Consider the following 72,089-nt stretch of genomic DNA (forward strand, 5'->3'; position numbering starts at 1 on the left):
GAAGGTGTCCCTAGGACACGTCAGGAGGGTAGAGGGACCATGGCAGTCAATCCAAATTGACTACATCGGGCCCCTACCCACCGCCCAGGGAGGCTACAAATACGCCCTAGTACTGGTGGACGTGTTCTCAAATGGGTTGAAGCCTTCCCCTGCCGAACAGCCACCGCACTAGGGACAGCTAAGATTCTAGTGAGGGAAGTGTTCTACCGGTCGGGACTCCCACAGTCTGTGGAGTCGGACCAGGGGAGCCATTTCACCGGGCAGGTAATGCAGGCAACCCTTAAGGTGCTCGGCATTGAGGGGAAATGGCACGTTGCCCACAATCCACAGTCAACGGGTATTGTGGAGCGTTTAAACCGCACCATTAAAGAAAGGCTCCGGAAGGAAACAGGAGACTCACCCCAAAGCTGGTTGGAAGTCTTACCATTGGTCGAATGGGGATCCGAGCTAGCCAGTCAAAGAGCACCGGGTATTCCCCATATGAGCTCATGACTAGCCGGATCATGCGGACCCCCACCCATGTCCTAGCCCCGGTGCTCACAGAAGGTCAGCTCAGAGAGGCGAACCGGGACCGGTTTGTCAGGAACCTGTTTGAACACCTCAAATAGATTCACTGGCAGGCTGCTAGTAACATGGGCAGACAGCATCAGAGTCACCGATTGCTGCTAGAACCCAGCAAACACCACGATAGGGGACCAGGTCATGGTGAGGAACCATGCTCGGGTCGGGGTTTGTGAAGCATTATATATGGGGCCATACAGCATTGTCGACAAGGCAAGCCCAATGGTCTATGCCATAAAGCTGCCCCGCCGTACTAAGTGGTTCCACATCAACCAGTGCAAGCTGTACAACCCAGGGTCAGCCAAGCACAGAGGGCAGCCGGGAGGGGTGAACCGTCCTCAGGACAGGGACCCTCCGTTGGCCGCCCCCGACGGTGGAGGGCCCACAGGGAATGTGGCAGGCTCAGAAACCGTGCCTATAGGGACGGTGAATTGCAGTACTGGAGGGGCTATCTCACCCATCGTTTGGGATTCGGACGCACCCCCAGTAACCCAAGCCCTGAGAAGGACCCTCCGTAAACCACGGCCAAAGATACCGTGGTCACCAGCAGCTGAACCTCAGCAATTCTACCCTAGGAGAAGGGCAGCCCGACAGGAAAGGCCGAAGGTCAGAAGTACAGAGGCCGCTCAGAGTAGGGACCACCAGCCAGCCGCCTCTAGCGGTGAGGGACTCACAGGAGCAGTAGCCACGAGCTGTCCCAGAGACAAAGGTCTCCAGCTCACCGGCTGCGGGGAAACCCTAGCATCCAGGCGGCTATCAGGCCGCACAAGGCATAGGCCTGACAGGGACTAACCAGGCCACCCGGAGACGGGTGGTGGTTGTACATAGCTCTAATTTTAGTTTAAGGCAGCTGACTGCACCATTTTACATTTTAAGGTTTAGTTTGTCTTGTGTGTCAGCCAGCCTGAGAGCAGTTCTCAAGGGCAGGATCTAGACATTACCGGGTGATGGACAAACCTCAGGAGACCAATTGATGTTGTTTAGTTTTAATCTCTGTTTTTTTCCCTTCTGTAATGTGGTTGTACGTTGCCTACATGCTGGTGAATATAATGTAACTGAAATGAAATGTAACTGTGCTGAAATGCAATTGTAGTGATTGAACCCCCTCCAAGCTGGGAGGGTATAAATGTAAAAAGTTTGTACCTGTAAAGGGAAAAATGTGCATCTATGGTGATGTTGCATAAGTGTAATGCATTTTGGGTATTAGTTTAGCTAATTTACGGGGAAGGTTATCTCTTGGGAGTCAGGAACTTTGCTCAGCTCGAAGAATGATACCATGAGTGATATGGTTTCACAGCGGGGAATGTAGAATTTACCAATATCTCGCAAAGATTCCAGGTACCTTTCCCTTGCAAAGGAGAAGAATCCCTTTCTGGACTTTTAAAATGGAAGGAAAACTTTGGGACACAAATGAATTTTAAAGGGGCAGACGAGGCCTGCAGGGGATAAAAGGAGGTGCATTCATGGAGACCCCACCCCCAGTGTTTGGACTCATAGGAAAGGGAATTTAATTTGGAAATATCTACCAGAAAGTTTGAAATCCTAAAGTGCACATGGAAGAAACTACGAACTTTAATCGAATTTGGAATTTTTAAAAGGTGCAACCCATGAAAAATCTGACAAGTTGTACACTGTGAGAACAATGACCACTAGGTGGTGAACCTGTGGGAGACACTCCTAACCTGGACCTTCAGGTATAAAAGGGGAAGCTCCACCTACTTCCATCACTTGAGTGCTGAGGAATAAAGGACAGGCCACAGACTGACCTTCTCTCAAGCTTGGGCCTCGTGTGCATTTATACGGTACAGTAAGGACGTATCACTTATGACTCCAGGGACCCAGTGCAACTTTTGTTAAAATTAACAGGACCGGCTATTTCACAGAAAAAATCTTCTCTAACATAATGTTTTTAGATCATGCACTGGTCGATCATTCTTCGGTGCAAAGTGGATGAACTGACCCTTCCCCACATTGAACCCCAGTAATCACAGTCAAGGGGAGATTTAATAGAGGTTTTCAGAATTATGGGGAAACTGTTTCCATGGGCAGGAGTGTTGGTAACCAGAGGACACAGACATAAGATAATTGGTAAAAGGAAAAATCCGGGGCGGGGGATGTGGGGTGAGGAGATGTATTTTTACCTGCTCCTGATCCTTACATATTTATGATCTTATGACTTTCCACAGGAGAACAAACTCATCCCTGAGCATGTATGAGGAGAAAGCTCCAGAAAATATTCAATATTCCCACCCGGTGAGCTTTCGCGTGTGAGGCGAACGTGTTAACCGCTACACTGCGGAAACATCTCCACTTTCAGCACCAGGTCAGACGGAAATGTTAAGCGAGCAGGTGGACTGCTGAATCCCACTTTGAAGGAGTTGATCGTGGTGTCAAACAATGAGTTTCACTTAATGATTAAAAATAAGAAATGTCAGATTTAAACACAGACCTCGAGAGAAGACTGCAACCTGAACACAGCACCTGAGACCGCTCGGCCATCCTGACTATTTAATGCTGTATGTGGCCATCTGCAGGTTGATTTTGAACTTTTGTATCCTGTCACATGAAATAAATGAGGACAGCAGGCCTATCTCCACCTGACCCCGGGGAAACAGTGAGACAAACCTTGGAGCAAGGATCTGGTTATTGCTAAACAGCAAAGAAAATATTAATTCTGGAATTATCCAAAAGCAATGTGACCCCGACGTGAAATAATCAGGGGTTCAGTTTTGCCAGTATTTTCACAACTTAATGTTGCAATGTGAAACAATGCAGGAAATCAGTGGTGAAGATAAAATCCCACGTTGCTCATTTTCAGATTCAACACAGTGTAGAATTTACCAATATCTCACAAAGATTCCAGGTACCTTTCCCCTGCAGAGGAGAAGAATCCCTTTCTGGACTTTTAAAATGGAAGGAAAACTTTGGGACACAAATGAATTTTAAAGGGCAGACGAGGCCTGCAGGGGATAAAAGGGGGTGCATTCATGGAGACCCCCCACACCCCAGTGGACTCATAGGAAAGGGAATTTAATTTGGAACTATCTACCAGAAAGTTTGAAATCCTAAAGTGCACATGGAAGAAACTACGAACTTTAATCGAATTTGGGGTTTTTAAAAGGTGTATGTTGGGTCTGCAAGAAAAGGGGTGGGGTCAATATCTAAAGGGCCAGTTTGGACATTGGAACTAATCAAATTGTCTGGGAACTGTATACCCTCGAAACTTGCCCCTTGTAAACATTAGCATTTAAACAATCAACGATGGAAGAAACATTTATCACCGCACCCGGAGGACCCAAATGTCACATCCATATTCCAACACCTTTTCAACAGGCATAGAAATATCTGGCTCAGGCCAGACTAGCACAATGGAGAGCTCACCAACTTCGAAAAGCCTATTAACGCCAGATTAAAACCACTTAATCAAGTTTCAGTTAGCTTGCTGAAAAATCGAAACAAAGAACTGAGCTAGATTTGATGGAAGATAAAGAAGCCTTTTTTAGTATAATTGAAGTCTGTTCTGGCAGTTAGGTGTGCTTCAAGAGACACTATTAAGTCAGCAGTCTCGTTGCATAAGTTCTACACCAGCCTCAAACAGTGGGATCCCGAAACATCGGCGAAAGGAATCTCTAAAACCCAGAAGGACAGCGCCACAACAGCAAACAGGCTGTCAAAACGACTATTGGAAAGTTGCGGGCCATCGTGACCAACCCAACAGTCAACCGGAACCAACCCGACAAAACCGAAGAAAAAACGAAGATTTTTCCACTCTACAAGCTGGTCCTACGCTACCAAGGGGTACAGACTACAGAACGTGGACAACTAAGGCGAACCCCAGGGACAACTAAGGCGAACCCTGGAGTTGGAACTGTCAAAAAGGGGATTGGTGAGTATAGCCCCTGAACCCCCCAGAGCTATAACTTCGTTAGTTAGGGGAATTGGGAGGAAGGAGGCTGGGATAACTTGTGTAAATGTATCTCCATTCTCCTTTTTGCCCCATTTAGAGTTTAAGCTGTATTCTTTTCCCCACAGGCTGTAATTTGACAATTTATTCAATGTGTTGTACCCTTCAGTGTGTACTGGTCTGTGTGTGTTATTAAAGGTGTGCCTTTTACTTCTTTTTAAACACAATAAAGCCATACCTGCTTCCTACCTTGAAACCGATTGTCTGTCCAAGTCTGTCACAGTACCTTCATAATTCCAGTGTCTAGAACCAAGGGTGTGGGAGCAATTCGGAACCGCTCATATAAGGTCAGAAAGGAAAGCTGACCCCCTGCAAACCACCCCTTACATAATGGCGACCCAGATGGGACACTGGTACAAGGGACGTGATAAGAGAGAGACTGGTTTCAGGAAACGAAGCAAAATGGAAGAGGGGATTTCCTCGTATGTGTTTAAGAGGGTAAATGTGGCTAAGGAGTGGGTACTCGATCTATTGTATGCTGAGCGTCCAGAAGATGCTGCAGCTCAATGGATCGAGAGCAAGGACCATAAAAAGTCGATAGAGAAGGCCATTTGGCTAATTTGCCTTCAGCGACAGATCCGGCTTCTAAATGAGAAGAATGAGAAATTAAAGAGAATATTGAGACAGGCAGAAGAGAGGTTCAGCGCAAGGGCCACAGTCGGGGAAAGGCTGTGGACTGAGGTGGGACAGTTAAAGGAAAGTAGAGAGCTCACTAAAGAAAGGCACAAAACCCAACTGGACCTTTTACAGTGTCAGATTATTGGAGCCAAGAATAGCGAACTGGCATTGCGGGAAGAGAATTTCTGCCTCGCCAAGCAAGTTAAAGAGTACGGGGAGAGGGTGAGAGACATTCAGGTAGCCTATAAGGTAGCCCGTACCAGGGAATTTGAGGCAGGAGACCATGGCCCCTGCCAGCAGCAGATCCAAACCTTGAACCTTGCTCTATCCCGATCTAAAGGCATGGTGTGCCTGATAAACCCGGGTTTAGCCCAGGAACACCTGGTTGAGCAAGGAGAAACCCCTCAGTCACTGCCTGCAGCTCCCAGGAATGGCCCGGGGCAGCAGGGCTGTCAGCCAGAGTGCGGAGCAGGCAAGGATTGCGAAATACCAGGGCCAATGCACCAGGTCCGGCAGCAGAAGTTTGGCCCGCCTGATGCTAATGGGGCAGCAGGACCCCGAGAAAACAACTTCGTAGTTCCCCACAACACCCAAAAACTGAGGGCTATGATAGGCCACCTAAGTAAGCTCACCCAACAGGGGGACCCCTCGGTACACTTCCTGGAAGTGGAACACACAGGGGATATTAACGGGTGCGATGATTCAGAGCAGGCTAAGCTGCTGCTCTTCTCACTAGACACCAAGCTGTGCCATTCCCTCTCTGCAGACAGCAGAAAGGGGCGAAACATGTACGCTACGGTTAAGGAGGAGGTTCTAGAGGCCATGCGTATGAACGACGGGAGTCCTTTCTCCCGAGTGGAGAAGACAGTACAGCTCGATGGGGAGACTCCACAGGCTTTCGCCGACAGGTTGTGGCCGGTCTACGAAAGGGCCTGTAGTGGTGTTCTTGACCGGGCCCACCTGGCCCCTAACGAGCTGGCTCACTGGCTCCGCAGCCTGGTGGCAAACAGCTTACCTGGAGTGAAGGCAAAAGTCCAGGTCTGGTTCGATCCAAGAGATCCCAGAACCACCGAGGAGGCAGTGGTCAGACAGTTGACACTGGCTTACCGGAACAGTAGAGGGACAGAGGAACCCTCCTCTAAAGGGAGGGTCCATGCGATTAAACGCAGCCAAAGCAAGAGAGAGTGGCATCAGGAAGGTGGTTATCCTCCCCACAAAGGGGACGAATGTTTTGGGTGTGGGAAAAGTGGGCACTGGAGGAAGGACTGTAGGAACCCATGGAAAGAGACTAAGGGAAGGGCCACTCCAGCCCCAGCCCGTAAGGCCGGTGCAGGAACACCCGACTCATATGAGACACTCGTAGCCGCTCTACAAACACTCATAAACGGAGAGGGAGCAGTAACTATCACAACCGGTGCAGTAGCCGGTTCGGTAAAACCCTCTGCTCCAACCCACCCAGATGCATGACTAGAGCCAGCGCAGCCTGTGTACCTGTGTTCCCTACAGTACGATGCCTGGAAGAGACCGTGCGTTACGAGGAGGTGGAGAAAGTGAAAGGGACCTACCTGCTAGATACTGGTGCTTCTAGCACCCTTGTATATGCAGATAACCCGGCTACCTCATCTCTATCGAACGGGGTCCCGTACAGTCTAGTGGGGTTCACAGGCAATGAGCAAACTGGTTCATTTTCCATCCCGCTCACCATTCAGTTGGGGACACTCAAAACCAAATGGAAATGTGTCCTGATGAAATGGGAGCAGAAGGGAAAAGGGATCCTGGGGGCTGATTTTATCATTGGCCACCAGATCCTAGTGGATCTCAGGAACCACTGTCTATGGGGAGCCAAAGGGACAGACAGGGAAGGTGAGGTGGCGGTGATCCCAGAAAAAGGGGCCAAGGTAACATTGTGTACCGTGAAGCCAAAGGAGGGTTACGACTTGGAATTACTGGTCAGTAACACCCCAGTGGAGTACCAGGCATATGTACGGGCACACCTTGCAGCATTTGCCACCCACAAACATGACTGTGGCAGGGTAACGGGGGTGGAAGTTAGTATAGTAGGGGACCCCATGACCCGATCACAAAAGCAATATAACTTCCCCAGGGAGGCAGAGGCAGACCTGACAACGGCACTGGGATCACTGGTAGAGCAAGGGGTGTTAAGACCGATAGCAACCCATGTGAACTCTCCACTGTGGCCGGTTAAGAAACCGGGCAACTCATGGAGGGCCACCGTGAAATATCGAGTACTAAATAAGAATATCCCTGCCTGTGCACACACTGTAGCAGCCGTAGCGGATCTCATTGGGAGTATTCCAGCATCCGCGACCACTTTCACGGTGCTGGATATTTCAAATGGGTTCTGGTCCATTCCTTTAAAACGGGAGGACAAGTACAAGTTCGCCTTTACCTTTAAGGGCCAACAATACACGTGGAACTGTCTTCCCCAAGGCTTCCACAACAGCCCCAGCATTTTTCACCAATGCATGGCGAACTGTTTAAAGGGCTTTAGCAGACCCCAGCAGTTGGTGCAGTATGTGGATGACCTGCTCCTGTTCACCGATCAGGGGGAGGAGCATGGCCCACTGCTGGCTGAGCTGCTGGAGCTGCTAAAAGAAGAAGGGTTTAAAGTAAACCCGAATAAGGCACAGATCGGCCAGAAGGAAGTCAAATTCCTGGGGCTGACTGTGCGCGCTGGGGAAAGGGCCATAGACAAGGCTAGAAGGGAGGCAGTACAGGAGTTACCAGCCCCCAACACAGTGACAGGGGTAAGATCCTTTCTAGGGCTCACTGGGCACTGCAGAGACTTCATTGAGGATTATGCAGCCACCGCAGCCCCTCTGCTCAGGCTCCTACACAAGGGGGTAGAGTGGGACTGGGATGAGGGTTGCGAGGCAGCATTTAATCAGCTCAAGAAGGACTTGCAGACCGCGCCAGCCTTAGGAGCGATAGATGTAGGAAAGGAGTTTTTCCTGGAGGTGGCAGCCAGCGGGGACAGTTTGAGCTCAGTGCTGCTTCAAGAGCGGCACGGCCAGCTGAGACCGGTGGTTTACTCCTCCAGGATCTTCACAGATGTGGAGAAGGGGTACTCCAACTGTGAGAGACACCTCCTAGCCACACATTGGGCAGTGAAATGATCCTTGATCTTCACGGGAGGGTCTCCTCTAACACTCCTAACCCAACACACACCTACTCAGATGCTCCTAGATGGGAGGATTAAGGACGGGATGGTGAGCAGTGCCCGCATTGCTCGCTGGACCCTGCTCCTCTCCCAGATGGACCTCAGATTAGAAGGCCCCCGCGAGCCAAGGCTCGCAGCCAACCTAATCTATCCAGGGAAAGCCCACAGGTGCTCCATAGAAGGGGTATGGGAGGTGAACATTGGCCTTCGGGCTGGGTTACACCCGACAGGCCGGGACATCTACGTGGACGGGTCCAGCACGGTATCTGCTGGCGAGCGACTCACTGGGTGCGGAGTCTATGACCCAAGGGCAGGTATTGCCCGGGTAATCAAGCTCCCCAGCACCATGAGCGCCCAGTATGCTGAACTGTCCGCCGTAATGTACGTGGTGACCCACCCCGAGGAATTCCCTACCCCGTACACGATTTGCTCGGACAGTATGTTCACCTGCAATTCGTGTATGGAGTACCTGGCTATCTGGTCCCGTCGCGGATACACGTCCGCTGACGGGAGACCCCTGGCAATCAAGCCCCTGCTGGAGAAAATATTGACAGCGGTGGGGGAAGAAGGAAAGGTCTACATACATATGGTGAAGGCCCATTCAAAAACCGAACCCCGTGCAGAGGGAAACCAACAGGCTGACAAACTGGCCAAAGAAGGTGCCCGCACGGGAAAGTTCTGGGACCCCTATGACACTGGCCGCATAGCAGCGGTCAAGAATAAGAACAGGGCAGCAGAGAGTACAGGGATAGCTTTGGCCCCGGACTTAAAAACAGTTCAGGCACAGGACCCGGTCCTGAAAGCTGTCCTGAACGCGCTAGCTAGAGGAGAGAGAGTAGAAGGTCCGTACGGCACAGCAGCCATTACCGTTAAGGAAGTCATGCTGTTTAAAGAGGGACAATGGGTCGTGCCACAGCAGCACCAGAGGGAATTCCTAAAACTGGCCCATGAGGGTCCAGGAGCGGGACACCCCGGGCCTGAGACCACCTGGCAACGGGTGGAACAGGCAGGATGGTGGCCGGGACTCAGGGAGGATGTCCATGGGTTCTGTGCGAACTGCCTGGTGTGTGCTGCGAACAACCCTGACCCCCAAAAAAGGAAGGTGTCCCCAGGACACGTCAGGAGGGTAGAGGGACCATGGCAGTCAATCCAAATTGACTATATCGGGCCCCTACCCACCGCCCAGGGAGGCTACAAATACGGCCTAGTCCTGGTGGACGTGTTCTCAAATGGGTTGAAGCCTTCCCCTGCCGAACAGCCACCGCACTAGGGACAGCTAAGATTCTAGTGAGGGAAGTGTTCTACCGGTCGGGACTCCCACAGTCTGTGGAGTCGGACCAGGGGAGCCATTTCACCGGGCAGGTAATGCAGGCAACCCTTAAGGTGCTCGGCATTGAGGGGAAATGGCACGTTGCCCACAATCCACAGTCATTTAAACCGCACCATTAAAGAAAGGCTGCAGAAGGAAACGGGAGACTCACCCCAAAAGTGGGTAGAGTCTTACCATTGGTCGAATGGGGATCCGAATGGGGATCCGAGCCAGCCAGTCAAAGAGCACCGGGTATTCCCCATATGAGCTCATGACTGGCCGGATCATGCGGACCCCCACCATTGTCCTAGCCCCGGTGCTCACAGAAGGTCAGCTCAGAGAGGTGAACCGGGACTGGTTTGTCAGGAACCTGTTTGAACACCTCAAACAGATTCACTGGCAGGCTGCTAGTAACATGGGCAGACAGCATCAGAGTCACCGATTGCTGCTAGAACCCAGCAAACACCACGATAGGGGACCAGGTCATGGTGAGGAACTATGCTCGGGTCGGGGTTTTTGAAGCATTATATATGGGACCAATGGTCTGTGCCATAAAGCTGCCCCGCCGTACTAAGTGGTTCCACATCAACCAGTGCAAGCTGTACAACCCAGGGTCAGCCAACCACAGAGGGCAGCCGGGATGTGTGAACTGTCCTCAGGACAGGGATCCTCCGTTGGCCGCTCCCGACGGTGGAGGGCCCACAGGGAATGTGGCAGGCTCAGAAACCGTGCCTATAGGAACGGTGAATTGCAGTACTGGGGGGGCTATCTCACCCATCGTTTGGGATTCGGACGCACCCCCAGTAACCCAAGCCCTGAGAAGGACCCTCCGTAAACCACGGCCAAAGATACCGTGGTCACCGGCATCTGAGCCTCAGCGATTCTACCCTCGGAGAAGGGCAGCCCGACAGGAAAGGCCGAAGGTCAGAAGTACAGAGGCCGCTCAGAGTCGGGACCACCAGCCAGCCGCCTCCAGCGGTGAGGGTCTCACAGGAGCAGTAGCATCGAGCTGTCCCAGAGACAAAGGTCTCCAGCTCACCGGCTGCGGGGAAACCCTAGCATCCAGGCGGCTATCAGGCCGCACAAGGCATGGGCCTGACAGGGACTAACCAGGCCACCCGGAGACGGGTGGTGGTTGTACATAGCTCTAATTTTAGTTTAAGGCAGCTGACTGCACCATTTTACATTTTAAGGTTTAGTTTGTCTTGTGTGTCAGCCAGCCTGAGAGCAGTTCTCAAGGGCAGGATCTAGACATTACCGGGTGATGGACAAACCTCAGGAGACCAATTGATGTTGTTTAGTTTTAATCTCTGTTTTTTTCCCTTCTGTAATGTGGTTGTACGTTGCCTGCATGCTGTTGAATATAATGTAACTGAAATGAAATGTAACTGTGCTGAAATGCAATTGTAGTGATTGAACCCCCTCCAAGCTGGGAGGGTATAAATGTAAAAAGTTTGTACCTGTAAAGGGAAAAATGTGCATCTATGGTGATGTTGCATAAGTGCAATGCATTTTGGGTATTAGTTTAGCTAATTTACGGGGAAGGTTATCTCTTGGGAGTCAGGAACTTTGCTCAGCTCGAAGAATGATACCATAAGTGATATGGTTTCACAGGGGGGAATGTAGAATTTACCAATATCTCGCAAAGATTCCAGGTACCTTTCCCCTGCAGAGGAGAAGAATCCCTTTCTGGACTTTTAAAATGGAAGGAAAACTTTGGGACACAAATGAATTTTAAAGGGGCAGACGAGGCCTGCAGGGGATAAAAGGAGGTGCATTCATGGAGACCCCACCCCCAGTGTTTGGACTCATAGGAAAGGGAATTTAATTTGGAAATATCTACCAGAAAGTTTGAAATCCTAAAGTGCACATGGAAGAAACTACGAACTTTAATCGAATTTGGAATTTTTAAAAGGTGCAACCCATGAAAAATCTGACAAGTTGTACACTGTGAGAACAATGACCACTAGGTGGTGAACCTGTGGGAGACACTCCTAACCTGGACCTTCAGGTATAAAAGGGGAAGCTCCACCTACTTCCATCACTTGAGTGCTGAGGAATAAAGGACAGGCCACAGACTGACCTTCTCTCAAGCTTGGGCCTCGTGTGCATTTATACGGTACAGTAAGGACGTATCACTTATGACTCCAGGGACCCAGTGCAACTTTTGTTAAAATTAACAGGACCGGCTATTTCACAGAAAAAATCTTCTCTAACATAATGTTTTTAGATCATGCATTGGTCGATCATTCTTCGGTGCAAAGTGGATGAACTGACCCTTCCCCACATTGAACCCCAGTAATCACAGTCAAGGGGAGATTTAATAGAGGTTTTCAGAATTATGGGGAAACTGTTTCCATGGGCAGGAGTGTTGGTAACCAGAGGACACAGACATAAGATAATTGGTAAAAGGAAAAATCCGGGGCGGGGGATGTGGGGTGAGGAGATGTATTTTTACCTGCTCCTAATCCTTACATGTTGATGATCTTATGGCCTTCCACAGGAGAACAATCTCGGCCCTGAGCATGTATGAGGAGAAAGCTCCAGAAAATATTCCCACCCGGTGAGCTTTCGCGTGTGAGGCGAACGTGTTAACCGCTACACTGCGGAAACATCCCCACTTTCAGCACCAGGTCAGACGGAAATGTTAAGCGAGCAGGTGAACTGCTGAATCCTACTTTTAAGGAGCTGGTCGTGGTGCCAAGCAAATGGGTTTTGCTTAATGACTGTAATGAAGAAGTGGGATTTGAACCCACGCTTCCAGAAAAACTGCAAACTGAACACAGCACCTGAGACCGCTCGGCCATCCTGACTATTTAATGCTGTATGTGGCCATCTGCAGGTTGATTTTGAACTTTTGTGTCCTGTCACATGAAATAAATGAGGACAGCAGTCCGATCTCCACCTGACCCCGGGGAAACAATGAGACAGACCTTGGAGCAAGGATCTGGTTATTGCTAAACAGCAAAGAAAATATTAATTCTGGAATTATCCAAAAGCAATGTGACCCCGACGTGAAATAATCAGGGGTTCAGTTTTGCCAGTATTTTCACAACTTAATGTTGCAATGTGAAACAATGCAGGAAATCAGTGGTGAAGATAAAATCCCACGTTGCTCATTTTCAGATTCAACACAGTGTAGAATTTACCAATATCTCACAAAGATTCCAGGTACCTTTCCCCTGCAGAGGAGAAGAATCCCTTTCTGGACTTTTAAAATGGAAGGAAAACTTTGGGACACAAATGAATTTTAAAGGGCAGACGAGGCCTGCAGGGGATAAAAGGGGGTGCATTCATGGAGACCCCCCACACCCCAGTGGACTCATAGGAAAGAGAATTTAATTTGGATCTATCTACCAGAAAGTTTGAAATCCTAAAGTGCACATGGAAGAAACTACGAACTTTAATCGAATTTGGGGTTTTTAAAAGGTGTATGTTGGGTCTGCAAGAAAAGGGGTGGGGTCAATATCTAAAGGGCCAGTTTGGACATTGGAACTAATCAAATTGTCTGGGAACTGTATACCCTCGAAACTTGCCCCTTGTAAACATTAGCATTTAAACAATCAACGATGGAAGAAACATTTATCACCGCACCCGGAGGACCCAAATGTCACATCCATATTCCAACACCTTTTCAACAGGCATAGAAATATCTGGCTCAGGCCAGACTAGCACAATGGAGAGCTCACCAACTTCGAAAAGCCTATTAACACCAGATTAAAACCACTTAATCAAGTTTCAGTTAGCTGGCTGAAAAATCGAAACAAAGAACTGAGCTAGATTTGATGGAAGATAAAGAAGCCTTTTTTAGTATAATTGAAGTCTGTTCTGGCAGTTAGGTGTGCTTCAAGAGACACTATTAAGTCAGCAGTCTCGTTGCATAAGTTCTACACCAGCCTCAAACAGTGGGATCCTGAAACATCGGCGAAAGGAATCTCTAAAACCCAGAAGGACAGCGCCACAACAGCAAACAGGCTGTCAAAACAACTATTGGAAAGTTGCGGGCCATTGCGACCAACCCAACAGTCAACCGGAACCAACCCGACAAAACCGAAGAAAAAACGAAGATTTTTCCACTCTACAAGCTGGTCCTACGCTACCAAGGGGTACAGACTACAGAACGTGGACAACTAAGGCGAACCCCAGGGACAACTAAGGCGAACCCTGGAGTTGGAACTGTCAAAAAGGGGATTGGTGAGCATAGCCCCTGAACCCCCCAGAGCTATAACTTCGTTAGTTAGGGGAATTGGGAGGAGGGAGGCTGGGATAACTTGTGTAAATGTATCTGCATTCTCCTTTTTGCCCCATTTAGAGTTTAAGCTGTATTCTTTTCCCCACAGGCTGTAATTTGACAATTTATTCAATGTGTTGTACCCCTCAGTGTGTATTGGTCTGTGTGTGTTATTAAAGGTGTGCCTTTTACTTCTTTTTAAACACAATAAAGCCATACCTGCTTCCTACCTTGAAACCGATTATCTGTCCAAGTCTGTCACAGTCCCTTCATAATTCCAGGGTCTAGAACCAAGGGTGTGGGAGCGATTCGGAACCACTCATATAAGGTCAGAAGGGAAAGCTGACCCCCTGTAAACCACCCCTTACAACAGTACGATTTGAAATAAAGTGAAAGAATTTTACAGTGAAAAGATTTGGAAGTGTTACTTGTATTTGTGTCTTTAATTAAACTTTGTGGCGTCTGACTCCCGTTCATGCCTCTGCTGAATAAGAAAGGAGGGTTTGACGTTGACCAGAATGCACTGCCCCTGATATTTGTGAGCTCATCCTTTATATTCAGTGGTTTCTCGCCCTTTGATGGGCTGCAGTGTAACGGATATCACGTTGGCCTCACACACGAAAGGTCCCCGGTGGATCCATTTTCTCTCACTGAAAGTTATCTATTTATTGAAGTGAAATAAAGAGCAATTAAGGAATAAGGGAACCCTTTTGCCAGGAGAATAAATAACAAATAAAAACAGAATTGCTGGCAATCTCAGCTGGTCAGACAGCATCAGCGTTTTTACCAGGAGACTAAGCTCGCCTCCGATTGTTCATCCACAGCAAGTTTAAACATAATATAGAATCATGGAACGGTTACAGCACGGAAGTAGTCCGTTCGGCCTGTCGAGCCCGTGCCGACTCTCAGCTAGTCCCACTCCTCCGGCCTTTACCCGTACCCCTGAGATATTGTTCCTTCAGATACTTATCCAAATCCATTTTGAAAGATAAGATTAATTCTGCCTCCGCCACCCTTTCAGGCAGCGCATTCCGGATCCTAACCACTCGCTGCCAAGTGGCCTCCTCCTGTTCCTATGTTCCTGTGTATAAAGTCTGGGAAATACGAGATCAATTCCGGCCACTCTCACAGCCTTCCTAAATATAGCACCGTCATTCTATTCTCGTAAAACCAGCTCCTGAAATATCGGCCAGCTGTGTTGGTTGGAGCTCTGGTTATGTTCCTAAGACAACATCTACCACTGTGTGTCTGTAGTGTCGTGGTTATCATGTTCCCCAAACACACCAAAGGTCCCCGGGTGAAATCACTTTGAAAACATTAAAATGGGCCGAATGGCCGACTCCTGTTCCTAATTCTTACGTTCTTATGATCTTATGTCCTTTCACTGGAGAACAATCTCTCCCCTGAACATGCTTGAGGAGAAAGTTCCAACAAAATATTTCCACCCGGTGAGCTTTCCCGTGTGTGAGGCGAACGTGTTAAACGCTGCACTGCGGACACATCTCCACTTGCAGCACCAGGTCAGACGGAAATGTGAAGCGAGCAGCTGAACTGCTGAATCCCACTTTTAAGGACTTTGTGATGGTGTCAGAACAAATTCTGGGTGAGCCTCCATTTGCCGGAGAAGTTTGAACTTGCAGTTAGAACTTTTGCAAAGAATGACTTGCATTTTTACGTGGCCTTTCAACAACTCAGGATATCCCCAAGTGATTTAAAGTCAATGAAGTACCGATGGAGCCTTGTAATGTGGGGAAAGATGTGCCCCAATCACCCCACACGCATCTGAACTCTTTCAGAAGCAGGAGAGTGTGTAACCTGGGTCAATAACATAAAGTAATGGGGTCATTAACGATTAAAGCCCATTATTAATCCTCTCACACATCTCAATTATGTTTATGCAATGAATTGATGGAAACTTCAATAACTAAACTTTACTGAGTTAAGGAACTTCAATCATTGAAGAAGTTTTATCCCCTATCTGATTTTACACACACTGTATTTTAGAAGAGTGAGTTAAAATGCCCATCGCTCATGATACAAGGAACCTTGGGCTACTTTTAAAAAATGTATTCCACAGAAAAATATTCGCTTAAATAATGTTTCTGTCCGTGCTCAAACCGGGGATATTTCACATGTGTGGCGAAGGTGATAACCGTTACACGACGGAAACCTCTGCTTACACCTCGAAAAAAAGCATCCTGCAGCGCTGCCTCACTTCCCAGCAGCAGATCAAAGCCGCAAACAAACCCATCGATTATTCCCACTTCCCCACCTCCACAGATACTGCCCGACCTGCTGAGTGTTTCCAGCATTTTCTGTTTTTACTGAATACACAAACACAGGTATTCGTTCAAAATCAAACTGGAGGTGGCCACACACAGATTGAACAGAGCCAGAGAGACAGACAGGATCGGGAAACACCCGGAAATGGGACGAAACCAACAGGCACCTGGCTGCAATCACCGACAGGGACGTGTGATTTACATAATCCTGGCTAGCTCAGTAGATACAGCATGAGACTCTTAATCTCATTATTGTGGGTTTGAGCCCCATGTTGGGCAAATCATTATCGTTAAATTTTATGTCGCTTTCTCGGGCAAACTTTATTAATTAACCAATCAGCTTGTTTTGCACAGTGAAAGTAATGTTAACTGAGGGAAAGTCGATAATTGAATAATTGGTTCTGTGCTTTGCATGTTAACTGTTAAACCATATCCCATTTTACACACTGTACTTCAGGCATCTGATTCAGAATGTTTATTGCAACATGAATGTGCCCCTGGGGAAACAGTGAGACAGGTTTTAGAGCAAGGGTCTGGTTATTGTGAAACAGCAAACACAATATCAATTCCGGAAGAACAACAGCTAAATTAACTGATTTGAACACGCAGCCTCCTGATCGGGAGTTAGACCCGTAACTGTTGCACTACGATGTCCAGATTCTGCAACAGTCCCAGCGGATCGGAAGGTAGAAAATGTAACATCGCTATTCAAGAAAGGAGGGAGAGAGAAAACCGGGAACTACAGGACAGTTAGTCTGACATCAATCATCGGGAAAATGCTGTCATCCATTGTTAAGGAAGTGGTGTCAGGGCACTTCGAAAATTATAACATGATTTGACAGAGTCAACATGGTTTTATGTAAATGTCATGGGCAGGTACAGAAAATAATCAAATAAGACGAATGTTAAGCTGGCCTTCATATCTAGCGAACTCGATCACCAGCAAGTGATCAGGAAGGCCAATGTAATCTTGGCCTTTATTGCAAAAGGGATGGAGTATAAAAGCAGGGAAATTTTGCTACAGTTATACAGGGTATTGGTGAGGTCACACCTGGAATACTGCATGCAGTTTTGTTTTCCATATTTACGAAAGGATATACTTGCTCTGGAGGCAGTTGAGAGAAGGTTCACTCGGTTGATTCTGGAGATGAGGGGGTTGACTTATGAGGAAAGGTTGTTTAGATTGGGCCTCTACTCATTGGAATTCAGAAGAATGGGTGGTGATCTGATCAAAATGTATAAGATTATGAGGGGGCTTGACAAGGAGGATGTTTCCATTGATAGGGGAGACTAGAACTAAGGGGCATAATCTTAGAATAAGGGGCCGCGAACTCACCCAATTTGTAAAGTTACAACCGGAACAAGTGTCCCGCAAAGGGCAGGAGATGCCAGAGAGTCTGTAAACTCAGTGTGTAACAGAAAGTAACGGGGTTATTAACGGTGATTCCAGCAATTCATCATCATCATAGGCAATCCCTCGAAATCGAGGACGACTTGCTTCCACTCTAAAAGTGAGTTCTCAGGTGACTGAACCGTCCAATACGGGAATTACAGTCTCTGTCACAGGTTGGACAGACCGTGGTTGAAGGAAAGGGTGGGTGGGACTGGTTTGCCGCACGGTCCTTCCGCTGCCTGTGCATGTGTTCTGCATGCTCTCGGCGATGAGACTCGAGATGCTCAGCGCCCTCCAGATGCTCTTCCTCCACTTAGGGTGGTCTTTATCCAGGGACTCCCAGGTGTTGGTGGGGATGTTGCATTTTATGAAGTGGCTTTGAGGGTCCTTGAAACATTTCCCCTGCTCACCTGGGGCTCGCTTGCCGTGTCGGAGTTCCGTGTAGAGCGCTTGCTTTTGGAGTCTTGTGTCAGGCATGCAAACAATGTGGCCCGTCCAACGGAGCTGGTCGAGTGTGGTCAGTGCTTCGATGCTGGGGATGTTGGCCTGATTGAGGACGCAAACGTTGGTGCGTCTGTCCTCCCAGGGGATTTGCAGGATTTTGCAGAAACATCATTGGTGGTATTTCTCCAGCGACTTGAGGTGTCCACTGTATAAGGTCCATGTCTCTGAGCCATACAGGAGGACGGGTATCACTACAGCCCTGTAGACCATGAGCTTAGTGGCAGATTTGAGGGCCTGATCTTCGAACATTCTCTTCCTCAGGCGGCCGAAGGCTGCACTGGCGCACTGGAGGCAGTGTTGAACCTTGTCGTCGATGCCTGCCCTCGCTGATAATAGGCTCCCGAGGTATGCAATTATTAATCCTCTCACAGACCCCAATTATTTTCATGCAATAAACTGATTGAGAATAGAAAGAGGGTTAGTGCTCGGGATCTTAACCACTCGACCACCAAGGAAAAATTACGATAATGGGATATATTATATATATATATATATATAATATATTAATAGAATCATAGAATCAAAAAGTTTCAGCACAGAGTGAGGCCATTTCGGCCCATCGTGTCCCCGCCGGCCGACCAAGAGCTATCCAGCCTAATCCCACTTTCCAGGTCTCGGTCCAGAGCTCTGTAGGTTGCGGCACTTTAAGTGCACATCCATGTATCTTTTAAATGTGGTGAGGGTCCCTCCCTCTACCACCCTTTCAGGCATTGAGTTCCAGACCCCCACCACCCTCTGGGTGATGAAATGTCCCCTCATATCTCCTCTAAACCTCCCCCAATTACTTAAAATCTACGCCCCCTGTTTGTTGACCCCTCTGCCAAGAGAAAGAGGACCTTCCTATCCATTCTATCCAGGCCCCTCAATTTTATACACCTCAATCAGGTCTCCGCTCAGATGCCTCTGTTGCAAAGAAAACAGACTCAGCATCTCCAAACGATCCTGATAGCCAAAATTCTCCAGTCCAGGCAACATTCTAGTAAATCTCCTCTGCACCCTTTCCAGTGAAATCACATCTTTCCTGTAATGTGGTGACCAGAACTGCACGCAGTACTCCAGCTGTGGTGTAGCCAGTGTTTCATACAGTTCAAGCATAACCTCCTTGCTCTTGTATTCCATGCCTTGACTAATAAAGACAAGTATTCCATATGCCTTCTGAACCACATTAACTACTTGGTCTGCTACTTTCAGGGATCTGCGGACCTGCACTCCAAGGTCCTTTTGTTCCTCTACACTTTTCAGTGTCGTACCATTTAATGTATATTCCCTTGCCTTGTTAAACCTCCCCAAATGCATTACCTCACACTTATCCGGATTGAATTCCATTTGCCACAGTTCTGCCCAACTGACCAGTACATTGATCATCATCATCATAGGCGGTCCCTCGATCGAGGATGATTTGCTTCCATGAGTTCACAGGTGTTTCGATGAAGGACCCGATGTTCCAGTCCTGAATCCAATTGAGGGGGTGGAAGATGCCTTTGTGTGGATTTATTTAACGTGAGGTGACCGTTGCACATCAGCCACCACATGGGCTTGACAGAGCTGGGTCTTGGTCCAGTGGCAAGGGTTAACCAAGACGACAGGAGACCAGCTCTGCTGCATGGACCCAGTGCCCACACATATCGCAGTGTGGGCTGGGCACGTGCTGCCCCTGGGCCCTCGGCTCTTCTGGGCCCCGTCCCCTCATCTGTCGCACCTCCTCCACGATCTGTCGCCGGTCCTCCACCATAAACATTCACCGCATCTCGCCACAAACACTCACCGCTCATCCGCCCCGACCTTCCCACTCCTCTCTACCTAGGCCCTGCCGATGTTGCTGCTCACGCTCCAAAATGACGACCAGGGTTTTGATGACGTCACCCAGACGCCCATCTCAAAAACGTCGGTATTTGTTTAAATAACTTAAAACTGTTAACATATATGGAATAAAGCTTGAAGCACCTCCCGGAATTCCTTCTAAGATGGAATTATGGTTTGTTGATCCAGATTCCAGAATCCATGGAGAGATGTTACCCGTGGTATAAGGTGGTGTGGCTGGATTCCGATGGACTGCATGGATAGCTTACCAACTTCGCTTGTTGTTTTAGTATCATCGCGCTGGTCCCTCGGAGAACAGTATGAAGTGGTGGGAGGATCAATGTGGCCAGGATTCGTGTCCTGGTCAATATTTATCCTTCAATCAACATCACAGAGACAGATGATCTTGTCATCATCACACTGCTGCCTATAGGAGCCTGCCGTGTGCAAATTGGCGGCTGTGTCTCCCACATTACAAGAGTGACCGCACTTCAAAAAGTACTTCATTGGCTGCAAAGCGCTTTGAGACGTCCATTGATATCTTCCTGTAGTCCGCCACTTTCTTCTTCATTATCAACCACTCAGCCTGTTTTAGTGTCATCTGCAAACTTCTTACTCATACCCTCAACATTTAAGTCCAAGTCATTGATGTATACCACAAAAAGCAAGGGACCCAGCACTGAGCCCTGCGGAACCCCACTGGATCACAAAATTACCCATCAACCATTACGCTTTGATTCCTGCCTCTGAACAAATTTTGGACCCAACTTGCCACTTTGCCCTTGAATCCCATGGGCTTTTACATTCGTAACCAGTCTGCCAAGTGCGACCTTATCAAAAGCTTTGCTAAAGTGCATATACATTACATCATACCACTGCCCTCATCAACCCTCCTGGTTACCTCCTCGAAAAATGCAATCAATTTAGTCAGACACGACCTTCCCTTGACAAATTCATGTTGACTATCCTTGATTAATCCATGTCTTTCCAAATGAAGATTTATCCTGTCCCTCAGGAATTTTACAAATAATTGTAAAAGGTTCGGCTGGCCAGCCTGTATTTACTCAATCCCTTTCTCCCCTTTTAAACAAAGGTACAATGTTAGCAGTGCTCCAATCCTCTGGCCCCGCACCTGTAGCCAGTGAGGATTGGACAATGGTGGTCAGAGCCTCTGCTATTTGCTCTTTTGCTGCTCTTATCAGTCTGAGATACATTTCATCCCAACCTGGGGATTTATCCACTTTCTAAGCTGCTAAACCACCAATACTTCCTCTCTCACTCTGTTTATTTCATCTAATATTTCACACTTCTCCACGCTCATTGCAAAGTCCACATCGCCCCTCTCTTTTGTGAAAACAGATGCAAAGTATTCATAAAGAATCCTACCCAACCCTTCCGCCTCCGCGTACAGATTCCCTTTATGGACTCTAATAGGCCCCACTCTTTATTTTTTATCATCGTGCTCTTAATGTATTTGTAAAACATCTTTGGGTTTTCCCAGATTTAATTGCCAACATTCTCTCATGCTCTCTCTTTGTTTTCCTGATATATTTTTTAATTGCACCTCTGCACCTCGAGAGTTTCTGCAGTATTGAGTTATCGGTATCTGTCATAAGCTTCCCTTTTTTTCGTTAACTTTCCCTGTATGTCCCCTGACATCCTGGGAGCTCTAGATTTGTTCGTCCCACCTTTGTTTTTAGGGAACATACTTGCGCTGTGCCCTCAGGATCTCCTCCTTGAATGCCTCCCACTGCTCTGACACTGATTTACCAGCAAGTAGCCGTTCTCAGTCCACTTTGGCGAAATTCCATCTCAGCTCAGCAAAATTGGCTTTACCCCAATTGAGAACTTTTATTCCTGGTCCCCTTTGTCCTGTTCCATAAACTACCCTAAACCTTACTGAGTATGATCACTCGCACCAAAATGCTCTCCCACTGATACCCCTTCTACCTGCCCCTCTTCGATCACAAGACCCAGTCCAGAACCGCCCCTCCCTTGATGGGCTTGTTACATACTGGATAAAGAAGTTCTCCTGAATGCATTTTAGGAATTCTCCACCATCTGTACCATTCACACTATCATTTTCCCAGTTAATATTCGGGTAGTTAAAATCCTCCACTATTACAGCTCGATAGGTTTTGCACTTCTCAACAATCTGCCCATGTATTTGTTCTTCTATCTCCCTGTAACTGCCCGGGGGTCTATAGTGCACTCCCAGTAGTGTGATCGCCCCTTTTTTGTTCTTTAATTCAACCCACATGGCCTTGTTTGATGACCACTCTCACACATCTTTCCTTTTCACAGCTGCAGGATCCGTCAATAATCTCTCACAACTCAACTGAAAGCAGCCGGAATGTGCAGCTTTGAGAGGGACTTTCTGCACCGTCAGGGCTGGAAACTGTAGCGTTTGAATGTGTACCGAACTGTACAGAGTATTCAGCAAATGTAGCAGGGCTGGGAGACATCATGCTTTGTTAATACTGAACAAGAAATGCACATTATTCAATGCTTCTCATATTTAATTGAACACGTTTTCAGCTGGTTTTGAAACAGGAACCTTTTGCGTGTTAAGCGAATGTGATGACCACTACACTACGGAACCAACGCTTTCAAAGCAGACTGAAACCTGAATGCAGCAACTTAGACCGCTCGGCCATCCTGACTGCTCAATATTATGTGTGGCCACCTGCAGTTTGATTTTGAACTTTTGTGTCCTGTCACATGAAGTAAATGAGGACAGCAGGCGTATCTCTGCCTGACACCGGGTAAACAGTGAGAGAGAGGAAGGGTCTGGTTATTGTGAAACAGCAAAGAAAATATTAATTCTGTAATTACCCAAAAGAACAGGGACCTCAACATGATTTAAACATGCAACTTTCTGATCAAGAGGCAGACACACCACCGCTGCACCACGAGGCCGAAACACTGAGTCTGAGATGTTCGTCTATATGAAGGTTCTGCAATAAAAGGGGCTTTAAAATCCCCGCCCATTCCCACCGGGTGTCAGAAGCAGCGCTCACCTGCCAGTCACCGTATGTTTATTCGTTAAACTTTTGTGTTGCTTTCACGGGAAAGCATCATTAATTAACCCATCACCTTCTTTTGCACAATGAAAGAAATGCTAACTGAGGGAGAGTTGATACTTCAATCAATAAATACAGCAAATGCTGGAAATCTCAGCATGTCAGGCAGTATTTGCCAGGAGACTAAACTCGGCTCCAATTGTTCATCCACAGCAAGTTTAAACATAAAGTTCGCACTTGGGATCGAACCAGTGATCGTATACATATAACGCAAACGTGACAACCACTACACTACGGAAACCTCTGGCACAGTAACCCCAACAGAGGGGAGCTGACCAGTGAGCTCCCTCTGTGCTGATCGGGAATGTGCTGGCTCACCTTGAACAACTTCTGTCCCACACTGAAAGTTCTCAATCCTTCTCCTCTGCTGCCTTTACAGAAATGTCACGGATCACCCAGCCACCGTGTTTACTTCCACATCCTCACAGTGGGGCCACAGAGGGTCCGACCATCTCCCAGCGATCAGCTAACTCACACAGTTTGTAAAATTAAACCCGGAACACCTGTCCGGCAAAGGGCAGGAGAAGCGGGAGAGTGTGTAAGCTCGTTCTGTCACAGATAGTAGTGGGGTTATTAACGGCGATTACAGCAATCATTAATCCTCTCACACACCTCAATTATGTTTCTGCGATGAACTGATTGAGAATGGAAAGAGGTTTAATGCTCGAGATCTTAATCACTCAATCAGAGAACAGCTTCGATAATTTGTATAAATATAAAAATATATATTTATTTATGGACCTGAATATCAACGGCTAGCTGCCGAGACCTCATGGAGCAACGGTAGTGGGTCTAACTTTGAGCGAGAGAAATTGTTCCACAGTGACACCCATTTCATCTTTTGTTCCCTTTTAAACACTAGAAACTGAGACAGGGGAATAAATAGAGAAACCAAAGCACAGGGATTCAGACAAGAGGAAGAGAGAAAGCACTTTACAGCCGTTGAGTTATGTTTGAAGTGTTGTAGTGTGGGGAAAGATGTGCACAAATCACCCCACACGAACCTCAACTCTTTGCGAACGAGTTTGGTGCAAATAATCAGGTGCCTCAGGGACTTGGACTTTCTTTGAATGAGTTCTGCTTGTTCCTGCATTCAAGCTTGAAACAGCAACTGGGCTTCCATCTCACGGGAGCAGCGTGTAGCGGTTAGCGAGTAGGTGACGAGGTTTGGGGTTGATGTACGTCACTTTCAATCTTTGAAATTTCACCAAGCAAAGAAACGGTGAATCCAACTGTCCCTGTAAGCATTTAATTCCTGTTTAATCACAGGAATATCCGCAGTCAGGAGCTGAAAAGGAATTCATAACCTAATACCGACTTCGGGACAATCAGAATACTTTGTCACAGACAAGGCACCGGAAGGCTGGAAGGTAGATCACACCGGTTGTGGGAGAGCTGGTTGGCGGTGACATGGAAGTGTCTGCAGTGTGCGAGACCAGACTGCTTCCACACATCCACAATGAATGTCCCTCCATTTATTTGGGAAAAGTACAACTGAGAGTGGACAAGTTCCATCCCGGTCGGAACAATCTGAAGCTTTAACTGACTGACACCCTGGTTTGGGATGTCTTGCGATATACATTGGAGTTAGTCTCTGTGGCGCAATGTGTTAGCACGTTTGGCTGCTAATCTTAAGGTTGGTGGTTTGAGTCCACCCAGGAACGAAGCCGCCAGCTATTTTCCCAATTCGGTGCCGCACAGTTCCAGGTTGTCATTGTGTGTTTTGGCTGCATGAATATATTCCGCAAACATTACCAGCTGTGCTGTTATCCAGTGAGTTCCCACTCCAATACTTTTATGAACATTTAGTTCATGTAAAACGAAAACAATTTTTTACATGGACCATGTTCCTCCATCCAGTCCACTAGAAATAAATTTACGTTATTGTGTTTAAAGGAACCGGTGGAAATTGTCTGACCTATCGTTATGGCTTTGCTCAGATTCTGAGTTTCAACAGTCAACAGTTTGCGAAGGATTACCTCATGGCCAATGCCAAGCACAAAAAGTCTCTCAGCATTTGTTCTAGGAATCCCTCAAATTTGCAATGTCCTGCGAGGCACCATAATTCGGCGACATAGCTCGCCACTTCCTGGCCCTCCGACCGTTGGCACGTGTCGAACCGATACCTCGCCATCAGAACACTTTCTTTCGGATTTAGATGCTCGCGGACCAGCGTACACAATTCTTCATAGGATTTAGTTGTTGGTGTCACCAGAGCTAGAAGATTCTTCATGAGGCCATAGGTTGTTGCCCCACAGACGGTAAGGAGGATCGCCCTTTATTTGGCAGTGTTCTCGTCCCCTTCCAGGTCATTGGCCACGAAGTATTGGTCGAGTCTCTCCATGAAGGCTTCGCAATCGTACACTTCTGAGAACTTCTCCAGGATACCAACTGTTGCTTGCATTTTTGCGTGGTTGTTCATTGTCTCGTCGTCAATTGATACACTGATAATAAAGGATGAAACTTAGTACTGTGAACAATGAGTAAGTGTGACCTTAGCTCCTTTAATAAGACTCCAGAGTGCAGGTACTTCGTGGGTGGCCTGCTTATATAATGTGTTCCCAAAAGATACTGGGATCCTTTGGGACTCCAACAGGTCGGCCTTCTGGTGGTGGTGTGATACAGGTGGCCAAGGGTTAAATACATAACACAAGGTGTGTACAGAAGTCAACCATCAAAAGCCCTGTCATTAACCACAGAGGTTTCCTGCAATTTTCTGATCGCAAAGTGCTTTCAGTCCTTGTCCATAAAATTGCAGATGCGGCAATTGGGGAGTTTAATGACTTTGAAAGGAGAACATTGTTGTTTGGTGCAGTTCTGGTCAGAGAAATGTTTGTGAAAGGAACTTTTTGCAGAGAGAGGGATTGAGCATTTCAGCTTGTTGCTGAACACTTCTCTCTGGGCACTGAGCTAAGCAGCAGTTTCTGTCGTGTCGTGGTTATCACATTTCCCTCACACGTGAAAAGTTCCCGGTTCAAGCCTGGGCAGAAACATTATTTCTCAAGCAAAAATTTTTCTGCAATAAAATTAAATAAAAGCTGTTTTGAATACCTTGTTGCATGAGCAATGAACATTTAAAACCAGTCTCCTCAAATACAGAGTGTGTAAAATCAGAGCGGGGATAAAACTTCATCAAGGATTAAAGTTTCATGAATTAAAAAAGTTCCATTCTTGAAGTTTTGACTGTCCCTGTTAGCATTTCATTCATTCTGTGAAACAGCACGATTGGTTTACACCAGCAGATCTAAGCTGCATTTGAAACCCACAAACAACTCATTAATTATTCGCTTTTCCCCAGTTCCAGAGCTCAGAGAGTTATTGTCCATCCCTGGGATGCAAGCTACCTCAGACCCGGGCCAAAGCTCCCCGTGCACCGAGCACAGGCTCAGGAAAACCCCGGGGGAGAGGATATCCCGGTCACTGGGCCTTCCAGCAACACTGAACAAGCGCCCGGTCTGAAACTTTCCAGAGTAATAACTTGTAACTGGAGCATCTAACAGTAAGGACCGAGCGGTCTGAGGTGCTGCTTTCATTATTTGATTAAATTATCAACTCTCCCTCAGTTCACAATTTTATCATTGTGCAAAAGAAGATCATGGGTTCATTAATGATATTTACCCGCGAAAGCAACATAAAAGTTTAAGGAAAAGTAATCACCCAATCTGGGGCTCGAACACACGACCCTGAAATTAAGAGTGTCATGCTCTACCGACTGGACTAGCCAGGCTTCTCAACAGCTTTTCTGTCAATGCCTTTCAGAATATTGTCTGTTTCAATGAGATCACGTCTCATTCTTCTAAACTCCAGAGAGTATCGGCATATTCGACACAATCTCTCACCATAGGACAGTCCTCTCATCCCAGGAATCAATCTGGTGAACCTCTGTTGTACCACCTCCCAGGCAAGTGTATCCTTCCTCAGATAAGGAGACCAAACTGTGCGCAGTACTCCAGGTGTGGTCTCACCAGGGCCCTGTACAATTGGAGCAAGACTTCTTTACTCTTGTCCTATGGGCTTTAAATTAGGTACTATGGGGCGAATATCCTGATTTTCTGCTGATTCTACGGTTGTATAAAAAGTTATTAAAATTCGACAGTCGCTCGGCAAACATTTTTGTATTTCCTTCAGTGTGCTACACATGTGGATGGATTAATGATGATTGAAACAATTATTCAGTATTTCACAGACTTGAATTATTTTTGTCAATTTGCTCTGTAAAAATGCTTTCTCTGACCAGGAAACAAACCCAGACCACGGCAGTGAGAGCACCAAATCCTAACCACTAGACTACCAGGGAACACTGCTTGCAGCCTCTGCGATAGCTTTAAATATAGTCAGCTTACAATCACAGCTGAGAATTGTGCGGTGACACGGCGTGTAACTGGATTTGCTGGGAGCAGCGTGGAGGCCCTGACCTGCATGAGAACACCAGCGGCAGGTCGGGGCCATAAAAGGAGCGGTGAGCGGTGGCCTGGGAGCAGCGTGGTGGTGTACCACGGCAAGGTACAGCGCGAGCTGGTGCAGGAGGGCGACGGCAGCGAAGAGTGATGTCATCAAAGTCCAGGTCGGTGATTGGAGCGTGGGCAGGTACAGCAGGAGCAGCGAGAGACTGTGGAGGGATGTAATCGGGGCCCAGGGGCAGCGTGGGTTCAGGGCCAGGGGCCCAGGGGCAGCACGGGCCAGCCCACACTGCAATATGTGTGGGCACTGGGTCCGTGCAGCAGAGCTGGTCTCCAGTCGTCTTGGATAACCCTTGCCACTGGACCAAGACCTCGCTCTGTCAAGCCCGTGTGATGGCTGGGTTGCAACGGCCACCACACATTAAAAAAATCCACGCACAGGCATCTTCCACCCTTCAACATGCAGTTCGGGACCTGGAATATTAGGTCCATCATTGAAACACCTGTGAACTCATCCTTTTTTGGCGAGGGAGCAAGTCATCCTCGCTTCGAGGGACTGCCTATGATGATGATGAACTGGATTTGCTGCAGTCCGCGGGCAGCAGGTGATGAAAGCGGGAGTGAGAGGGTGAGTGACAGGTGGGCACTGCTTCTGATGCTGTCTGACCCACGGTGGGAGTGGCCGGGGATTTTAAAGCCCTTTCATTGCACCAATGCAGGGTAAATGAAACTGTGTTTCAGGAACCTTCATGTATACAAACATGGGCACTCTGCACTGTAGACCTCGTGGTGCAACGGTAGTGTGTCTGACTCCAGATCAGAAGGCTGCGTGTTTATATCACGTCGGGGTTATTGTTCTTCCGGAATTGAGATTTTCTTTGCTGTATCACAATTTGCTTTCCCACCCATCTTTGTACCATCAGCAAACTTGGCTCCATTACACTCGGTCCCTATATCCCTGGGATAGGGGAGGGAAGACACACCGGAGAAGTGTGAGCTTGTGGACCGGAGAAGTTGCAGCTGCTGGAGCTGTGCGTTTTGTCGGGGAGGGACGGGGGGAGAGCCCGCCGAGCGACCGGAGAAGCTGAGAAGCTGCTGTGCTTTTCATCGGGTTTGACACTGTTTAAAAATGGCAGAGTGCCAAGTTTTCTCTCCCTAATGCCCATGTGCGAAGGTGCCGGCAGTGTTTTCGGTGCAGGCATTTGGCTCCACCCCCCACTTCACCATCGACACCACGCCAGGACTCCGGGGACTGTACACAGCGGCCAGGATGGGGCGAGTTTTTCCCCGAGCCGTTTCCAGCGAGCAATGTCGGTGCGCTTGAGGTCAGTGCGCCGACAAAACTGCTTGGGGAAAATCTAGCCCTTGAAGAGTAAGGAGTACACTGAAGGAAATACAAATATGTTTCCCGAGCAACTGTCAAATTTTAATAACTTTTTATACAACCATCGAATCAGCAAAAAAACAGGGCACTCGGCCCATAGTACCTAATATATAGCCCACAGTACAAGAGTAAGGAAGTCTTGCTACAATTGTACAGGGCCCTGGTGAGACCACACCTGGAGTACTGCGCACAGTTTTGGTCTCCTTATTTGAGGGAGGAAATATTTGCCTGGGAGGTGGTACAACAGAGGTTCACCAGATTGATTCCTGGGATGAGAGGACTGTCTTAAGTTGAGAGATTGTGTAGAATGGGCCGATACTCTCCGGAGTTTAGAAGAATGAGAGGTGATCTCATTGAAACACACAATATTCTGAAGGGAATTGACAGGGTAGATGCTGAGAGGTTGTTTTCCCCGAGCTGGAGTGTCTAGAACCAGGGGGCACAGTCTCAGGTTAAGGGGTCGGCCATTTAAGACAGAGATGAGGAGGAATTTCTTCACTCAGAGGGATATGAATCTTTACAATTTTATGCCCCACAGGCCTGTGGATGCTGAGTCTCTGAATATATTCAAGGCTGCGTTAGATAGATTTTTCGAGTCTCTGGGAGTCAAGGGATCGAGAGATCACTGGAGTTTGGAAGAATGAGAGGGGATCTCATAGAAACATATAAAATTCTGACAGGACTGGACAGGTCCCGATGTTGGGGAAGTCCAGAACCAGGGGTCAGAGTCTAAGGGATAAGGGGTAAGCCATTTAGGACTGAGATGAGGAGAAACTTCTTCACTCAGAGAGTTGTTCACCTGTGGAATTCTCTGCCGCAGAGTTGTTGATGCCAGTTTGTTAGATATATTCAAGAGGGAGTTAGATGTGGCCCTTATAGCTAAAGGGATCAAGGGGTATGGAGAGAAAGCAGGAAAGGGGTACTGAGCTGAATGATCAGCCATGATCTTATTGAATGGTGGTGCAGGCTCGAAGTGCCGAATGGCCTACTCCTGCACCTATATTCTATGTTTCGATGTTTCTATGTCCTGCTACTGCTTCTTTAATAATGGATTCCAACATTTGCCCAACCACAGATGTTAGGCTAACTGGTCTATACTTTCCTGCTTTTTGTCTGCCTCCTTTTTTAAATAGGGGCATTACATTTGCAGTTTTCTAATCTGCTGGGTCCTCCCCAGAATCCAGCGAGTGCATGTCCACAGATCCCTGAAAGTAGCAGGCCAGGTAGCTAATGTGGTTGAGAAGAAATATGGAATGCTTGCCTTTATTAACCGAGGCATCGAATACAAGAGATGGGGTCGGTGGGGCAGGTTAGGTCACAGCTGGAGTACTGCGTGCAGTTCTGGTTGCCATATTACAGGAAGGACATGATTGCACTGAAGAGGGTACAGAAGAGATTTACGAGGATGTTGCTGGGAGTTGAGAACCTTAGCCATGAGGACAGATTAGATAGGCTGGATTTGTTTTCCATGGAACAGAGCCTGAGGGGAGACCTCATTGAGGTGTATAAAATGATGAGGGTCCGAGATATAGTGGATAGAAAGGACCTCTTTCCCTTAGCAGAGGGGTCAACAACAAGGAGGCATAAATTTAAAGTAATTGGTCGAAAGTTTAGAGGGGATATTTCTTCACGCAGAGGGTTGTGGGGGTCTGGAACTCACTGCCTGAAAGGGTGGTAGAGGCAGAAACCCTCACCACATTTAAAAAGTGCTTGGATGTGCACCTGAAGTGCCGTAACCTGCAGGGTTATGAACCTCGAGCTGGAAAGTGGGATTAGGCTGGATCGCCTCGAGTTGGCTGGCGCGGACACGATGGACCGAAATGGCCTCCTTCCGTGCTGTAAACTTCTTTGATTCTATGAACTCGTTTGCAAACAGTTGAGGTGATTTGGGCACATCTTTCTTCACATGACAACATTTCAAAGGCAACTCAACGGCTGGAAAGCGCTTTGGGGCGTCATGAGTTACTGACAGACGCTGCAGAAATACAAGTCCTTCTTTGCAAAATTTCAATGCAATCTCAAGGCTGGTCTGGGATTTGAAGCCAGGATCTTTCTGCAAATTTCAAGCAACAACCACGCAGCAAGAATCATTCCCCTCGACCAACAAACCACCTGCTTAGCAAATGTGGAGATAAGATGTAACCATTATTGAAGCATTTTTAGTGTGTGTTGCTATTCTTGATCGGAGGAGCACATGAGACGGAATCAGTGACTTTGCCTTTTCGACATGTCTTCTGAAGCGCCGCACGGTCCCACTCCTGCAGTCAATGAGCTGTTAGGACGTTAATGTATCCATCATCATCATCATCATAGGCGGTCCCTCGAAATGAGGATGACTTGCTTCCATGCCGAAAAAGGATGAATTCACAGGTGTTTCAATGAAGGGCCAGAACTACATCCCGAAGGGTGGAAGATCCCTGTGCGTGGATTTTTTTAACGTGTGGTGGCCGTTGCACCCCAGCCATCACACGGGCTTGACAGAGCGAGGTCTTGGTCCAGTGGCAAGGGTTATCCAAGACGACAGGCGACCAGCTCTGCTGCACGGACCTAGTGCACACACATATCACAGTGTGGGCTGGCCCGTGCTAAACCTGGGCCCCTGGCCCCAATCTCATGCCTCCGCTGGGCCCCGATCACGTCCCTCTACAGTCTCTCGCCGCTCCTTCGCCCCGATCTCACTGCTCCTGCTGTATCTGCCCACGCTCCAATCACAGACCTGGACCTTGATGACATCACTCTTCGCTGCCGCCGCCCTCCTGCACCAGCTCGCGCTGCTCCCTGGAGTAGTCTCCCGGGATCTCCAAGCTGCTCCCAGGGCCGCTCGCCGTTCCTTTTATGGCCCCGACCTGCCGCTGGTGTTCTCCCGTTAGTGTATCCAGGCTGTGGGTGGCCACCCCGAGCGCAGCAGAGGGGTTTCTGCATTAGTTCTGGGTGGGGACAGTATCTTTCCCCTTCTCTCTTCCTCTTGTCTATATCCCTGTGCTTTTATTTCTCTATTTATTTCCCCTGTCTCAGTTTCTAGTGTTTAAAAGGGAACAAAAGATGAAATGGGTATCACTGTGGAACAATTTCTCTCACTCAAAGTTAGACGCACTCCCGTTGCACCATGAGGTCTAGGTAGCTAGCCATTGATATTCAGGTTCATATATAAATATATATAAATATATCTACATGTATCATAACCGTTCCCTGGTGGTCGAGGGGTTAAGATCCGGCGCACTAAACTGGTTTCAATCCTCGATCAATTCATCGCATAAAAATAATTGAGGTCTGTGAGACGATTAATAATTGCTGTAATCACCATGAATACTAATACTTTCTGCGATAGACCGAGCTTACAGACTATCTGGCTTCTCCTGCCCTTTGCCGGGCACGTGTTTGGGGTTTAATTTTACAAACTGGGTGAGTTCGCTGATCGCGGGGAGACGGTAGGAGCCTCTGTGGCCCCACTGTGAGGATGTGGAAGTGAACACGGTGGCTGGGTGATCCGTGACATTTCTATAAAGGGCAGCGGAGGAGAAGGATTGAGAACTTTCAGTGTGGGACAGAAGTTGTTTCAGGTGAGCCAACACATTCCGAATCAGCACAGAGGGAGCTCACTGGTCAGCTCCCCTCTGTTGGGGCTGTTGTGCCAGAGGTTTCTGTAGTGTAGTGGTTATCACATTTGCTTTATACGTGAAAAGTACCCGGTTTGATTCTGGGTAGAAATATTATGTTTAAACTTGCTATAAGGGAACAATCGGAGGAGAGTTTAGCCTCCTGGAAAATGTTGCCTGACCTGCTGAGATTTCCAGCATTTGCTGTTTTTATTTGCTCTTTATTCTCCTGGTAGAAAGGCTCCCTTATTCCTGAATTGCTCTTTATTTAACCAATAAATAGATAACTTTCAGTGAGAGAAAACGGATCCACCGGGGACCTTTCGCGTGTGAGGCCAACGTGATATCCGCTACACTGCAGCTCATTAAAGGGTGAGAAACCACTGAATATAAAGGATGAGCTCACAAATATCAGGGTCAGTGCAGTCTGGTCAACGTCAAACCCTCCTTTCTTATTCAGCAGAAGCATGAACGGGAGTCAGACGCCACAAAGTTTAATTAAAGATACAAATACAAGTAAAACTTCCAAATCTTTTCACTGTAAAATTCTTTCACTTTATTTGAAATCCTACTGCGTTGAATCTGAAAATGAGCACCATGGGATTTTATCTTCATGACTGATTCAAATTTCTCTGCACGGAAGGAATAACCGGTGCTGTTAAATTTGACAAAAGTTGCCCCAGATTCCTGGTGACATCGGCAATACAGTGTGTAAAATGGGTTAACATGCTGAACAACATAAGAACAAAAGAAATAGGAGCAGGAGTCGGTCATACGCCCCTCGAGCCTGCTCCGACATTTAATACGATCATGGCCGATGCGATCATGGACTCAGGTCCACTTCCCTGCCCGCTCCCCAAAGCACAGGACAAATGATTGAAGTATCGACTGTCCCTCAGTTAGCATTTCTTTCATTGTGCAAAAGAAGGTGACGGGTTAATTAATGATGCTTTTCCATGAAAGCAACACAAAAGTTTCAGAAAAAAACATACGGTGACTGGCAGGTGAGCGCTGCTTCTGACACCTGGTGGGAATGGGCGGGGATTTTAAAGCCCCTTGTATTGTGAAAGCTTCATATAGAGGAACATCTCAAACACATTGTGTAGGCCTCGTGGCGCAACGGTAGCGCGTCTGACTCCAGATCAGAAGGTTGCGTGTTCAAATCACGTCGGGGTCGCTGTTCTTTCAGAATTAATATTTTCTTTGCTGTTTGGCAATAACCAGACCCTTGTTCCAAGGTCTGTCTCATTGTTTCCCCGGTGTCAGGCAGAGATACGCCTGCTGTCCTCATTTAATTCATGTGCCAGGACACACAAGTTCCAAATCAACTTGCAGGTGACCACACACACCGGCGAGCGGTCTGAGGTGCTGTGATTAGATCGCAGTTTTCTCTGGAGGTGTGGCTTTGAATTCAACTTCTGACATTTATTATTTTTAATCATTAAGCGAAACTCATTGTTTGACACCACGACCAACTCCTTAAAACTGGGATTCAGCAGTTCACCTGCTTGCTTAACATTTCCGTCTGACCTGGTGCTCAAAGTGGAGATGTTTCCGCAGTGTCGCGGTTAACATGTTCGCCTCACACGCGAAAGCTCACCAAACGGGAATATTTTCTGTTGCTTTCTCCTCATACATGCTCAGGGGCGAGTTTGTTCTCCTGTGAAAAGTTCATAAGATGATAAGCATGTAAGAATTAGGGGCCGGAGTAGGCCATTCGGCCCCTCGAGCCTGGTCCACCATTCAAGAAGATCCTGGCAGTTCCTCGACAGCAAGTTTAAACATCTGGGGCGGAGCTGTAATCAACGACAAAAAGGTGCATTTTGCAGAAGCCCAGCTAACTCAGTCAGTAGATCATGAGATTCTAAATCTCAGGGTCAGAGGTGCGAGCCCACGTTGGGTGATTATTTTTCATAGAATTATATAATCAGAAGGAGGCCATTTCGGCCCATCGTGACCGTGCCGGCCAATAACAGGCTCTCCAGCCTAATCCCACTTTCCAGCTCTCGGTCCATAACCCTGCAGGTTACGGCACTTCAGGTGCACATCCAAGCACTTTTTAAATGTGGTGAGCGTTTCTGCCTCTCCCACCCTTTCAGGCAGTGAGTTCCAGACCCACACAACCCTCTGCGTGAAGAATTTTCCCCTCAAATCCCCCCTACACCTTCTACCAATGACTTCATCTAACTCCTTTTTGAATATATTCAGTGAACTGGCCTCAACAACTTTCTGTGGTAGAGAATTCCACAGGTTCACCACTCTCTGAGTGAAGAAGTTTCTCCTCATCTCGGTCCTAAATGGCTTACCCCTTGTCCTCAGACTGTGACCCCTGGTTCTGGACTTCCCCAACATCGGGAACATACTTCCTGCCTCTAACCTGTCCAATCCCATCAGACCTGTATATGTTCTATGCGATCCCTTCTCATTCTTCTAAATTCCAGTGAAGAAAAGTCTAGTTGATCCAGTCTTTCTTTACATGTCAGTCCTGCCCTCCCGGGAATCAGTCTGGTGAACCTTCGCTGCACTCCCTCAACAGCAAGAATGTCCTTCCTCAGATTAGGAGACCAAAACTGTACACAATATTCTAGGTGTGGCCTCACCTATGCCTGAGTCCGCGCACATACAGAGGCTGAATTCCAGGACATCGTCGACGTATTTACTGAGGCGTATGAAAGCATGGGCCTTACGTCAAACATCCGTAAGACAAAGGTCCTCCACCAGCCTGTCCTCACGCACAGCACTACCCCCTAGTCATCAAGATCCACGGCGCGGCCCTGGACACCATGGACCACTTCCCATATCTCGGGAGCCTCTTATCAACAAGAGCAGGCATCGATGACGAGATCCAACACGGCCTCCATGCGCCAGTGCAGCCTTCGGCCACCTGAGGAAAAGAGTGTTTGAAGACCAGGCCCTCAAAACTGCCACCAGGCTCATGGTCTACAGGGCTGTAGTAATACCTGCCCTCCTGTAAGGCTCAGAGACATGGACCATGTACAGTCGACACCTCAAGTTGCTGAAGAAATATCTCCAACGATGTCTCCGCAAGATCCTACAAATCCCCTCGGAGGACAGACGCACCAACATCAACGGCCTTATTCAGGCTAACATCCTCAGCTTTGAAGCACTGACCACACTCGATCAGCTCCGCTGGGCAGGCCACATAGTCCGCATGCCAGAAACGAGACTCCCAAAGCAAGTGCTCTACTCGGAACTTCTTCATGGCAAACGAGCCTAAGTGGGCAGCAGAAACTCTACAAGGACACACTCAAAGCCTCCCTGATAAAGTGCAACATCCCCACTGACACCCAGGAGTCCCTGACCCAAGACCACCCTAAGTGGAGAAAGTGCATCCGAGAGGGCGCTGAGCACCTCGAGTCTAATCGCCGAGTGCATGCAGAAATCAAGTGTAGACAGTAGAAAGAGCGTTCGGCAAACCTGTCCCACCCATCCCTTCCCTCAACGACTATCTGTCCCACTTGTGATAGGGTCTGTGGCTCTAGTATTAGACTGTTCAGCCACCAAAGAACTCATTTTAGGAGTGGAAGCAAGTCTTCCTCGATTCCGAGGGACTGCCAATGTAGATTCCAAAATTCATGGAAACCCCCCAGTGTTTCGACTCACTGAAAAGGAAATTCGATTTAGGACTATTAAACATAAAGTTTGGGATTCTAAAAAGCATATGGAGGAAATCTACAATTCTTAACCAAGTTTGGGATTTTAAAAGGCATGTTTGGGCCTGTGGGGAAATGCTGCAGTGACAGAGGGGTGGGATTTAGAGTTTGGATATTGTAGCTAATCAGTTTGTCTGGGGGAGCTCTTTAACCATAGTCAGGCTCCCAGAAAACATTAGCATTAAAACAATCGACCACGGAAGAAACATTATCCACCCCACCCACAGGACCCAAATATCACATCCATATTCCAACACCTTTTCAACATGTATAGAAATATCTGGCTCAGCCCAGACTTCCCGAAGCCAAAGCAGTGCTATTTCAATGGACAAGAGTTCATCAGTTCATAAAGAAGGAGTATCACCATCCCAAAGTCTATCAACACCAGATTAAAACATTTAATCAAGTCTCAGTTAGCTAGTCCGCCAAAACTTATACAAAGAAGACCACTTAAATCAATGGGCAGCAAAACTTAAACAAAAGAAACGTTAGATTTGGCACGAAGATTAAGCAGCCTCTCAGAGTATAACTGGGAGCCTATCGTACCAAGAGCAACCTATTTTTCTGAACTTTGGAACAACTAGATCAAGATCGAGAGGACACAGCGAGATAACACAGGAAGAGACATCACGACATCAGAGAAAAGAACTTCAAAAAACCAATCAGTGGAACATCAATACCAACTGACTTGGTAACAGGCATCAACTGGACCACCGCGACCGACGGACCCAACCAGGAAAATCAACCACTAGAAAACCGGGGTCCACGCAAGTGTTCCACTCTACAATTTGTGCCTCGACTGTCCAGCAGGTAAAAATTACCGAAACAACTTAAAACCCGATTGATGACAAAGGATACCGGCTTCGGGACAGTCAGAATACTTCGTCACAGACAAGGCACCGGAAGGCTGGAAGGTAGATCACACCGGTTGTGGGAGAGCTGGTTGGCGGTGACATGGAAGTGTCTGCAGTGTGCGGGACCAGACTGCTTCCACACATCCACAATGAATGTCCCACCCTTTATTTGGGAAAAGTACAACTGAGAGTGGACAAGTTCCATCCCGGTCAGAGCAATCTGAAGCTTTAACTGACTGACACCCGAGTTTGGGATTGTAATGTCTGTCAGCATGTAATGCTTGTAGCGCCACACTGTGGATGTGGACGTATTGTGTACTGCAACTGTAGAAATCCAAGTCCTTATTTGCAAAGTTTCAATGCAAATGCAAGGCTGGTCTGGGATTTGAAACCAGGATCTTGCGCAAAATTTAAAGTAATAACCTCACAGCAACAATCATAGAACTAGACCAACAAGCCAACTGCTCAACAAGTGTGGAGATAAGATGTAACCATTATTGAAGCATATTTAGTGTACATTGCTATTCTTGCTGCAATCACCATGAATACTTTCTTTGCTAGACCGAGCTTACAGACTATCTGGCTTCTCCTGCCCTGTGCTGGGCACGTGTTCGGGGTTTAATTTTGTCAACTGGGCAAGTTCACTGATCGCGGGGAGACGGTAGGAGCCTCTGTGGCCCCACTGTGAGGATGTGGAAGTGAACACGGTGGCTGGGTGATCCGTGACATTTCTGTAAAGGGCAGCGGAGGAGAAGGATTGAGAACTTTCAGTGTGGGACAGAAGTTGTTTCAGGTGAGCCAACACATTCCCGATCAGCACAGAGGGAGCTCACTGGTCAGCTCCCCTCTGTTGGGGTTGCTGTGCCAGAGGTTTCTGTCGTGCAGCAGTTATCATGTTTTCTTTACATGTGACAGGTCCCTGGTTCAATCGTGGCCACGAACTTTATGTTTAAACTTGCTATAGAGGAACAATCGGAGGCGAGTTTATTCTCCTGGCAAATGCTGCCTGATCTGCTGAGATTTCCAGCATTTGCTGTTTTAATTTTCTATTTATTCTCCTGGCAAAAGGGCTCCCTTATTCCTTCATTGCTCTTTATTTCACTTCAATAAATAGATAACATTCAGTGAAAGAAAACGGATTCACCGGGGACATTTCGCGTGTGACGCCAACGTGATATCCGCTACACTGCAGCCCATCAAAGGGCGAGAAACCACTGAATATAAAGGATGAGCTCACAAATATCAGGGGCAGTGCAGTCTGGTCAACGTCAAACCCTCCTTTCTTATTCAGCAGTGGCATGAACGGGAGTCAGACGCCACAAAGTTTAATTAAAGACACAAATATAAGTAACACTTCCAAATCTTTTCACTGTAAAATTCTTTCTCTTTAATTGAAATCCTACTGCATTGAATCTGAAAATGAGCACCATGGGATTTTATCCTCACTACTGATTCTATTTTCTGTGCACGGTAGGAATAACTGGTGCTGTTAAATTTGACAAAAGTTGCCCCAGATTCCTGGTGTTATCGGCAATGAAGATTCTGAACCAGATCCTAAAATACAGCGTGTAAAATGGGTTAATATGCATAAGAACATAAGAAATAGGAGCAGGAGTCGGCCATACGCCCCTCGAGCCTGCTCCGCCATTTAATACGATTATGGCTGATCCGATCATGGACTCAGGTCCACTTCCCTGCCTGCTCCCCAAAGCACAGGACAAATGATTGAAGTATCCGACTGTCCCTCAGTTAGCATTTCTTTCATTGTGCAAAAGAAGGTGAGGGGTTAATTAATGATGCTTTCCCGTGAAAGCATCACAAATGTTTCAGAAAAAAACATACGGTGACTGGCAGGTGAGCGCTGCTTCTGACACCTGGTGGGAATGGGCGGGGATTTTAAAGCCACTTGTATTGTGAAACCTTCATATAGACGAACATCCCACGCTCCCTTTGTAGACCTCGTGGTGCAATGGTAGCGCGTCTGACTCCAGATCAGAAGGTTGTTTGTTCAAATCAAGTCACTGTATTTTTGGAAATTGTTCTTCCAGAATTAATATTTTCTTTGCTGTTTGGCAATAACCAGACCCTTGCTCCAAGGTCTGTCTCACTGATTCCCCGGTGTCAGGCAAAGATACGCCTGCTGCCCTCATTTATTTCATGTGTCAGGACACAAAAGTTCAAAATCAACCTGCAGATGGCCACATACAGCATTAAATAGTCAGGATGGCCGAGCGGTCTCAGGTGCTGTGTTCAGGTTGCAGTCTTCTCTCGAGGTCTGTGTTTAAATCTGACATTTCTTATTTTTAATCATTAAGTGAAACTCATTGTTTGACACCACGATCAACTCCTTCAAAGTGGGATTCAGCAGTTCACCTGCTCGCTTAACATTTCCGTCTGACCTGGTGCTGAAAGTGGAGATGTTTCCGCAGTGTAGCGGTTAACACGTTCGCCCCACACGCGAAAGCTCACCGGGTGGGAATATTTTCTGGAACTATCTCCTCATGCATGCTCAGGGGCAAGTTTGTTCTCCTGTGAAAGGTCATGAGATGATAAACATGTAAGGATTAGGGGCCAGAGTAGGCCATTCGGCCCCTCGAGCCTGGTCCACCATTCAAGAAGATCCTGGCAGTTCCTCGACAGCAAGTTTAAACATCTGGGGCGGAGCCAACAGGCGCCTGGCTGCAATCAGTGACAAAAACCCGCATTTAGCAGAAGCCCCACTCGATCAATTGGGAGAGCATGAAACTCTTAATCTTAGGGTCGCTGGTTCGAGCCCCACGTTGGGGCTTTTTGTTAAATGTTATCCTGCATTCACCGGAAAACATCATTAATTAACCGATGATCTTCATTTGCATAATTAAAGAAATGCTAACTGAATGAGAGTCAATAATTTAATAATTTGGGACAAACAAGTGAAAGACACCTGGTGCTGGTGGGCAGTTTTGTTGCCTTTGTCATTGATGCTTGATCTGCAAGTCTAGTTATCAAATCGTGTGCTCAACCGTCAGTTACCTGTTACAAATCAGCGGAGGAGAAATCAGTTTGTTGCTGCATTTACCTGCACAATGTGTGCTGAGATTATCTGTGCAATATGCATTCAGCAGGATGAATAAAAGCAACGCTTTTTGAAATGCAGGCACTGCATGTTTTGCACTCAATAAAAAATTGCATTTTCTTTTCATGCCAAGTATTTTGCATTAATGCATTGCAATGCCAACGCACTTTTTACCTGACAAGACTGAAGTACAAGCTGTGATGAACAGAATGAAACAGAAACAGCTACTTGAGAACCCATAGCCTCGACGGTATCTGTGTGAATTGCTCTGCATCGATAATTAGCAGAGCGTAAAGTGGGGAAACTGACGGTGTGGATGAGAAAAGGCCGAGCCAAAGTGTAATGTTGGAGATGATCTTGTTTTGGAGAAATATTTCAAAGAATTTGGCATCGTTGGTTCCATGGTGTAATGGTGAGCACTCTGGACATGAATCCAGCGATCTGAGTTTAAATCTCGGTGGAAACTGAATGCTTGCTGTCGCAGCTGCTAAAAATTTGGGACAAACAAGTGAGAGATACCTGGTGCTGGGGGGCAGTTTTGTTGCCTTTGTCATTGATGCTTGATCTCCAAGTCTCGTTGTCAAATCCTGTGCTCTGTGTTAGCACAGTCCCGCATTGCTGAACTCTTTGCTTCAGCATGCAGTCTGAAGTTTGGATTAAATAACAGGAAGATTGAAGTTTGGATGGTAAAGAGACTGTTAGACAATGTGGTGCCTTCAGCCAGTGAGATGTGTAACTGGTCATTGTCTGGATGTTAAATATTTGAGTACCTTGTTACGGTGGGAATAATGGAAACTCAGGACTAAACGATTTGATGATGTCTGTATGTTAAGTATTTGAGTGTAACCTTGTTACTATTTAATGACATCTGCAGGTTAAACAAGCAACACTAAGTCTGTCTGTCAAAAGATTCAGAAAGCAGTTAGTCAGGATTGTCTAAATGGAAAGAATAAGAGTTCAATGGCTTTTTCAGAATAAAGATGAGACTTTTATGGACTGTAGAGACATAGACAGCAGAGACACTGGACATTCGGAAGGTGTGTGTCTCAAGCAGCCACGGAAATCGAAGCAAGCTGCCTTTGTGAAGTGTTCTCAGTAACTTTTATACTTGGTTTGTTTGGTATGAATGTTTAAATAAAAGACCCGATCCTGCCTTTACTACAACTGAATGTGTGCGGGTAATTCGAGGTTAAAAGCAACGAAGCAAAAAGAGCAAGACTGCCGTTTACAACATTTTGTAACAGGTAACTGATGGTTGAGCACAGGATTTGATAACTAGACTTGTAGATCAAGCATCAATGACAAAGGCAACAAAACTGCCCACCAGCACCAGGTGTCTGTCACTTGTTTGTCCCAAATTTTCAACAGCTGGGACAACAAGGAATCAGGTTCCACTGAGATTTGAACTCAGATCCCAGAGTGCTCACCATTACACTATGGAACCAACCACAGTAAAATCTTTGAAACAATTCTCAAAAACAACAAAATCATCTCCAACAGTACACTTTGGCTCGGCCTTTTCTCATCCACACCATCAGTTTCCTCTCTTTGCTCTCTGCTAATTATCGATGCAGAGCAATTCACACAGATGTCATCGAGGCTATGGTTTTACAAGTAGCTGTTTCTGTTTCACACTGTTCATCACAGCTTGTACTTCAGTCTTGCCAGGTAAAAAGTGCGTTGGCATTGCAATGTATTAATGTAAAATGCTTGGTATGGAAAGAAAATGCAAAGTTTTGTCGAGTTAGTGAGTAAGTGACAAGGTTTGGGGTTGATGTGCGTCGCTTTCAATCTTTGAAATTTCACCAAGCAAAGAAACTGTGAATCGAACTGTCCTTGTTAGCATTGTGTTCGCGTTTAATCACAGCAATATCCGCAGTCAGGAGCTGAAAAGGAATTAAAACCTAATACCGGCTTCGGGACAATCAGAATACTTCGTCACAGACAAGGCACCGGAAGGCTGGAAGGTAGATCACACCGGTTGTGGGAGAGCTGGTTGGTGGTGACATGGAAGTGTCTGCAGTGTGCGGGACCAGACTGCTTCCACGCATCCACAATGAATGTCCCACCCTTTACTTGGGAAAAGTACAACTGAGAGTGGACAAGTTCCATCCCGGTCAGAGCAATCTGAAGCTTTAACTGACTGACACCCTGGTTTGGGATGTCCTGCAGTGTGCAATTGCGTCAGTCTCTGTGGCGCAATGGGTTAGCGCGTTCGGCTGTTAACCGAAAGGTTGGTGGTTCGAGCCCACCCAGGGACGAAGCATTTAACTGTTTTTCCCCGTGGATTCGGTGCTGCACGATTCCAGGTTGTCATTGTGCGTTTTGGCTGCGCGAATATATTCCACAAACATTGCCAGCTGTGCTGTTATCCAGTGAGTTCCCACTCCAGTATTTTTATGAGCATTCAGTTTGAGTGTATACAGAACTGAACAGAGATATCAGAAAATTTAACAAGGTTGTGGGACATTGTTTTTTGTTAATATTGAACCACTAATATGAATAAATCCATTTCTTCAAATATTTAATTGAACATGTTTTCAAAATGTTTCCGCGCAGTTTTGAACCAGGGACATTTCGCGTGTGAGGTGAATCTAATAACCACTACATTACGGAAACACTACAGCAATGTTCGGAACATAACCAGAGCTTTAACCTACACAGCTGGCCTATACTTCAGGACCTGGTTTTATGAGAATAGAGTGATGGTGCTATATTTAGGAAGGCTGTGAGTGTGGCAGGAATTGATCGACTGTTTCCCAGACTTTACACATAGGAACAGGAGATGGCCATTTAGCAGCGAGTGGTTAGGATCTGGAATGCACTGCTTGAAAGGATGGTGGAGGCAGACTCAATCTTATCTTTCAAACGGGAGCTGGATCAGTGTCTGAAGGAACAACAATTGCAGGGCTACAGGGAAAGGGCGGGGGAGTGGGACTCGCTGAGAGTTGGCATGGGCTCGACAGGCCGAATGGCCTTCCGTGCTGTAACCATTCCATGATTCTATAAGTTAGTGGCACATTTCATAGTGTGGGTGGAAGCAGAACATTGCAAAGGGACATGGATTGAGTCGGCAAAACTAGAGGCATCTGATTCAGGAGATTCGGGGGGCGCGGAAATTCGAGAGTTTAATGACTTTGAAAGGAACATTTTTGTTTTGTGCAGTTACGGTCAGAGAAATGTTTGTGAAAGGAATTTTTTGAACAGAGGAATGCAGCATTTAATCTTCTGCCTTAACACTTCTTCCTGGGTGTCGGGGTCACATTTCTTTTCGAGGTTATTCTTCTCAAAAAGGAGCTAGATGTAGTCCTTCAGACTAGGGGGATCAAGGGCTATGGCGAGAAAGCAGGAATGGGGTATTGAAGTTGCATGTTCAGCCATGAACTCATTGAATGGCGGTGCAGGCTCAAAGGGCCGAATGGCCTACCTCTGCACCTATTTTCTATGTTTTCTATGTTTCTTGAATTTATATTTCCTTTGGTGTTTCACAATAACCAGACCTTTGCTCTAAAGTCTTTCTCACTGTTTGCCCAGTCTCCTGTTGATGTTACCAGCAATGAACATTTTGAACCAGACACCAAAAACACACTGTGCAAAATGGGACATGCTTTAACAGTTAACGTGGGGCTCGAACCCCAAATTCGAGATTAAGATTCTCATGCTCGACCGATTGATCTCACGGGGCTTCTACCAAATAGACGTTTTTGTCACTGATTGCAGCCAGGCGCCTGTTGGCTCCGCCCCAGATGTTTAAACTTGCTGTCAAGGAACTACCAGGATCTTCTTGAATGGTGGACCAGGCTCGAGGGGCCGAATGGCCTACTCCGGCCCCTAAACCTTACATGTTTATGATCTTATGACCTTTCACAGGAGAACAAACTCGCCCCTGAGCATGCATGAGGAGATAGCTCCAGAAAATATTCCCACCCGGTGAGCTTTTGCGTGTGAGGCGAACGTGTTAACCGTTACACTGCGGAAACATCTCCACTTTCAGCACCCAGTCAGACGGAAATGTTAAGCGAGCACGTGAACTGCTGAATCCCACTTTGAAGGAGTTGATCGTGGTGTCAAACAATGAGTTTCACTTAATGATTAAAAATAAGAAATGTCAGATTTAAACACAGACCTCGAGAGAAGACTGCAACCTGAACACAGCACCTGAGACCGCTCGGCCATCCTGACTATTTAATGCTGTATGTGGCCATCTGCAGGTTGATCTTGAACTTTTGTATCCTGTCACATGAAATAAATGAGGGCAGCAGGCGTATCTCTGTCTGACACCGGGGAAACAGTGAGACAGACCTTGGAGCAAGGGTCTGGTTATTGCCAAACACCAAAGAATATATTAATTGTGGAAGAACAATATCTAAAAGTACAGTAACCCTGATGTGATTTAAACACGCTACCTTCGGAACTGAAATCAGTCACGCTACCATTGCGCCACGAGGTCTACGTCATAAGACTCAGATGTTCGTCGATATGAAGGTGTCACAATACAAGGAGCTTTAAAATCTCCGCCCATTCCCACCTGGTGTCAGAAGCAACACTCACCTCCCAGTCACTGTATGTTTTTTTCTTAAACTTTTGTGTTGCTTTCACGGGAAAGCATCATTAATTAACCCCTCACCTTCTTTTGCACAATGAAAGAAATGCTAACTGAGGGACAGTCGGATACTTCAATCATTTGTCCTGTGCTTTGGGGAGCGGGCAGGGAAGTGGACCTGAGTCCATGATCGCATCGACCATGATCGTATTAAATGTCGGAGCAGGCTCGAGGGGCATATGACCGACTCCTGCTCCAATTTCTTATGTTCTTCTGCATGTTGACCCATTTTACACACTGTATTCTAGGATCTGGTTCAAAATCTTCATTGCCGATGACATCAGGAATCTGGGGCAACTTTTGTCAAATTTAACAGCACCGGTTATTCCGACCATGCACAGAAAATAGAATCAGTAGTGAAGATAAAAGCCCATGGTGCTCATTTTCAGATTCAACGTAGTAGGATTTCAAATAAAGTTTAAGAATTTTGCAGTGAAAAGATTTGCAAGTGTTACATGCATTTGTGTCTTTAATTAAACTTTGTGGCATCTGACTCCCGTTCATGCCTCTGCTGAATAAGAAAGGAGAGTTTGACGTTGACCAGACTGCACTGCCCCTGATATTTGTGAGCTCATCCTTTATATTCAGTGGTTTCTCGCCCTTTGATGAGCTGCAGTGTAGCGGATATCACGTTGGCGTCACACGCGAAATGTCCCCGGTGAATCCGTTTTCTCGACTGAAAGTTATCTATTTATTGAAGTGAAATAAAGAGCACTTAAGGAATAAGGGATCACTTTTGCCAGGAGAATAAATAGAAAATAAAAACAGCAAATGCTGGAAATCTCAGCAGGTCAGGCAGCATTTGCCAGGAGACGAAACTCGCCTCTGATTGTTCCTCTATAGCAAGTTAAAACATAATCCTGCTTCCCGGGATCGAACCTCAGACCTTTCATGTGTAATGCAAACGTGATAAGCACATGTGATAACCACTACACTACAGAAACCTCTGGCACAACTGGCACAACAGAGGGGAGCTGACCAGTGAGCTCCCTCTGCTGATCAGGAATGTGTTGGCTCACCTGAAACAACTTCTGTCCCACACTGAAAGTTCTCAATCCTTCTCCTCCGCTGCCCTTTACAGAAATGTCACGGATCACCCAGCCACCGTGTTCACTTCCACATCCTCACAGTGGGGCCACAGAGGCTCCTACCGTCTCCCCGCGATCAGCGAACTCACCCAGTTTACTAAATGAAACCCGGAACACGTGCCCGGCAAAGGGCAGGAGAAGCCAGATAGTCTGTAAGATCGGTCTATCACAGAAAGTATTGGTATTCATGGTGATTACAGCAATTATTAATCGTCTCACTGAACTCAATTATTTTTATGCGATGAACTGATCGACAATTGAAACCAGGTTAGTGCACCGGATCTTAACCCCTCGACCACCAGGGAACGGTTATGATACATGTAGATATATTTATATATATTTATATTTGAACCTCAATATCAACGGCTAGCTACCTAGACCTCATGGTGCAACGGTAGTGCGTCTAACTTTGAGTGAGAGAAATTGTTCCACAGTGACACCCATTTCATTTTTGTTCCCTTTTAAACACTAGAAACTGAGACAGGGGGAATAAATAGAGAAATAACAGCACAGGGATATAGACAAGAGGAAGCGAGAAGGGGAAAGATACTGTCCCCACCCAGAACTAATGCAGAAACCCCTCTGCTGTGCTCGGGGTGGCCACCCACAGCCTGGATACACTAACGGGAGAACACCAGCGGCAGGTCGGGGCCATAAAAGGAACGGCGAGCGGCCCTGGGAGCAGCTTGGAGGTCCCGGGAGACTACTCCAGGGAGCAGCGCGAGCTGGTGCAGGAGGGCGGCGGCAGCGAAGAGTGATGTCATCAAGGTCCAGGTCGGTGATTGGAGCGTGGGCAGATACAGCAGGAGCGGTGAGATCGGGGCGAAGGAGCGGCGAGAGACTGTGGTGGGATGTGATCAGGGCCCAGGGGAGGCATGAGTTCGGGGCCAGGGGCCCAGGGTTAGCACGGGCCAGCCCACACTGCGATATGTGTGCGCACCAGGTCTGTGCAGCAGAACTGGTCTCCAGTCGACCTGTTTAACCCTTGTCACTGGACCAAGACCTCGCTCTGTCAAGCCCGTGTGATCGCTGGGGAGCAACGGCCACCACACGTTAAAAAAATCCACGCACAGGCATCTTCCACCCTTCAACATGCAGTTCGGGTCCTTCATTGAAACACCTGTGAACTCATCCTTTTTCGGCGTGGAAGCAAGTCATCCTCGTTTCGAGGGACCGCCTATGATGATGATGATGATGATGGATACATTAACGTCCCAACAGCTCATTGGCTGCAGGAGTGGGACCGTGCGGCACTTCAGAAAACATGTCGAAAAGGCAAAGTCACTGATTCCGTCTCATGTGCTCCTCCGATCAAGAATAACAACACACACTAAAAATGCTTCAATAATGGTTACACTTTATCTCCGTGCAGCCTCTACAGTCTAAAGACACCACAACGGTAGTGCGAATACATTCTTCCCATCAAAGTTCTATTTGTGCTACTTTGTTGTGGCAACTCTTGATTGCAGTCACCAAGATATCCCTTGAGATATCGGGTAAAACTCATGCTTTTCCTTTGGCAATGCTTTTAATAATCTGAGAAGATTTGACTGGAGGTTTATTAACAGATAGCACTTCGTAAGGCCTTTATCTCCATATTTGCTCAGCAATTGGCTCGTTGGTCTAGTTGTATTATTCTCACTTTGGGGTTGTTACTTGAAATTTGCGAGAGATCCCGGGCGAGCCCTTTTTTTGCCGTGAATTTTGAATTTGCATCGAACTTTTGCAAAGAAGGACTTGCATTTCTGCAGCGTCTGTCAGGAGCTCATAACGCCCCAAAGCGCTTTACAGCCGTTGAGTTACCTTTGAAATGTTGTCACGTGAGTAAAGATGTGCCCAAATCACCCCACACGCACCTCAACTCTTTGTGAAGGATTTCATAGAATCATAGAAGTTTACAGCACGGAAGGAGGCCAATTTGGCCCATCGTGTCCGCGTCGTCCAACAAGAGGCTATCCAGCCTAATCCCACTTTCCAGCTCGAGGTCCATAACCCTGCAGGTTACAGCACTTCAGGTCATATCCAAGCACTTGTTAAATGTGGTGAGTGTTTCTGCCTCTACCACCCTTTCAGGCAGTGAGTTCCAGACCCCCACAACCCTCTGCGTGCAGAAATAAATAGGTGCAGGCGAAGGCCATTCGGCCCTTCGAGCCGCACCACCACGGAGAATGAAACAGTTAATTCAGAGACCATGGTCCAGAACTTAAAGAAGGGTAACTTTGAAGGTATGAGTCGTGAATTGGCGAGGATAGATTGGCGAATGATACTTAAGGGGTTGACAGTGGATGGGCAATGGCAGACATTTACAGACCGCATGGATGAACTGCAACAATTGTACATCCCTGTCTGGTGTAAAAATAAAAAAGGGAAGGTTGCTCAACCGTGGCTATCAACGGAAATCAGGGATAGTATTAAAGCCAAGGAAGTGGCATACAAATTGGCCAGAAATAGCAGCGAACCCGGGGACTGGGAGACATTTGGAACTTAGCAAAGGAGGACAAAGGGTTTGATTAGGGCAGGGAAAATAGAGTACGAGAGGAAGCTTGCAGGGAACATTAAAATGGACTGCAAAAGCTTCTATAGATATGTAAAGAAAAAAAGGTTAGTAAAGACAAACGTAGGTCCCCTGCAGTCAGAATCAGGGGAAGTCATAACTGGGAACAAAGAAATGGCAGACCAATTGAACAAGTACTTTGGTTCGGTATTCACTGAGGAGGACACAAACAATCTTCCGGATATAAAAGGGGTCAGAGGTTCTAGTAAGAAGGAGGAACTGAGGGAAATCCTTATTAGTCGGGAAATTGTGTTGGGGAAACTGATGGGATTGAAGGCCGATATATCCCCAGGCCTGATGGTCTGCATCCCAGAGTACTTAAGGAGGTGGCCTTAGAAATAGCGGATGCATTGACAGTCATTTTCCAACACTCCATAGATTCTGGATCAGTTCCTATGGAGTGGAGGATAGCCAATGTAACCCCACTTTTTAAAAAAGGAGGGAGAGAGAAAGCAGGGAATTATAGACCGGTCAGCCTGACATCAGTAGTGGTGAAATTGATGGAATGAATTATTAAGGATGTCATAGCAGCGCATTTGGAAAGAGGTGACATGATAGGTCCAAGTCAGCATGGATTTGTGAAAGGGAAATCATGCTTGACAAATCTTCTGGAATTTGTTGAGGATGTTTCCAGTAGAGTGGACAAGGGAGAACCAGTTGATGTGGTGTATTTGGACTTTCAGAAGGCTTTCAACAAGGTCCCACACAAGAGACTAATGTGCAAAGTTAATGCACATGGGATTGGGGGTAGTGTGCTGACGTGGATTGAAAACTGGTTGGCAGACAGGAAGCAAAGAGTAGGAGTAAATGGGTATTTTTCAGAATGGCAGGCAGTGACTAGTGGGGTACCGCAAGGGCCCTAGCTGTTTACATTGTACATTAATGATTTAGACGAGGGGACTAAATGTAGTGTCTCCAAATTTGCAGATGACACTAAGTTGGGTGGCAGTGTGAGCTGCGAAGAGGAGGCTATGAGGCTGCAGAGTGACTTGGATTGGTTAGGTGAGTGGGCAAATGCATGGCAGATGAAGTATAATGTGGATAAAGGTGAGGTTATCCACTTCGGTTGAAAAACAGAGAGACAGACTATTATCTGAATGGTGACAGATTAGGAAAAGGGGAGGTGCAAAGAGATCTGGGTGTCATGGTACATCAGTCACTGAAGGTTGGCATGCAGGTACAGCAGGTGGTTAAGAAAGCAAATGGCATGTTGGCCATCATAGCGAGGGGATTTGAGTATAGTGGCAGGGAGGTATTACTACAGTTGTACAGGGCCTTGGTGAGGCCACACCTGGAGTATTGTGTACAGTTTTGGTCTTCTAACTTGAGGAAGGACATTCTTGCTATTGAGGGAGTGCAGCGAAGGTTCACCAGACTGATTCCCGGGATGGCGGGACTGACATATCAAGAAAGACTGGATTCACTGGAGTTCAGACAAATGAGAGGGGATCTCATAGAAACGTTTAAAATTCTGACGGGTTTAGACAGGTTAGATGCAGGAAGAATGTTCCCAATGTTGGGGAAGTCCAGAACCAGGGGTCACAGTCTAAGGATAAGGGGTAAGCCATTTAGGACCGTGATGAGGAGAAACTTCTTCACCCAGAGAGTGGTGAACCTGTGGAATTCTCTACCACAGGAAGTTGTTGAGGCCAATTCACTAAATATATTCAAAAAGGAGTTAGACGTAGCCCTTACTACTCGGGGGATCAAGGGGTATGGTGAGAAAGCGGGAATGGGGTACTGAAGTTGTACGTTCAACCATAAACTCATTGAATGGTGGTGCAGGCTCGAAGGGCCGAATGGCCTACTCCTGCACCTATTTTCGATGTTTTTACATTCCAATAAGATCATGGCTGATCATTCACCTCAGTACCCCTTTCCTACTTTGTCTTCATACCCCTTGAGCCCTTTCGCCATCAAGGCCACAGCTAATTCCCTCTGGAATATATCAAATGAACTGGCATCAACAAATCTTTGCGGCAGACAATTCCACAGGTTAACAACTCTCTGAGTGAAGAAGTTTCTCCTCATCTCGGTCCTAAATGGCTTACCCCTTATCCCTTCGACTCTGACCCCTGGTTCTGGACTTCCCCAACATCGGGCACATTCTTCCTGCCTCTAACCTGTCCAGACCCGTCAGAATTTTATATGTTTCTTTGAGATCCCCTCTCATTCTTCTAAACTCCGGTGAATACAGGTCTAGTCAATCCAGTCTCTCCTCATATGTCAGTCCTGCCATCCAGGGAATCAGTCTAGTGAACCTTCGCTGCACTCTCTCAGTAGCAAGAACATCCTTCCTCAGATTAGGAGACCAAAACGGAACACAATATTCCAGGTGAGGCCTCACCAAGGCCCTGTACAACTGCAGTAAGACCTTCCTGCTCCAATACTCAAATCCCCCAGCTATGAAGGCCAACATGCCATTTGCCTTCTTCACCGCCTGCTGTACCTGCATGCCAACTTTCAATGACTGATGTACCATGACACCCAGGTCTCGTTGCACCTCCCCTTTTCCTAATCTGCCGCCATTCAGATAATAATCTGCCTTCACGTTTTTGCCACCAAAGTGGATAACATCACATTTATCCACATTATAGTGCATCTGCCATGTATTTGCCCACTCACCTAACCTTTCCAAGTCACTCTTCAGCCTCTTAGCATCCTCCTCACAGCTCACACCGTCACGCAGCTTAGAATCACCTGCAAACTTGGAGATATAACACTCAATTTCTTCATCGAAATCATTGATGTATATTGTAAATAGCTGGGGTCCCAGCACTGAGCCCTGCAGCACCCCACTAGTCACTTCCTGTCATTCTGAGAAGGACCCATTTATCCCGACTCTCTGCTACCTGTCTGCCAACCAGTTCTCTATCCATGTCAATACATTACCCCCAATACCATGTGCTTTAATTTTGCACACTAATCTCTTGTGTGGGACCTTGTCAAAGGCCTTTTGAAAGTCCAAATACATTACATCCACTGGTTTTCCCTTGTCCACTCTCCTAGTTCCATCCTCAAAAAATTCTAGAAGATTTGTCAAGCATGATTTCCCTTTCCTAAATCCATGCTCACTTGGACCGATCTTGTCACTGCTTTCCAAATGCTATGCTATTTCATCCATAATAATTGATTCCAGCATTTTCCCCACTTCTGATGTCAGGCTAACCGGTCGATAATTACCCGTTTTCTCTCTTCCTTCTTTTTTAAAAAGTGGTGTTATATTAGCTACCCTCCAGTCCATAGGAACTGATCCAGAGTCGATAGACTGTTAGAAAATGATCACCAATGCATCCACTATTTCAAGGGTTACTTCCTTAACTACTCTGGGATGCAGACTATCTGGCCCTGGGATTTATCAGCCTTCAATCCCAACAATTTCCCGAACACAATTTCCTTCAGTTCCTCCTTCTCGCTGGACCCTCGGTCCCTGAGTACATTAGGAAGGTTATTTGTGTCTTCCTTCGTGAAGACAGAACCAAAGTATCTGTTTAACTGGTCCGCCATTTCTTTGTTCCCCATTATAAATTCACCTGATTCTGACTGCAAGTGACCGACGTTTGTCTTCACTAATCTTTTTCTCTTCACATATCTATAGAAGCTTTCGCAGTCAGTTTTTATGTTCCCAGCAAGCTTCCTCTCATACTCTATTTTCCCACTCCTTATTAAACCCTTTGTCCTCCTCTACTGAATTCTAAATTTCTTCCAGTCCTCAGGTTTGCTGCTTTTTCTGGCAAATTTATCGGCCTCTTCCTTGCATTCAACACTATCCCTAATTTCCCTTATTAGCCACGGTTGAGCCACCTTCCCCGTTTTATTTTTTCTCTCGACAGGGATGTACAATTGTTGAAGTTCATCCATGTGATCTTTAAATGTTTGCCATTGCCTATCCAGCGTCAACCTTTTAAGTCTCATTTGCCAGTCTATTCTAGCCAATTCACATCTCATGCAATCGAAGTTACCTTTCCTTAAGTTCAGGTCCCGAGTCTCTGAATTAAATGTTTCAATCTCCATCTTAATAAAGAATTCTACCATATTATGGTCACTCTTCTCCAAGGGGCCTCGCACAACAAGATTGCTAATTAGTAATTTTTCATTACACATCACCGAGTCTAGGATAGCCAGCCCTCAAGTTGGTTCCTCGACATATTGGTCTAGAAAACCATCCCTAATATACTCCAGGAAATCCTCCTCCACCGTATTTCTACCAGTTTGGTTTGCCCAATCTATATGTAGATTAAAGTCGCCCATGATAACTGCTGTATCTTTATTGCACGCATCCATAATTTCTTGTTTGATACTGTCCCCAAACTCACTACTACTGTTTGGTGGTCTGTGCACAACTCCCACTCGTGTTTTCTGCCCTTTGGTATTCCGCAGCTCTATACATACAGAGTCCACACCATCCAAGCTAATGTCCTTCCTTAATATTGCGTTAATTTCCTCTTTAACGAGCATCGTTCCCCGACCTCCTTTTCCTTTCTGTCTATCCTTCTTGAATGTTGAATACCTCAGGATGTTGAGTTCCTAGCCTTGGTCACCCTGGAGCCATGTCTCTGGAATCCCAGTTATAACATATTCGTGAATTGCTGCCTCTGAGAGAATTCATCCACCTTATTACGAATAATCCTCGCATTGAGGCACAGAGACTTCAGGCTTGTCTTTTTAATACACTTTTTCCCTTTAGAATTTTGCTGTAATGTGGCCATTTTTGATTTTTGCCTTGTGTTTCGCTGTCCTCCACTTTTACTTTTCTTCTTTCTATGTTTTGCTTCTGCCCCCATTTTACTTCTTTCTATCTCCCTGCATAGGTTCCCATTCCCCTGCCATATTAGTTTAACCCCTCCCCAACAGCACTAGCAAACATTCCCCTAGACATTGGTTCCGGTTCTGACCAGGTGCAGACCGTCCGATTTGTACTGGTCCTACCTCCCCCAGAACCGGTTCCAATGTCCCAGGAATTTGAATCCCACCCTCCTGCACTACTCATCAAACCATATATTCATCTGAGCTATCCTGCATTTCCTATTCTGACCAGCTCGTGGCACTGGTAGCAATTCTGAGATTACTACCTTTTAATTTAATTCCTAGCTCCCTAAACTCAGCTTGTAGGACCTCATACCGTTTTTCCCTATATCATTGGTACCATATACACCACGACAGCTGGCTATTCACCCACCCCCTCCAGAATGCACTGCAGCCACTCCGAAACATTCTTGACCTTTGCACCAGGGAGGCAACATACCATTCTGGAGTCTCGATTGCAGCCGCAGAAACATCTATCTATTCCCCTTACAATAGAATCCCCTATCGCTATTGCTCTCCCACTCTTTTTCCTGCCCTCCTGTGCAGCAGAGCCACCCCTGGTGCCATGGACTTGGCTGCTGCTGCCCTCCCCTGATGAGTCATCTCCTCCAAGGTGGTGTATCTGTTTTGCAGGGGGATGACCGCAGGGGACTCCTGCACTGTCTTCCTTCCACTGCTCTTCCTGATGTTTACCCATTCACTCTCTGCCTGAGTAACCTTTACCCGCGGAGTGACCAACTCACTAAACGTGCTATTCACGACATCCTCAGCATCGCGGATGCTCCAGAGTGATACCATGCGCAGCTCCAGTGCCGCAATGCTGCAGCTGGATACACTTCCTGCACATGTAGTCATCAGGAACACTGGAAGCGCCCCTGACTTCCCACATAGCACAGGAGGAGCATGACACGTGTCCGAGCTCTCCTGCCATGACTTAACCATTAGATTACTTAATTTGGCAACATGCCAAAGGTTTCTTGCTGCTAAGAACAAGAAGAAAGACAAAGAAACAGAAAACTACTCACCACTCAACCAGCCAATCACTTACCCTCTTGGCTGTGACGTCACCCTTTGATTACTTGTGACTTCTTTCTTACTTTTGACCCTGCACCAGCTGTAGCTCGCTGCTCGCTGCTCCTCCAGCCGCTGCTCCTCCGACTGCCGCCGATCCCCGGACTCCCGCTGGGCCTTTATAGGCCGCTGCTCACACCTCCTCCGGTCACTGCTCCTCCGACTTTTGGAAAAAAATAATTCAGTCAGGCAGAGTCTGCATGGATTTATGAAAGGGAAGTCATGTTTGACAAATTTGCTGGAATTCTTAGAGGATGTAATGAACAGGGTGGATAAAGGGGAACCAGTGGATGTGGTGTATTTGGACTTCCAGAAGGCATTTTGACAAGGTGCCACATAAAAGATTACTGCACAAGATAAAAGTTCACGGGGTTGGGGGTAATATATTAGCATGGAGAGAGGATTGGCTAACTAACAGAAAACAGAGAGTCGGAATAAATGGTACGTTCTCTGTTTGGCAATCAGTAACTAATGGGGTGCTGCAGGAATCAGTGCTGGGACCCCAATCTTTACAATCTATATTAACGACTTGGATGAAGGGACCGAGTGTAATGTAGCCAAGTTTGCTGATGATACAAAGATGGGAGGAAAAGCAATGTGTGAGGAGGACACAAAAAATCTGCAAAAAGACATAGCCAGGCTAAGTGAGTGGGGAAAAATTTGGCAGATGGTGTATAATGTTGGAAAGTGCAAGGTTATGCATTTTGGCAGAAAAAATCAAAGAACAAGTTATTAGTTAAAAGGAGAAAAATTGCACAGTGCTGCAGTACAACGGGAGCTGCGCGTACTTGTGCATGAAACACAAAAGGTTAGTATGCAGGTACAGCAAGTGATCAGGAAGGCCAATGGAATCTTGGCCTTTATTGCAAAGGGGATGGAGTATAAAACAAAGAAGTCTTGCTGCAGTTATACAGGGTATTGGTGAGGCCAGACCTGGAACACTGCGTGCAGTTTTGGTTTCCATATTTAAGAAAGGATATAGATGCTTTGGAGGCAGTTCAGAGAAGGTTCACTAGGTTGATTCCGGAGATGAGGAGGCTAACTTATGAGAAAAGGTTGAGTCGGTTGTGCCTCTACTCATTGGAATTCAGAAGATTGAGAGGTGATCTTATGGAAACGTGTAAGATTATGAGGGGGCTTGACAAGGTGGATGCAGAGAGGATGTTTCTGCATACTAACCTTTTGTGTTTCATGTACAAGGACCCCCAGGTCCCTCTGCACCGCAGCATTTTGTAATCTCTCCCCATTTAAATAATTATTTGCTTTTTTATTATTGCTACCACAGTGGATAACCTCATATTTCCCACATTATACTCCATCTGACAAATTTCTGCTCACCCACTATCGCTTTGCAGATTGTTTGCGTCCTCCTCACAACTTGCTTTCCCACCTATCTTTGTATCATCAGCAAACTTGGCGACATTACAAACATGCAGAGCACAGAACAAATTATTGACGTATTGACTCTCCCTCAGTTAGTATTTCTTTCATTGTGCAAAAGAAAATTATCGAATCATTAATTATGTTATCCCATGAAAGCAAAATAAAAGTTTAACGAAAATAATTGGCACATTTGAAAGGAACATTTTTGTTTTGTGCCGTTTCGGTCAGAGAAATGTTTGTGAAAGGAATTTTTTCAGAAAAAGGGATTCAGCATTTCAGCTTGTCGCTGAACACTTCTCTCTGGGCACTGCACAAGGCAGCAGTTTCCGTCGTGTAGCGGTTATCACGTTCGCCTCACACGTGAAAAATCCCCGGTTCAAGCCCGGGTGGTAACATTATTTTTGAAACAAAAACTGGGTTTAAATGTTCATTGCTCATGTGACAATGGCCTCCTTCTGTGCTGTAAACTTCTCTGATTCCATGAAGAACATTTAAAACCAGTCTCCTAAAATACAGAGTGTGTAAAATCAGAGAGGGAATAAAACTTCCTCGATGATAAAAGTTTCACAAATTATTAAAATGAAGTTGTTGAAGTTTCGACTGACCCTCAGTGATCATGTTCGCATTTCTTTCATTCTGCTCAACAATGCTATCGGTTAATACCAGCAGATCTAAGCCGCATTTCAAACCCGGAAACAACTCATTCATTATTCACCCTTCCCAGTTCCAGTGCACAGAGGGTTATTTATACTCCATCCAGAAACTCAAGTCCAACTTCTGACATTCCTTATTTCTAATTACCAACTCATTTGTTTTGACACCACTCTGAAGTGCTTTGGGTCATCTATGTAATTTAGTTAAATTACTTCACTTTAATTAAAAACGGTGGTAGCAAAATTACTTCCCTAACTGGGAATCGAACCCTGGAAGCTGAAGGGATCGGAATGGTTTTCGTGAAGCATTTAAAGATGCTCTCTAAAAATCTCACACTGCTAATTTAAAAACACGGTTACGATTTGTTTCAGTGTGAAAGAAGGGGATTGCAATGACAACAAAAACACCAGACAGTGACTGCATTAAGACCAATTCAAACTTTTCACAAAGTTGGTGTCACGGAGTAACAGCTGAGCTAAAGTTGGCACTGACCAATGGGTAAAGACATCTCATTATAACCGATGAGCTCACAAATATCAGGAGCAGTGCAGTCTGGTCAATGTCAAATTTTTCCTTCCTTATTCAACAGAGACATGAACGGCAGACAGACGCCACAAAGTTTAATTAAAGAGCGAAGTACAAGTCACATTTAATTTCCAAATCCTTTCACCATAAAATTCCTTCACTTTATTTCAAATCTTACTGCATTGATTCTGAAAATGAGCACCATGTGATTTTACCTTCAATACTGATTCTATTATCTGTGCACGGTCGGAATTACCGCTCCAGTTTTGAGCCCAATTTGACAAAAGTTGCCCCAGATTCCTGGTGTCGTCAGCAATGAATATTTTGAACCAGACTCCTAAAATAGTGTTTTTTTATATGAGTTCACAGGATCTGGGTGTCACTGGCAAGGCCAGAATTTATTGCCCAACCGTAATTGCCCTTGAGAAGCTGGTGGTTGTTGTGTATCTGTAAAGCATGCACTCCCATGTTCCACCACCAGGGAGCTCATCCCTTGAAGTCCCAAGGGATCTCAGCATCCCTTTGGAGCACTGTAGATAAGCCGGCCCTCAAGGCCTGTTCCTCACTCTGGAGTGTCTTATTAAAGACTGAGGTCACTGTTACTTTAACCTCCCTGTGTGCAGCCTCATCTGTGTTAGGAACACAATACCTGGCGACGAGAATACGAATCCAACGCAAAGATGCAGCAAACTGTGGGCATCCTGGAGAAGTTCTCGGAGGGTGAGGACTGGGAAGCCTATGTCGAACGGCTAGACCAGTACTTTGTAGCCAACGAGCTGGATGGAGAAGGAAGCGCTGCAAAAAGGAAAGCGGTCCTCCTCACAGTCTGTGGGGCACCGACCTACAGCCTAATGAAGAATCTTCTGGCTCTGGTGAAACCCACAGATAAGCCACATGAGGAGCTGTGTACAGTGGTTCGGGAGCATCTTAACCCAAGGGAGAGCTTGCTGATGGAGCGGTATCGGTTCTCCAAGTGCCAGCGATCTGACGGTCAGGAAGTGGCGAGCTACGTCGCCGAGCTAATGCAACTTGCAGGACAATGTGAGTTTGATGGCTGCCCGGAGCAAATGTTCAGAGACTTTTTTGTACTAGGCAAGAGACCATCCTACGAAAAATTTTGACTGGAGAGACACCGACCCTCAATAAGGCCATTGCGACAGTACAGGCGTTTATGTCCACCAGTGATAACACCCAACAAATCTCTCAGCACACAAGTGCTAGCAATGTTCATAAATTAACTGGAACTGTGTTTGCGAGCAGAAATGTACAGGGCAGAACCCACGAGTTTGTAACTGCCAGCAGGCCTCAGGTGATCCAGATGACTCAGAGTCCCCAACAAAGAATAAATGCAAGGCAATTCACAGCTTGTTGGCGTTGTGGAGGCTTCCATTCAGCCTATTCATGACGCTTCAAAGGGTATGTTTTCAAGTGCTGTGGAACAATGGAGCACCTCCAATGAGCTTGCAAACGAGCTGCAAGCTCTGCAAAACCTGCTAACCACCACGTGGCGGAGGAAGATCGGTCCATGGTGGATCAAAGCAATTTAGAGCCTTCGAGAGAGGAGGCAGATGCTGAAGTACATGGGGTGCACACATTTTCGACGAAATGTCCACCTATTATGCTGCATATAAAATTGAATGGCTTAGCCGTAGCCATGGAACTGGACACTGGCGCCAGCCAATCCATCATGAGTAAAAAGATGTTTGAGAAACTGTGATGCAACAAGGCATTCAGTTCAGCCCTGAGCCCCATCCACACGAAACTGAGAACATACACCAAAGAGCTTATCACTGTCCTGGGCAGCGCCATGGTCAAGGTCACCTACAAGGGCATGGTGCATGTACTGCCACTCTGGATTGTCCTGGGCGATGACCCCATAGTGCTTGGAAGGAGCTGGCTAGGCAAAATCCGTTGGAACTGGGATGACATCCGAGCACTATCACATGTCGATGAGGCCTCATGTATCCAGGTTCTTAAAAAATTTCCTTCCCTTTGTGAGCCAGGATTTGGAAACTTTTCCGGGGCGAAGTTGTGGATCCACTTGGTCCCAGAGGCACGACCCATTCACCACAAGGCGCAAGCAGTACCTCACATGATGAGGAAGAGAGTGGAAATGGAGCTGGACAGGCTGCAACTCGAGGGCATCATCTCCCCAGTGGAATTCACCGAGTGGGCCAGCCCGATTGTTCCAGTACTCAAAAGTGGTGGCACAGTCAGGATTTGCGGCGATTATAAAGTAACTATTAATCGTTTCTCGCTACAGGACCAATACCCGCTACCTAAGGCAGACGACCTAATTGCGACGCTGGCAGGAGGCAAGACGTTCACCAAGCTCGACCTGACTTCGGTTTACATGATGCAGGAGCTGGAGGAGTCTTCGAAGGGCCTCACCTGCATCAACACGCACAAGGTACTGTTCATCTACAACAGATGCCCGTTTGGAATTCGGTCGGCTGCAGCGATCTTCCAGAGAAACATGGAGAGCCTACTCAATTCCGTACCACGCACAGTGGTCTTTCAGGACAACATATTGGTCATGGGTCGGGACACCGCTGAGCACCTACAAAACCTGGAGGAGGTCCTCCAGCGACTGGATCGCGAAGGGCTGTGGCTGAAGAGGTTGAAATGTGTCTTCATGGCAACAGAAGTGGAGTATTTGGGGAGAAAGATTGCAGCGAAGGCAGAGGCTATAAGGAACGCATCCAGGCCACAGAACGTCATGGAGCTGCGGCCGTTTCTGGGCCTCCTCAACTATTTTGGTAACTTCCTACCAGGGTTAAGCACCCTTTTAGAGCCCCTACATGTGTTATTGCGCAAAGGTGAGAACTGGGTATGGGGAAAAAGACAAGTAATTGCTTTTGAGAAAGCCAGAAACATTTTATGCTCCAACAAGCTGCTTGTATTGTATAAGCGGTGTTAAAGACTTGTGCGAGCAAGTGACGCGTCGTTGTACGGATTCGGGTGTGTATTACAACAAGCTAACGTTGCGGGGAAGTTGCAACCTGTCGCCTATTATTCCAGGAGCTTGTCTAAGGCCGAGAGGGCCTACAGTATGATTGAGAAAGAGGCGTTAGTGTGTGTGTTGTGGTAAAGAAAATGCATCCGTATCTGTTTGGCCTCAAATTTGAGCTGGAAACCGATCACAAGCCCCTCACATCCCTGTTCACTGAAAACAAGGGGATAAATACTAATGTCTCAGCCCGCATACAAAGGTGGGCACTCGTGCTATCAGCGTATAACTATACCATCCGCCACAGGCCAGGCACCAAGAACTGTGAGAATGCTGTCAGTCAGCTACTATTGCCCATTACAGGGGTGGAAATGGTGCAGCCTGCAAACTTGTTGATGGTGGCGTAGCCCGCAGACGTGTTGATGGTCATGGAAGCGTTTGGAAATTATAAATCACCTGTCACAGCCCGCCAGATTAGGACTTGGACCAGCCAAGAGTCTCTGCTGTCCCTCATAAAAAACTGTGTACCGCATGGGAGCTGAGCCAGCATCCCCGTTGAAATGCAAGAGCTAATCAAGCCGTTCCAGCGGCGAAAGGACGAGCTGTCCATTCAGGCAGATTGCCTGTTGTTGGTTAACCACGTAGTGCTACCAAAAAAGGGCAGGGAGACGTTCATCTCGGATCTCCACAGCACACACCCGGGTATAGTAATGATGAAAGCGATAGCCAGATCCCACGGGTGGTAGCCCGGTATCGACTCTGACTGAGAGTCCTATGTATGGCAATGCAGCATATTGCTCAGTTGAACAACGCGCCCAGAGAGGCACCACTAAGTTTGTGGTCCTGGCCCTCGAGACCATGGTCGAGGATCCATGTCGACTATGCGGGCCCGTTTCTCGGTAAAATATTCCTGGTGGTGGTGGATGCTTTTTCAAAATGGATTGAAAGTGAAATAATGTCGGGAAGCACCGCCACCGCCACCATTGAAAGCCTGAGGGCCATGTTTGCCACCCACGGACTGCCTGACCTACTGGTCATTGACAACGGTCCATGTTTCACCAGTGTCGAATTTAAATAATTCATGACCAGCAACGGGATCAAACATGTCACCTCGGCCCCGTTTAAACCAGCCTCCAATGCGCAGGCAGAGTGGGCAGTACAAACCATCAAACAGAGCCTTAAACGAGTCACAGAAGGCTCACTCCAAACCCACCTGTCGCGAGTACTGCTCAGCTACCGCACGAGGCCCCACTCGTTCACAGGGGTGCCCCTGGCTGAGTTATTCATGAAAAGGACACTTAAAACCAGACTCTCGCTGGTTCACCCCAACCTGCATGATCAGGTAGAGAGCAGGTGGCAGCAGCAAAATGTAAACGATGGTCGCGCCATTGTGTCACGGGAAATTGATCTGAATGACCCTGTGTATTTGCTAAACTATGGACATGGTCCCAAGTGGATCGCAGGCACGGTGATAGCGAAAGAAAGGAATAGGGTGTTTGTCATCAAACTGGACAATGGTCAAATTTGCAGAAAGCACCTGGAACAAATGAGGCTGCAGTTCACAGACTGCCCTGAACAACCCACAGCAGACACCACCTTTTGCAGGGGGGAGTGATATTGTGTATCTGTAAAGCATGCACTCCCATGTTCCACCACCAGGGAGCTCATCCCCTGAAGTCCCAAGGGATCCCAACATCCCTTGGGAGCACTATTTCTAAGCCGGCCCCTGTGGCCTGTTCCTCACACTGGAATGTCTTATTAAAGACTGAGGTCACTGTTACTTTAATCTCACTGTGTGCAGCCTCATCTGTGTGGGGAACACAATAGTGGTGAGCACCATCTTGAACCGCTGCAGTCCGTGTGGTGAAGATGCTCCCACAGAGCTGGTAGGGAGGGAGTTCTAGGCTTTTATCCCAGTGACGATGAAGGAACGACCGATATACTTCCAAGTCAGGATGGTGTGTGTCTAAATCTAACAATGGCTGGTGTCACAGGCACCAAACATTTGAAAGCAATGTCCTAAAATGCGGTGTGTAAAATGGGAAGGGATAATAATTCATGACATGAAAAGCCTGTTTAAAATGGGACCGTATAAAATTAATGTGAATATTTTGCTGCCTGACAGGGTTTTGGAAGCAGATTTAATATTAATTTTCCAAAGGGAAATATAGTTGAAAAAGAAACATTTGCAGGGTGCTAGGAATGGGACTAATTGGAAATTTCTTTCACAGAGCCAGCACAGGTAACAACATAAGAAATCGGAGCAGTAGTAGGCCATACGGCCCCTCAAGCCTGCTCCACCATTCAATAAGATCATGACTGATCGTTGATCTCAACTCCACTTTCCCGCTCGATCTCCCGATCCCTTGATTCCCCGAGACTCCAAAAATTGATCTAACGCAGCCTTGAATATATTCAGAGACTCAGCATCCACAGGCCTGTGGGGCAGAGAATTCCACAGATTCATAACCCTCTGAGTGAAGAAACTCCTCCTCATCTCTGTCTTAAATGGCCGACCCCTTAACCTGAGACTGTGCCCCCTGGTTCTCGACACTCCTGCCCGGGGAAAACAACCTCTCAGCATCTACCCTGTCAATCCCCTTCAGAATATTGTGTGCTTCAATGAGATCACCTCTCATTCTTCTAAACTACCGGAGAGTATCGTCCCATTCTACACAATCTCTCAACTTAAGACAGTCCTCTCATCCCAGGAATCAATCTGGTGAACCTCTGTTGTACCACCTCCCAGGCAAATATTTCCTTCCGTAAATAAGGAGACCAAAACTGTGCGCAGTACTCCAGGTGTGGTCTCACCAGGGCCCTGTACAATTGTAGCAAGACTTCCTTACTCTTGTACTGTGGGCTATATATTAGGTACTATGGGCCGAGTGCCCTGTTTTTTTACTGATTCGATGGTTGTATAAAAAGTTATTAAAATTTGACAGTTGCTCGGCAAACATATTTGTATTTCCTTCAGTGTACTCCTTACTCTTCAAGGGCTAGATTTTCCCCAAGCAGTTTTGTCGGCGCACTGACCTCAAGCGCACCGACTTTGCGCGCTGGAAACGGCTCGGGGAAAAACTCTCCCCATCCTGGCCGCTGTGTACAGTCCCCGGAGTCCTGGCGTGGTGTCGATGGTGAAGTGGGGGGCGGAGCCAAATGCCTGCGCCGAAAACACTGCCGGCACCTTCGCACATGGGCAGTAGGGAGAGAAAACTTGGCACTCTGCCATTTTTAAACAGTGTCAAACCCGATGAAAAGCACAGCAGCTTCTCAGCTTCTCCGGTCGCTCGGCGGGCTCTCCCCCCGTCCCTCCCCGATAAAACGCACAGCTCCAGCAGCTGCAACTTCTCCGGTCCACAAGCTCACACTTCTCCGGTGTGTCTTCCCTCCCCTATCCCAGGGATATAGGGACCGAGTGTAATGGAGCCAAGTTTGCTGATGGTACAAAGATGGGTGGGAAAGCAAATTGTGAGACAGCAAAGAAAATCTCAATTCCGGAAGAACAATATAGAAAAGTACAGTGAACCCGACGTGATATAAACACGCAGCCTTCTGATCTGGAGTCAGACACACTACCGTTACACCACGAGGTCTACAGTGCAGAGTGCCCATGTTTGAAAACATGAAGGTTCCTGAAACACAGTTTCATTTGCCCTGCATTGGTGCAATGAAAAGGCTTTAAAATCCCCGGCCACTCCCACCGTGGGTCAGACAGCATCAGAAGCAGTGCCCACCTGTCACTCACCCTCTCACGCCCGCTTTCATCACCTGCTGCCCGCGGACTGCAGCAAATCCAGTTCATCATCATCACAGGCAGTCCCTCGAAGCGAGGATAACTTGCTTCCATGCCAAAAAAGGATGAGTTCACAGGTGTTTCAATGATGGACCTAATATTCCAGGTCCCGAACTGCATGTTGAAGGGTGGAAGATACCTGTGCGTGGATTTTTTTAACGTGTGGTGGCCGTTGCACCCCAGCCATCACACGGGCTTGACAGAGCGAGGTCTTGGTCCAGTGGCAAGGGTTATCCAAGACGACTGGAGACCAGCTCTGCTGCACGGACCCAGTGCCCACACATATCGCAGTGTGGGCTGGGCCCGTGCTGTCCCTGGGCCCCTGGCCCTGAACTCACGCCGCCCCTGGGCCCCGATCACATCCCTCCACAGTCTCTCGCTGCTCCTGCTGTACCTGCCCACGCTCCAATCACCGACCTGGACTTTGATGACATCACACTTCGCTGCCGTCGCCCTCCTGCACCAGCTCGCGCTGTACCTTGCCGTGGTACACCACCACGCTGCTCCCAGGCCGCCGCTCACCGCTCCTTTTATGACCCCGACCTGCCGCTGGTGTTCTCACGCAGGTCGGGGCCTCCACGCTGTTCCCAGCAAATCCAGTTACACGCCATGTCACCACACAATTCTCAGCTGTGATTGTAAGCTGACTATATTTAAAGCTATCGCAGAGAGTGCAAACAGTGTTCCCTGGTCGTCTAGTGGTTAGGATTCGGTGCTCTCACTGCCGTGACCTGGGTTTGATTCCCGGTCAGGGAAAGCTTTTTTACAGAACAAGTTGACAAAAATAATTCAAGTCTGTGAGATACTGAATAATTGTTTCAATCTTCATTAATCCACCCACATGTGTTGCACACTGAAGGAAATACAAATATGTTTGCTGAGCGATGGCCGAATTTTCATAACTTTTTATACAACCGTAGAATCAGCAGAAAAACAGGTTATTCGGCCCATAGTACCTAATATATAGCCCACAGTATAAGAGTAAGGAAGTCTTGCTACAATTGTGCAGGGCACTGGTGAGACCACACCTGGAGTACTGCACACAGTTTTGGTCTCCTTATCTGAGGAAGGATACACTTGCCTTGGAGGTGGTACAACAGAGGTTCACCAAATTGATTCCTGGGATGAGAGGACTGTCCTATGGTGAGAGATTGTGTAGAATATGCTGATACTCTCTGGAGTTTCGAAGAATGATCGGTGATCTTGTGGATATCTGAACGGAATATATGGAATTAAGGACAGTAAAGTAAACTGGATATATGAAAATGTATAAAGCCATGGAAGAATAGCTGGGAGAATGTCAGATTGCAAATAGTGCAACATCAGCACAGTTAACAGTCTTTCTCAAGGTTTCAAGTTACTAATCCTGCCAATAACATAAATTGTAACATGAAATGAATATATGGATAAATCTGCAGAATTGCAAGGTCTCAGCTGGTAGTCACACCATAAATTAAAACATTCAGAGGCAATGCTTGAGCTTTCGTAAAAACATCTCATATAGATTGACTAATGAGTGGCTGAGTTAGAATGTCAATCTAATTGTATATTGTTATCTATTTTCAAAACTGTATAACTGTTGTCGCTTTACGATGTAACTCCACTTATCCGTAGGGAGTGTGTACGCTCGATCGAGAAAGTATATCTTCTGTCTGATAAGTCTTGCCGGCCAGTAAAATAAAGACTGCTTTGTTCAAAGCACAAGAGGTATTCGACTCAGTAATTTTACTGAACCAGATTGAGAGAAAAGAATCTACATTTACATTTGGTGTCAGAAGTGGGATCTCAACGGACGACTGCCGAAAACTTGCGAATTAAGAGCCAGACTAGCCTTGGACGAGACGAGGGGAAAGTGGCCACTGGAGTGAGTATGATTTCAATACTGCTCCAGTTTCCCCCGGTTTCAAAAGTCTGAGGAAAGTTTAGCCACTCGCTGGTTCTCAGGTAGTGTCTGAACGAGATCCAGGACAATATGGTGAATACCTTTCAAACTTAGAATAGGGATAGAGATAGGGAAATTGCGCGATGACGCAAACCAAGCGGCGACTTGGAAAGATAGGTTATAGTTAGAGCTAGATAGGGATAGATGATCAATCATGGATCCAAAAATTAATAGGAAAGAAAAGAGACTCTTGTGAACGTCTGTTTAAATGAGAAATGCTTCTGTGATTTTTACTGTAAAAAAAAAAGCCGGGGAGTTGTGGTTTGTTTTATCTCAAACAGAATGAAAGTTTTCCTGTATGTGGGAAGTTTAAGAGTGTGAACCTTATTGAATTACATATATTCGGATGATAAGTTACGGAGCCAGGAAATGCACAAAGGATAGGTTTGTTGGTGGTTAAAAAAAAGGATTTAACATGCTCACTTACTTGTCGAAAGAACACATTCAGCGAAGGCACAGCAAAACAACTGAGATGGATTCAAAAGGATTCAAAAAAAATATTATATTAAATAACACGACCTTGAGGCTGGAACAATTGAGATAACGAAAAGCAGTCCACAGCCTACGTGCCAGACTTCTCTCTAGTTATGGAAAAGACAAAAAAAAGTAACGTACTAAATAGGTGCTGAAAACAAAATGTTCTGAGATTTTAAATTATGAGAAAAATTCCACTGCAGTCTAAAAGAAAAAAATCACTCCTGTCCAGTTGGCAGAAAAACTCCATTAAATTAGGGCTTTCATTGACTGATTGGATTTAAACTGCGCAGTGACGCAAAAGGATAGGGAAATTTGGAGACGAAAAGAAATTAAATTTAGAAAATTAGGCTCACAGGGAATTAAATAAGGCTTATGGGGAATTAAATAGAGGATAGGTGTTCAAATCAGGTGTGACGTCGACCTTGTATATCACTTGGCCCGTCTCGGCACTGATTGAATTTAAATCACGCAGCAACTCGAAAGGTAAGGCTAACGCAGACGCGCAGCGGTGCTAATGCGTGGTGACGCGAGAGGTGCGGCGGCGTGAGCGTCCGGGCGAGTAAAGGAGGGCTAACGCAGACGCGCAGCGGCGCTAACGCGTGGTGACGCGAGACGTGCGGCGGCGCAAGCGTGCACCCGAGTGAACGAGGGCCGACGCGAACGCGCAGCCACGCGAACCACGAAATAATATCAAGTCATTGCTGATTTTTGTAGGTCCGTTTATAGTAAGTTTGTTAAGTCTGTTTACTTCAAGTTGGAATCGCGCGGCGACGTGAGCTGTGGGGCGACGTGGCTTTGTGTTAGTTTAGTAAGTTTGTTAAGTCTGTTTCAAGTTTGAATTGCGCGGCGACGCGAGCCGCGGGGTGAGGCGGCTTTGTGTTAGTTTAGTAAGTTTGTTAAGTCTGTTCAAGTTTGAATCGCGCGGCAACGCGAGCCACGGGGCGACGCAGCTTTTTGTTAGTTTAGTAAGATTGTTAAGTCTGTTTCAATTTGAATCGCGCGGCGACGCAAGCCGCGGGGCAACGCGGCTTTGTGTTAGTTTAGTAAGTTTGTTAAGTCTGTTTCAAGTTTGAATCGCGCGGCGACACGAGCCGCGGGGCGACGCGGCTTTGTGTTAGTTTAGTAAGTTTGTTAAGTCTGTTTACTTCAAGTGTTTAGAATCGTGCGGCGACGCGAGCCGCGGGGCGACGCGGCTTTGTGTTAGTTTAGTAAGTTTGTTAAGTCTGTTTACTTCAAGTGTTTTGAATCGCGTGACGACGCAAGCCGCGGGGCGGTGTGGCTTTGTGTTAGTTTTAGTAATGTCTGAAAGTTTTAAGTTTGTTTAAATCGCACGACTACGTGAAGGCGTAACGACACGGTAATACAAGGGACAGCGTGAAAATGGGTAATCAGTTGGATAAAACAACGGATGCGGATAGTCCGCTACAAAAGTAAAAACATCTCATATAGATTGACTAATGAGTGGCTGAGTTAGAATATCAATCTAATTGTATTTTGTTATCTATTTTCAAAACTGTATAACTGTTGTCGCTTTACGATGTAACTTCACGTATCCGTAGGGAGTGTGTACGCTCGATCGAGAAAGTATATCTTCTGTCTGATAAGTCTTGCCGGCCAGTAAAATAAAGACTGCTTTGTTCAAAGCACAAGAGGTATTCGACTCAGTAATTTTACTGAACCAGATTGAGAGAAAAGAATCTACATTTACATTCTCATTGAAACGGATAATATTCTGAAGGGGATTGACAAGGTAGATGTTGAGCAGCCCGGCTAGCTCAGTTGGTAGAGCATGCAATTCATGATCTCAAAGTCGTGGGTTAGATTTGAGCGAATTATTTTCCTTAAACTTTATGTTGCATTCACGGGAAAACATCTTTAATGAACCCATGATCTTCTTTGCACAATAAAAGGAATGCGAACTGAGGGAGAGTTGATAATTTGATCATTTGTTCTGTGATCTGCATAAGAACACAAGAACCAGGAGCAGGAGTCTGCCATTTGGCCCTTCGAGCCTGCCTTCTTTTGCACCGAAACAAATTATAACCGTGTTTTTAAATTAGCAGTGCGAGATATTTAGAGGGCACCTTTCAATGCTTCACAAAACTATTCCTTTCGCTACAGCCACCTGGGATCGATTCCTGGTTTGGGAAGTAAATTTGATATCACCGTTTGTAATTGAAGTGGAGTAATTTTATTACATTAGATGGATGTCCCAAAGCACTTCAGAGTGGTGTCAAAACAAATGATTTTGTAATTAAACACAATGAATGTTAGGAGTGGGATTCAAACCCATGCCTCCGGAGAAGACTGTGACCTGAACACAGCACCTTAGACCGTTCGGCCATCCTAACTGTTGGATGTTCTTTTTACAAGTTATTACTCTGGATAGTTTCAGAATGGGCACTTGTTCAGTGTTGCTGGAAGTCCCAGTGACCAGGATATTCTCTTCCCTGGGGTTTTCCTCAGCCTGTGCTCGGTGTACAGGGAGCTTTGGCCCAGGCCTGAGGTAGTTTGCATCATGCATCAATGTACCCTGGAATGCTTTTGTTCAATTTTATTGCAGACATGTTTTTGTTTCAACAACAATGTTTCTGTCCGTGATCGAGCTGCGGACTTTTCACATGTGAGGCGAACGTGATCACCACTGCACTTCGCAAGCTGCTGCTTAGCTCAGTGCCCAGACAGAAGTGTTCAGCAACAAGCTGAAATGCTCAATCCCTCTCTCTGCAAAAAGTTCCTTTCACAAACATTTCTCTGACCAGAACTGCACCAAACAACAATGTTCTCCTTTCAAAGTCATTAAACTCCCGAATTTTCATGTCTGCAATTTTCTGGACAAGGACAAGGACTGAAAGCGTTTTGTGATCAGAAAATTGCCGGAATCCCCGGGGTTAATGACAGGGCATTTGATGGTTGATTTCCGTACACACCTTGGGATTCAGGAGAACTGAATTTGTGGTTTGAAGTTCCAGGTAAACCCACGGGGCGGAGCCAATAGTCATCTGGCAGCAATCAGCGACAGGAACATGCAACTTAAGCAGGCCCGGCTATCAACGGCATTCCCATCGCCGAATCCCCCACCATCAACATCCTGGGGGTCACCATTGACCAGAAACTTAACTGGACCAGCCACATAAATACTGTGGCAACAAGAGCAGGTCAGAGGCTGGGTATTCTGCGGCGAGTGTTTCACCTCGTGACTCCCCAAAGCCTTTCCACCATCTACAAGGCACAAGTCAGGAGTCTGATGGAATACTCTCCACTTGCCTGGATGAGTGCGGTTCCAACACTCGAGAAGCTCGACACCATCCAGGACAAAGCAGCCCACTTAATGGGCACCCCATCCACCACCTTCAACATTCACTCCCTCCACCACCGGCGCACCGTGGCTGCAGTGTGTACCATCTAAAAGATGCACTGCAGCAACTCACCAAAGCTTCTTCGGCAGCTACTCCCAAATCCGTGACCTCTGCCGCCGAGAAGGACAAGGGCAGCAGGCACATGGGAACACCATCACCTCCATTCTCGGGGGAGAGGGTGAACAGCCAGAGGTCATGGTCCATATCAGGACCAATGACATGGGTAGCAAGAGAGATGAGGTCCTGCAGGCAGAGTTTAGGGAGCTAGGAGAGAGATTAAAAAGCAGGACCTCAAAGGTAGTAATCTCTGGATTACTCCCGGTGCCACGAGCTAGTGAGTACAGAAATAGGAGGATAGAGCAGGTGAATACGTGGCTGGAGAGATGGTGCAGGCAGGAGGGCTTTAGTTTCCTGAGGCATCGGGACCACTTCTGGGCGAGGTGGGACCTGTACAAGCCGGACAGTTTGCACCGAAACAGAGCCGGGACCAATATCCTCACGGGGTGGTTTGCTCGTGCTGTTGGGGAGGGTTTAAACTAGCTTGGCAGTGGGATTGGAACCTGAGAATAGATTCAATAGGAAGGGAAATAATGCTGGAATTAGAAAGCAAAATTAAAGAAAGTGAGTTTGAAAGAGAGAGAAAACAAGCAGGTAAAAAGTGTAAATAAACAAATTGAAAGACACTGTTGTAGGAAGGCAAAGGCACCTGCTGAATATATAAATGTATGTATGTTTAAAATGTTAGCCAAATATAAAATGGCTGCCAGGGGGCTTAGCAAAGCATGATGGGGGCTCAGTAAGCCAAGTTAGCTAAAACTGCTGACTGAGCGCTGACCCTGCAGAGCCTGGTACCAGGAATGTGTTGAATCAACAACTTGAGGCAAGATAGTATACAGAACACTGCGATACCTCGTACGGAATGTCGTCAAGTCAGTGACCCCCAGATGGGGTGCCTAGCAACCACGGAGATAAGTAGCTAGGCACCGGCGGAACCCATGATTAACATCACACGGATATGAATCAGCCCCCAACTGTCATGAACTGATTATGCAGCCCCCTGATGTACCAGGGTTAATTCTATTGGCCCATTTAAACTATATGTAATCTAGAATCATTATGATTGGATTGTGTCCAGCCGAAGTGGGCTGAGTAACTGTAATGAACTCTTGTAAAACATATAAATATCGATGAATTTCTTTGTTCGGCGGAGTAGAGTGCCTGGAGTTGGACCAGAGGCTCTCTCCCCGCTGGCGTAATAAAGGCCGTTTTGGCATTGGAACCGACCCCGAGTGTCGAGTGATTCTTCCACAAAAACATTTGTGCTAACTGTGGTGTCACGAACAGGATTTCCCGGAGTCGCTGGACGTCCTTGGAAAAACCCGGGTGAGTATAAAAATGTTTTAATTATTAAGGGTGCGGAAGGTGGAGGCCGGTTGATCGACACGACGAGACGGTCTAATATCTCAAACGCCTAGCCTGAGCCTGAATTAAGAGGACTTTTGTCCCACGTGACGGCCAGGAACTAAGTAGGCGTAGGGAACGCACTTAGACCGTGGGATTGTGATACCGAGCGACATCTCCCAGACCCAGTAGTGTGATTTGTAAATATACCCCGGAGACCAGGCGGTGCACAGCGACCAAAGGAAACCAAACCTGTGAACAGGGTCGGACCGACAGACAAAATGGTGGTAGGTAGTCGTTAAGGAGGCATGGGGCACTGCGGGAATTGCTGAAACGCGTTTTAAGAATTGTATAAGTTTGTGTAATAGCAGAACTTGTGACCTGACAGTAGCCAGGAGACGGTCTGCTACAAGTTACACTAGGAAGAAAGTGGATCTCTGAGAGTCCATTCCTAACGGTTCTAGTCCTACCCAGGAATGGCCAATAAAGCAAGTAATCTCGAGTGGGGACTAGAAGGGTCCCTTACCCGCGTAAAAACAAAATAAACTAATTGAGAAGATGATTAAGTCAGGATGGAACCCCCAGGACCCGCCAGCAAATCAACGGGAATGGTGGGAGAAGGAAAGGAAAGATAAAGATGAGAAAGCCGTGGTCTTGATTCTTCAATCCCACATAAAATTAACAGAGGAAGTTAATCAGTATGTAAGAAATAAAAAAAACCTGATCGTGATTATCTGAAAAGAAGTATGGATCCAATAATCGAGCCAGCCAAACAATAAACTTTGTTGAATGAAAAGAGACATTTGTGAATGTGTAGGAATGAGATAAAGAATGGAGAAGGGAAGCTGTAATGCCTTTTTAAAAAGCCTGTGTCTCTGGAGGCTGCAGGCTGGGGAAGTACGCTCCCCTTTTTCCTTTGTGTAAAACCTTGATGCGAAAGCTTTTCGCTCAGGAAAGAGATTTTTAAATTGCAGATTGGCAGTACAATATTGAATTGGGATTTTGAGATATTTCAGGTGTTTCTCGTTGATAAACATTTTGGTTGTATAGGAAAATCTTGGGTTTGGAAGCCTTTTTAATAAAAGTACACATACTGCATCAGGAACTGAAGCTTAAAAAAGATGTAATTAATGAGATATAGTACCAAAAAATTGAAGTTACAGAGCAAAAGATTAGAGTTTTTGATCAGCTTCTAAAACGGAAGTTAGGCAAAAAAATCCAGTAATACCATATTTGACATTTTGAAATTCAATAATAAATACAAATTCTACAAAAGGGGAGCAGAAATTAGGATGGGAACAGTGAAGAGTTAATTTTGTTGTGAAGATTTCAAGTACCACTGGTTAAGAAAAGGTGCAACAAAATGCGATACGTTTAAAACAAAAAGTTAAATCTGATCTCTTTTAAAAAATAAAACGAAAAGGTTTGGAAAAAATGACGTAATGTACGAATAAATAAGTGCTGAAAAAAAAAGTGTTTGCGATGGAAAAAGACATAACTTACTAAATACTAGTTGATATTGGCTGTGAAAAATATATTGGTTTAATTGGGAAAAGGAAAAAAAAATTGGAGGAGGTAAAAGACACTCTCC

At 46.6% G+C, this 72,089-nt stretch overlaps 2 non-coding genes across 2 annotated transcripts; both read left to right on the forward strand.

The window, feature by feature from the left end:
- Positions 1-33,411: 33,411 nt before the first annotated feature.
- trnaw-cca (transfer RNA tryptophan (anticodon CCA)) lies at positions 33,412-33,483 on the forward strand. The gene has a single exon. It is a non-coding gene; the product is annotated as a tRNA-Trp (tRNA).
- Positions 33,484-42,076: 8,593 nt separating this feature from the next.
- On the forward strand, positions 42,077-42,150 carry trnan-guu (transfer RNA asparagine (anticodon GUU)). The gene has a single exon. It is a non-coding gene; the product is annotated as a tRNA-Asn (tRNA).
- Positions 42,151-72,089: the final 29,939 nt, after the last annotated feature.

This window comes from Pristiophorus japonicus, chromosome 20, assembly GCF_044704955.1.
Source record: "Pristiophorus japonicus isolate sPriJap1 chromosome 20, sPriJap1.hap1, whole genome shotgun sequence".
In the NCBI taxonomy this organism is placed as follows: Eukaryota; Metazoa; Chordata; class Chondrichthyes; family Pristiophoridae; genus Pristiophorus; species Pristiophorus japonicus.